The following is a 72,089-nucleotide window of genomic DNA, read 5'->3' as shown; positions in this document are numbered from 1 at the left end:
CTAGAGGGGGGTGAATAGCGATTTAAAAATTATTGTAAAGTACGCAGCGAAAAAAATAAAAACACGACAACGCTAACACAAGCAATCTTTTACTTGGTTTGGAGCCTATGTCGACTCCTACTCTAAGGCTCATACTCGTTGAGTGCTTTCGTTGGGCAATCCACTAGCAATTCATAAAATATTACAAATTTGAGTACAAATGCTATTAAGGAAATAATACCGACAATAATTAGAAAAAGAGGAAACGGTAGCACTTTATCGGAGAATCGTCGCAGGAGCACAGAAGCATAGATCGTGAGTTGTTGTCTTTGCTTCAGCCTTCACCCTCCTTATATAGGAGGTTTGGGGCGCCCGGATCCCTTCAGGGTGCCCTGAATATGACGTAGCTAAGCCAACCAGGGTGCTCCATATGACGAGACCAGGTTGGGGGATAAAACTTGCTTCCGGGCACCCGGACCCTTGTTTTCCACAATCTCCTTCCTGCAAGAAAACGTTAATCCGAGGCAAGTATAAATCATATCTTGCAAAACAGAATGTTAGCATAATTTATGGATAAGCAGAATAGAAATTAGATTTCATTTCCTCGAGACCAGAATCTAATCACGATCTCGACTTAGATATCCGAAATGGATCTAAGTCAGATCGACGCCTAATGTTCCCTTCCTGGGAACGCGTCCTCACAGTCACTCCCCTCCAGTGACTTACCTTCACTTACCTGCCAGACGTTCGGTCAGCTCATTGCCCGGTCTAGACTTCGTGCCATTTATCAGGTCAGCCCGTCACCTAGCTAGACTTTGTGCCAAACGTCCGGTTATCCCATCGACCCGTTTGGACTTCGTACCAGCTATCCAGTCGGCCTGTCGACCTAGCTGGGCTTCGTGCCAGACATCAGGTCAGTCTATTGACCTGTCTGGGCTTCTCCTGCACACTCGATCAGAGTGTTAAATAACAATGAAACTAACTTAACCTATTTTATCATTCATCAAAACTTGAGTTAGACCGTTAGTGTTAACCGCACTAACAATCTCCCCCTTTTTGATGTAATGACAACCTGGTTAAGTTAGTGAAAAATATATGCAAGTAAAACAAGCATTTATAAGGTTGTTAGGTTAACTTTGTAGGTTAGCTTTGTTGTTAAATTTTGTTGTTTAACTAACTTAAACAACCTAACACACCCCCTTTGGCATTCACCAAAAATAAACACAGAGCAAATTATAACTTAAAATGCAAGGAAGTCTACAAATATAAGTCAGATTAATTTGGGGGAGTTTAAGCTAAAAACATAGAAAGATAATTTTTGTTTTAAGCTTTTATCTTTTATCTTTTTCAAAAAATAGCTAAGTTAACTTTAGAAAGATGACTTAAAATTTGTGATTTTAACTTAATTTTTCGAAATAAGTTTTGTAAATTGAAAAACATAGTAAATCTAGCATTTTTACAAAAAAAAATTGTTAGGGCTACGTCTAATTTTCAAATCAAGTTTTCAAGAATAAGATTCTATTTCTCAAGACTTAGTTTGTAAAATCCAACTAAGTAAAATTTGTTTTCAAACCTAAGTTTGTAACCTACAATTTTTATAATAAATCTACAAAAATATGTTTTTAAAACCAAGTAGAATATAATTTTCAAAATGAAAAATCTAAGTTATAACCCCGAATAATGTTTATTTTTCAAAATCAATTTAACCTAAGTTTGGAAGGTCTAAATTTCAAAACTAAGTTTAAAAAGTATGAATTTCAAAATTTAATTTGAGAAGTTTAGAGTTTGAAAATAAAAGCAATTTTCAAACCTAAGTTTAAAACAATCCAATTAAGGAGATCTAACTTTTAAAACTAAGTTTGAAAAATCTAAACAAGATTTTAAAACACTTAGTTAGTGTTAAACTGATTTAAAAAGAGATATTTTAAAAAAATTAATTTCAAAATAAGTAAAAAAAAAATTAATCCTTCCCTTGAACCTGACAGTACAAAAATTGTCTAACCAGTTAGCTACTTATTGACTATTAGAGGATAGCAGTTTTCACTTGGTTAGTTAGGTTAAGTATAATCATAATCAGTTAGTGTTTGACTAAACTAAATGGCTTAACCTAATTAATGTCTGTTTGATATTTAACACCCAGACTTATGTTGATACATTGAAATAAGCATCTTAAGTCCAGGTAATTTGCCTATGCATCTCACCCCTTTCTATGTTCGACAATCACAAATAAGGGAATCCTAGGGTGTTGGTGAGATGCTCAAGTACTATCCCTAAGGGAACATGCTTTCTAAAGAATTGTTCTAGTTTAATGCTAAAGCTGATTTAAAATTCTAGAAATGGAAGATTTTAAAAAAAATAAAGATTTTATCTTATAATTTGAAAACACTATTTTTAGAAACAGTTTTTTGCAATTTAAGAATCTTAGTCTATTAAGCACATCAAGATAAATCATTGTCAGAGTTGAGATATAACTAACTCGGAGTAAACAAGAATATCATAAGTCAATGTCGAGGTCAAAATACAACAATCATAATAAAATATACATAGGGATGATCAAGTCTATCGAGATGAGGAGGAGGGTGGTCCGGACCCCAAGGAACGTAACATCTCGATCAGCTCAGTATGACGGGTTCGGTCATCCTCTCGGGAACTGGATAGATCACGTCGAAGGTCGAAGATCTCCTGTCTCACATCTTGTCGCAAGTCGGAGACCTCCTGCCGCACCTCTCGTCGTAGGTCGGTGACCTCCTGCCGCATGCCTCGATAAAAATCGGAGACCTCTTGATGGAGACTCGTCATGGATAGCTCGAGTCTGGCAATTCGATCGCCTAGAGTGCGAGGAACGGGATGAGGTACTCGGCCTGGAGGTGGAGGTGGTACAGGGGTCGAAGCGTCCTCGCCGAATAGTGCGACCATAAACTCATTCTGCTCTGCCTCCGATTCTTCTGAGGACGAGTCGTCCTACGTTGCTTTGAGAGCCTTCTTTTTGGTTATCTTCATCTTGTCACTTTTTAATCTCGGGCACTCGTTCTTGTAGTGACCCTTCTTGTTGCACCCGAAGCAGGTCACGTTCCTTGGTTCGGTTGGGGAGTTGATATTTTGCAGGTCCTTTTTGCTGAAGGTCTTCTTCCTCCTAATGAATATTTTTCTTACCAGGTTCACCAGGTATTCTTCGTCTTCAGAATCCTGGTCAGACTCATCTTCATGTTCAGACTTGGTCTTCGTTCTTTCCTTAGAGGAACCTGCAAATAAGGTAATACCTTTCTCGGTCTCGACGTTAGTTTGCTCGGGTAATTCTAATTCACAAAATAATTCATCTAATTTTAACTTAGATATTTTTTTTGAAATTTTGTAGACATCCACGATAGATTCCCACAGAGTATTATGCAAAAAAGCGTTTAATGCATACCTAATTAGATCGTGATTCTCCATTTGATGGCTTATCGCGTGGAGTCCGTTGAGGATGTCTTTGATCCTCGCGTGAAGCTGACTTGCTGTTTCTCCTTCCTGCATTTTAATATCAAATAATCTATTTAAAAGAAGGTCGCATTTCATTACCTTGGCGTCGCTTGTTCCTTCATGCAGTTCGATCAGCTTGTCCCATAACTCTAGCATTTTGATGCGGTCCTACCCGATTCAACTCTTCCTTCATCAGTCCGTATTGTAGCGTGTTGAGTGCTTTGAAGTCTGTTGACGATTTTTTCTTCATGTCCGGAGTCCACTATTATGGGTCCAGTGGAATTCTGAAGTTGTCGACCGGCACCTTGTAGTCTCTGGTGACGCTGAACCATTGGTCAAAATCTATCTTCAGGTAGATCTCCATCTGCTTCTTCCAGTATGGGAAATCGTCCCCGTTGAATAGGGGAGGACATACTGTGATGAACCCTTTAACTTGTGATATTTTTTAACCTACACACAATTAAATAAATAGATGAGGGGTCCCAAGACCTGGTCTTGGATTAGCAGTGCGGAATAAAATAAAAGAGATCAATAAATTGGTGTTGCACCAATTCAGATTAAATTGAAATGAAAAATATTTCCAAAAAGGTAACAATACTAGTTTGGAATATTACGAAAAACCAAAAAAAAAGAGAAAAGAATGAACCAAAAAAACAGAAAAGAATTTCACCCCTGTCTGATTGGTGGTTGCACCAAATCAGAGTGGTACCTACTCTGATACCACTTGTTGGATCGAGAATTCACTAGAGGGGGGAGGGCGGTGAATAGCGATTTAAAAATTATCGTAAAGTACGCAGCGGAAAAAGTAAAAACACAACAACACTAACATAAACAATCTTTTACTTGGTTTGGAGTGTATGTTAACTCATACTCCAAGGTCCGCACTCGTTGAATGCTTTCATTGGGCAATCCACTAGCAAGTCGTAAAATATTACAAAGTTGAGTACAAATGCTATTAAGGAAATAATACCAACAATAATTAGAAAAGAGGAAACAGTAGCACTTTGTCGGAGAAGCGTCGCAGGAGCACAGAAGCGTAGATCGCGAGTTGTTGTCTTTGCTTCAGCCTTTTTCCTCCTTATATAGGAGGTTCTGTTGGTTGCTACTCAGAATATCGTACCGGTTCCCCTGTACAAAAATTTTGTACAAGTCTTAAACCATTCCTAACAACCTATTGTGTTCTTTAGAAATTAAATTTGGGATCGTAAACAGAACTTAACATTATTGATTCCAAATTCAACTTATTTGTTCTTAGTGGTTTAGACTTGGATCGCAAACGATGCTTAACATTATTGATCCAAATCCACCCATGTTACAAATTCAATTAAATATTAATTTCAGAGATTGACTTCCAGGTTAAACATGGCGAGGCACTAGGCCTTCTTGGGTATGGGAGCATCCATCACTTCCTAGACAAAACCTTTCAACGAAATTTAATATTTAATTTCCTTATAGTAACCCTAGGTTTAACCAAAAAGAACAATCGAATCACAAGTTCGAAAAACAAAAGAAACACAAAATCGAAAACATAAATTCGATTACCTAGATTCATTAGCCTCTTGTGTTTGGTATTTCAAGATCTAAATAAAAGGATGAACTAGTTATGATGCGGAAACTAATAACTAGTTATATCTTTTATAGCTTATAGACCTCACGATCTTCTGTCGTATTCTTCTTCTTATCTCGAACGTCGTGTGGGCGACGATCTACCGAGATGAGAATCCACCTAAGCTTCCTTTTTCTCCAAGCAAGTTTCGGCCACCACAAGACTCCAAGAGAAGATGAGGTTCGGCCACCACCACCAAGCTCCAAGGGATGCTAGAAACAAAGCCTCCTTTCTCTCCTTCTTCTCCAAGCAAGATCCGGCCACCACAAGAACTTCAAGAGAAGATGAGGTTAGGCCACAAGAAGAAGAGAGGGGAAGGAAGAGGGCCGGCCACACCAAGGAAGAAAAGAGAGAGGAATAGATGATAGGTTATATTGTTAGGTGAGACACCTCTACCCTCTTTTTTATATTCCTTGGTTTTGGCAAATAAGGAAAGTTTAAATAAAACTTTCCTTATCCTCTTTGCCAATGAAAGGAAAATTTAATTAAAATTTCCTTTCTTGTTTCTATTTGGTCGGCCACCTCAACATCCTCCATACAAGGAAAGTTTTAAACAAAAATTAAAACTTCCTAATTTGTTTCCGGAAATTTTTAAAATAAAAATTTCTCTTTAAAAAATTCCCTTCATGGTTGGTTATTAAAGGAAACTTTTATAAATTAAAATCTCTCTATTAAAACATGTGGATGATTACAATAAGAAAAGTTTTCTCCAAAATTAAAATCTTCCTTTCAATCTATAAATAAGGAAAGATATCAAACCTTTCTTTTAATCTTTTATAGAAACTATAAAAGAAAAGATTTAATTTTAAAACTCTCTTTTAAATCATGAGAATGGTTACAAAAAGGAAAGTTTTATCAAAAATTAAAATCTTCCTTTTAACTACAAATAAGGAAAGATATCAAACCTTACTCTTAATCTTTTGTAGAAAATTATAAAAGGAAAGATTTAAATTTTAAAACTCTCTTTTAAAACCATGAGGATGGTTACAAAAAAAGAAAGTTTTATCAAAAATTAAAATATTCCTTTTAACTACAAATAAGGAAAGATATCAAACCTTTTCTTAATCTTTTGTAGAAAGCTATAAAAGGAAAGATTTAAATTTTAAACTCTCTTTTAAAACCATGACTTCCAAATAAGGAAAGATTTTAAATAAACTCCTTTTATTTAATTATGGTCGGCTACCTAAGCTTGGGTTCAAGCTAGGGCCGATCACCTACTTGATCCATCCAACCTTGGTTTGGCCGGCCCTAGCTTGGGCTCCAAGCTAAGCTTGGTCAGCCACCTTAAGGTGGGTAAGAAGGTGGGTATGAGTGAGTATACGACTTTATAAATAAGAGGCTACGACAGGGACCGAGAGGAGGAATTGGTTTTGATCTCCCGATGAACTTGAGCTTCCCGTGTTCGCCACGAACACCCAACTCGAGTTCATCAATATATCTCATTCCACTAAAGAGTTATTATTGAACTACCACACCAATCTCATATTACTATATGGGCTCCTTCTTATCATGAGTGTGTTAATCTCCCTGTGTTTAAGATATAGAATGCCCACTAATTAAATGAGTTACTGACAATTTACTTGATTAATATCTAGCTCCAAGAGTAATACCACTCAACCTCATCGTCATGTCAGACTAAGTCCATCTACAGGGTTTACATGACAATCCTTATGAACTCCTCTTGGGGGCATCATCAACCTAGATTACTAGGACACAGTTTCATTCTATAATCAACAACACACCATATAAATAATATCATTTCCCAACTTATCGGGCCTATTGATTTATCGAACTAAATCGCACCCTTTGATAAATTAAAGAAATAAATATTGAGTATATGCGTTTGTTATTATATCATGATTAAGAACACACACTTCCAAATAACAAAGGTCTTGTTCTTTTATGCAGTCTGTATAAAAAGAACTTACCTTAAATGGTCCTGCTCAATACACTCAGAGTGTACTAGTGTAACTTTATAGTTAAGATAAACTAATACCAAATTACACTACGACTATTCCAATGGTTTGTTCCTTTCCATCTTAGTCGTGAGCAACTTTTTATAACTTATAAGGAACTGATAACATGATCTTCTGTGTGTGACACCACACACCATGTTATCTACAATATAAATTAATTGAAAAACTACACTTAGCATATAAATGTAGACATTTGACCAATGTGATTTCAAAATAAATGTTTACAAAAAGCTAGGCTTTTAGTATACACTCTAACAGGTTCGAGGCACCCGGATCCCTTCAAGGGGCCCTGAATGTGACATAGCCAAGCCAACTAGGGTGCTTCATGTGGCGAGACTCGTTTGGGGATAAAACTTGCTTCCGGGCACCCGGACCCCTTGTTTTCCGCAATCTCCTTCCTACAAGAAAATGTTAGTCCGAGGCAAGTATAAATCATATCCTGCAAAACAGAATGTTAGCACAATTTATGGATAAGCAGAATAGTAATTAGATTCCATCTCCTCGAGACAGGAATCTAATCATGATCTCGGCTTAGATATCCGAAATGGATCTAAGTCGGATTGATGCCTAATGTTCCCTTCCCGGGAGCGAGTCCTCACAGTCACTCCCCTCCAGTGACTTACCTTCACTTATCTGCCAGACGTCCGGTCAGTCCATTGACCCGTCTGGACTTTGTGCCAGCTATCAGGTCAGCCCGTCGACTTAGCTGGACTTTGCCAAATGTCCGGTCATCCCATCTACCCGTTTGGACTTTGTGTCAGCTATCTGGTCTGCCCGTCGACCTAGCTGAGCTTCGTGTCAGACATCAGGTCAGCCCGTTGACCTGTCTGAGCTTCTCCTGCACACTCGATCAGAGTGTTAAATAACAACAAAACTAACTTAACCTATTTTGTCATTCATCAAAACTTGAGTTAGACCGTTAGTGATAACCGCACCAACACACTCTTTATCTAATGTATCCAATTCATGAGTAATTCAAATTGTACACTCCTCATTCTCCATGAATTTAAATTCATTAAATAATGAGTCTAACTCATTAATCATCAATCCAATTGACTCAATGAATCTAATTTAAATTAGACTCAATCCAACAGTTGGATCTAATTGAGTCCAACTCAATGAGTTCAATTTGAATTAGATTTAATCCAATGATCCATCATATGAACCTATCTCCAAATCAACTTATTCTTTATGTGTGACCCAATAGGTTCTCGTAGTATTGGCAATGTTTCTAAAATTATTTTGGATACATAAATAATGAGTGATATCTAGCAAGACATCATTGTTATCCAAGTCACGAGAATGTCGAGATCCGACTTAATCTTTCCGTGTCTATTAGCTTGTATGACCCAATTCTTCAATCCTTGATATCTAGATTAATTAATGAGGCATAGACTGTGTCATCCTTTTATCAATATTTGTGTGTCTTGATCTCTAAGTAGACACACTCAATCAAATAAGCTCAATATCTCATATTGATTCATTTGACCATGACCATGCATTTTGTGTCCTACTAATCAAGGGGCCTACAGATATCACTTCCGTCATATGGAAGGGATAGATCCTATCTATATCACTCACATCCCTCTGCATAACTCATTGCATACACAGTGATCAACTTTATAGCCCACCCTGTTACAGGTAACGTTTGACGATACCAAAGTACACAACTCTTTATACAGGGAACCTTAGTGACTTCAGGTCTAAGGACTATTCATACCAATAGTCACATGAGAATGTTTATAATACTCATATAATGATCCATGAAACATTCTCATGACAGGTCATTCAATATATATTCTTTAAGATATACATATATGTTAACCTAATATCTCATATCCATGACTTGTGAGATTAAGTCATCCGTTGACCTACATGCTAGTCTCAATGTATTAATATTATCCTTGCATATTAATGCTTGACTAAGAATAGTTAAGAATAGTGTTCTATATATCCACAACATCTTACTATCAATTCAACCAATTGATATGTTGTAGACTAGAACATACTACCCTAAGACACTATTATACTTATTCATTTAGCACTGAATTGAAATAAATATAATAACCAACTTTTCATTTTATTAATAAGTGAAGTATGATACAAAAAGTGTCCTTGTCAAACATCTCATAATTGGTACAAGGCTAATACTAACAATCTCCCACTAGCACTAGTGTCAATCATTAAAATATCTAGTGACCTAGTGTGACCATCATGCTTCCTCTGTGCCAAAGCCTTGGTCAAACGATCCGTAATGTTAGCATCGGGTGGTACTATGCATATTCTCACATCTCCTCTATCGATGATCTCTCGAATAAGATAGAATCACCGTAGTATGTGTTTGGACCGCTGATGAGAGCGAGGTTCCTTAGCCTGTGCAATAGCCCCATTGTTATCACAATAGAGGTCTATTGAGGTTGTTATACTAGGAATAACACCAAGCTCTATAATGAACTTCCGGATCTAAACAACCTCTTTAGCTACAGCTGAAGCGGCAATGTACTCGACTTCTGTTGTAGAATCAATGACTGTGTCTTTCTTTGAACTCTTCCAACTCACAGCACCACCATTTAAGTAAAATATATACCTTGACTGTAATCTATAATCATCCTTGTCAGTTTGGAAGCTAGCATCGGTGTAACCCTTTACATCAAACTCTTCATCACCTCTAAAGATCAAGAAATAATTTTGAGTTCTTCTCGAGTATTTAAGAATATTCTTGACCGTTGTCCAGTGACCTTCACCTGGATCTGACTAGTATCTGCTCATCATGCTTAACTATACAAGACATCTGGGTGAGTACAAAGCATAGCGTACATAATAGACCCTATAGCAGATGCATAAGGAATCTGATTTATACAGTCCCTCTCTTCCATAGAAGAGGGGCATTGAGTCTTTGAAAGACTCACATCATGTGACATCGACAGAAATCTCTTTTTGGAATTTTGCATGGAAAAACGTTCAAGTACCTTGTCAATATATGTACTCTGACTTAGACCAAGCAATCTCTTAGATCTATCTCTATAGATTTTGATGCCTAAAATGTAGGCTTCTTCACCTAAGTCCTTCATTGAAAACAACTCCCAAGTTATGTCTTCGCTGAATGAAGAGTAGGGATATCATTTCCAATGAGAAGTATGTCATCTACATATAATATGAAAAAGATAACTATGCTCCCACTAACCCTCTTATAGACACAAGATTCATCTTCATTCTTGATGAAACCAAACGCTTTGATCGCATCATCGAATCAAAGATTCTAGGTTCTAGAAACTTGTTTCAATCCATAAATGGATCGTTGCAACTTACACACCTTTACAACATATTTTTGATCAATAAAACTCTCAGGTTGTGTCATGTACACATCCTTGAGTAGATTTCCATTAAAAAATATAGTTTTGATATCCATCTGTCAGATCTCATAATCATAGTAAGCTGCAATAGTAAACATGATCCGAATGGACTTGAGCATTGCAACTGGCAAAAAGGTTTCATCATAGTCTATACCATGAATCTTCTTGAATCCTTTAGTCATCAATCTACCTATATAGGTATGCATATGACCATCCATGTCAGTCTTCACTTTGAAGGCCCACTTACACCCAATGAGTTTGATTCCTTCAGGTGGATTTGTAGGATCGAAAAGTGTTAGAGGGGGTGAATAGTGCTTGTGGCTTTCACTTTCGTTTTGAAATAATCGATCAAAGATACACAGCAGAATAATAAGAATCAAACACAAACACCAAGATTTTTATTTGGTTTGGAGCTTGTGGTGACTTCTACTTCAAGGTTCACACTCGTTGAGTGTTTACTTTGGGTAATCACTATCAATTCGCAATATTACAAATTAAAGTACAATGATTAAATGCAGTAATGGAAATTATACTGACAACTAAGAATAGAGAATTTTAGACTTCTAGTTGTCAGAGTCGCGTTATGGCTTTGTCGGATCATCTTTTGAGCAGTGCGCAGTAGAAAGATTGCAAGTTGTTGTTATATTTCTACTACTGCTTAAACCAGTTTCAAATAGCTCGTTGAGGGCACCTCCAACATCCATAGGAGGCGCCTCCAGCAGGGATTTCTATCCCTTCGGCGTCGGTGCCGATAAGCTCCGCTTCCTGCACTGCTTATCCACTCAAAGGCACCTCCAAGCTCCATAGAAGGTGCCTCCCATCCAGCACCGAAGGCACCTTCAGTAGCCTTGGAGGGCGCCCTCTGCCTACTTCTTGCGAAGCTCCAGCCAAGGCGCCCGAGGCGCCTCCAACAGCCCTGGAGGTGCCTCAGACACTATTCATCCGAGCATATCCTTGTGCAACTTTATTCCTATAAGGTATATTAGTCCACAAACTAAGTATATCCTTCAAAATCAAGTTAGCACAATAAAATACAATAAATACAAGTATTTGATAGTCACCAGACTATCCGGTTCTGACTTCGAATTTCCTCTAGAAACCCTAGGTCGAATCGACGCCTACTGTTCCGTCTTTGGGGAACGCGTCCTTACCTACTCCACTCAAGAGAGTTTACCTTTTGCCAGACCGGTCCTCCAAACCGACTAGACTTTCTCTTAGCGTCCGATTCTTTAGGACTTCTCCACTAGATATCCGATCCCCAACCCATCCAGTTTTCCACCTGATTCGTGACCACCGGGATTTTCACCTAGACAACTCTAGGATTTCATCCAAAGAACCTCGACCCTCCAAGACTTTCCACCTAGGGTTACCACCCCCTAGGGTTTTTCACCTGCCTAACCACAGTTAGGTCTTTTGCCTAAGTACACTTAGGACTTTTCTTGCAAGCTCATTCAAACTTGTTAGATAACAACTAATCTTAACTTTGAATCCTTTGCCATAATCAAAACCCAGGTTCAATCGTCTGGTACTTCCCGCACCAACAATCTCCCCATTTTTGATTATGACAACAAAATTCAAAGTTAAGTAAAACACATCAAAAAGTAATGCAATAATAAAGTGCAGAAATACAATTTAAGAATTTGTAGTATAAATGCAATTAAGTGCAATTTAAAGAAATACAATATTTAGAGCAACTTTTTATAGCTCCCCCTTAATCACTCAACTTTAGAATTTTTTTATTCTCTCCCCCTTTGTCATATATCAAAAAGAAATTGATAAGTAGAGAGAAGGTTGTGAAAAAATATGTTATTTAACGTTAAGCTCCTCCTGAAGGGTAGTACTTAAAAACTTAGCTTAACTTTTGAACTATCTTATCTTCTTCAAAAACTTAATTAAATTTTAGCTTTGAAAAAAAAAAACTTAACTTTTTTTAAAAAAAAAAAAACTTAGCTTTGAAAATAATTGCTTTTGAAAAAGAGAGAAAAATTTAGCATTAAAAGGAATTTTGATAAACACTTAGGTTTGAAAAAGATTTTCTTGCAAAAATACTTAGCTAGGAAGATGATTCTTTAAAAAGAAATTTTATCAAATACTTAGCTTTATCAAAAGTTAGTTAAGTATTTAAGTAGCTTGAAAAAAAAATAATAAAAACTTAGTTTAAAAAACATAGTTAAGTGAAAAGTATTTGAACCTGTTTTTTCAAAAAAAAAAACTGAATTTTTTTTTAAACAAACAGTTTAACATTAAAAAAATGCTTTAATTTACTTTCACTCTCCCTTGGTTAATGCCAAAATTCTTTAATGTCCTAAAGTCCAAGCATAACAATATATTTTCAAACTTAAACATCTACTTTTAAAAAAATGTCTAACCTTTAACTACTAGCTATTTACCATGAGGTAGCAGCTTTCACTTGGTTAGTCAAATTAAGTAAGTATTCCAATTAGTTTGACTAAGCATAGATAACTTAACTTGATTAATTTGATTTTGGTATTTATTATCCAGACTTATGATGATGCACAGATATAAGCATTTATAAGTCCAGGCAGTACCCTATGCATCTCACACCATTCTAAGTATTTTTCATACACAAGCAAGGTAAATCTAGTGTGCTTGTGAGATGCGCTGGCTGAGACCTAGGGGAGCATGCTTTCTAGGGAGCAGATACCTAGGCTAAGTCCAATCTTTTAAAAATCTAATAAAATTAGAATGTTGAAAATATTTTTCCTAGATTTTTTAAAACCAAGGTAAAAATATAACTTTTGAAATAGCAATAGTAAAGAGGAAAATTTTGAAAGTAAACTCTATTCTACTAAACACATCTCTATTTGACTTCTAAGTGCACTGAACTCAAGTTCAGGTAGGGGTTTTGTGAACTCAAAATTAATGCAAAAGAGTACGCGGGCGGACGAAAAGGAGACGCGCGGCGTTTCCAAGGGATGAGAAGTCGAAGCGGAAGATTGCTCGAAGACCGGAAGTTGGGTTCGGGTAAGCCCTATTCTAGATGGCCGAGATCACCCAAGCGAGCAGAGCCAGAGTGGAAGATCCGGACCAATGCAAGTTGGACCGGAGCAGAAGACCCGGACTCCGAGCGCCCAAAATCCTACCGAGTGCCCGGAACCAAAAATTATCCAGAACGCGACGTGGCACATCCCGTTGCGACAGGGATAAAAGTTTATCCCCTTCCAGGTGCCTGGACCCCTTCCAGCAACCCTGACCAAGGTTATAAATACAGCTATGGTCCTAGAAGCTTAGATAGAACACTTGTAAACGATTTCTTTTGTTTAGCTTCCTAGTTGTGAGATCTAACTACTGTAAGAGGCATCTCCACCTAGAGGAGAATTTTAGTGAGCTTTACATCTTCCTTGGATTAACAACCACCCTGTTAGGATGTATACTAAAAGTCTAACTTTTTGTATGAATATTTATTTTGTAATAAGAATCACATTGGTCAAATGTCTGCATTTAGTATAATGCAGTTCTCCATTTAATTTATATTGTAGATAACATGGTGTGTGGTGTCATACAGAAGATCATGTTATCAGTTCCTTATAAATTATAAATAGTAACTCACAACCAAGATGGATTGGACAAACCATTGGAATGATTGTAGTGTAATTTGGTACTAGTTTTTCTTGACTATAAAATTACACTAGTACACTATGTGTGTATTGAGTAGGATCATTTGAGGTTGTTCCTTTTGTACTGACTGCATAAAAGAACATAACCTCTGCTATTATGGATGTGCGTACTCTTAATCCCGATATAATAACAAGCACATATACTTAGTATTTATTTCTTTAATTTATCAACGGGTGAGATTTATTCGTTAAATCAATAGGCCTGATAAGTTGGGAAATAATATTATTTATATGGCGTGTTGTTGATTATAGAAGGAAACCGTGTCCTAGTTATCTAGGTTGATGATGTCCCCTTGAGGAGCTCATAAGGATTGTCATGTAAACCCTGCAGGTGGACTTAGTTCCGACATGACAATGAAGTTGAGTGATACTACTCTTGGAGTTAGATATTAATTAAGTGAGTTGTCAGTAACTCATTTAATTAATGGACATTTGATATCTTAAACACAGGGAGACTAATGCACTCATGATAAGAAGGATCCCATAATGTAATATGGGATTGGTGCGGTAGTTTAATAATAACTCTTTAGTGGTATGAGTTATTATTGATGAACTTGAGTTGGATGTTTGGGTCGAACACAGGAAGCTCAAGTCCATCAGGAGGCCAAAATCAATTCCTCCTCTAGGTCCCTGTTGTAGTCTCTTATTAAAAGTTTTTTTTATCCACCCAAAGCCCAACTTCTTACCCAAGCTAAGGCCCGGCCACATCCTTGATTGGTGCCCAAGCAAGGGGCCGGGCAAGCACATCTTGGTGTTCAAGATGTGGCCGGCCAAGCCTTGCTTGGTGCCCAAGCAAGGGGTCGGCCACAAGGGAATTAAAAGGGAGTTTTAGTTTTTAAAATCTTTCCTTTTATAGTCATCCTTAAAAGGATTTAAAAGAGAGATTTTAATTGTAAAAATCTTTTCTTTTATAGTCATCCTTAAAGGGATTTAAAAGAGAAATTTTAATTATAAATATTTCCTTTTATAGTCATCCACATGGTTTTAAAAGAGAGTTTTAAATCTTAAAATCTTTCCTTTTATAGCTATCTACAAAGGTTTAAAAGAGAAATTTTAATCTTTCTTTTTTTTGTAGTTATCTATAATGTTTAAAAAGAGAGATTTTAATTTTGACAAAACTTTCCTTTTTGTAACCATGATTTAAAAGAGAAGTTTTAATTTTAATCTTTTTTTTTGTAGCCTTCTACATTGTTTAAAAGAGAGAGATTAATTTTAAAACTGTCCTTTTGTAGCCATCACAATAGGAAATTTAAAAGAGAGATATTTTAATTATTATTAAAATTTCTTTTTTTGCCATGATTGGAATTAAAAGGAAGTTTTAATTATATTTAAAACTTTCGATTTTAGCCATTACCAAGGATTATAAAAGAGGATAGATGGTGCCTTAGAGGATGAATAATGATATACATGATTCCTCTCTTGTTCTATCCTTGGTGGCCGACTCCTCTCTTTTCTTCTAAAGCTTAGGGCCGGCGGCACACTTTTGATTCCATTGGTGGCCGGTTGCTTGAAGGAGAAGAAGAAGAGAAGGAGAGACTCTACCTTATATATCCTTGGTGGCCGGTGGTTCTTTGATTCCTTGGTGGCCGACCTTTCTCTCTTTCCCTTCTCCCTTTGTTTTCTTCTCTTAAGGCCAGCGGCACATCAAGCTCCATCTTCTTGTGGTCGGTTTGCTTCGAGGGGAAGAAGAAGAGAATAAAGTTTCCTATTTTGGCATTCCTTGGTGGTCGGAATTTCTTGGAGGAAAAGAAGAAGGTTCGGGTGGATTTCATCTTGGTAGATCATCGCCCACACGACGTCCAAGAGGAGGAGAGGAATACAGCAGAAGATCAAGAGGTCTTTGTTTACAAAGAAAGGTATAACTAGTTCTTAATTTCACAGCGAAACTAGTTTTTCTTTGTATGGATCCTGAAATACCAACACAAGAGGCTAGCGATTTCGTGTTTCATTTTTTGTATTTTGATTTAGTGTTTAGATCTTGTGCTTCTATTGAGATCTTTGTAGTTAAACCTAGGGTTACTGTAAGAAGTTTAAATATCCAATTTTTTTGAAAGGCTTTGTCTAGGAAGTGGTGGATGATCCCATACCTAAAAAGGCCGAGTGTCTCGCCATGTTTAACTTGGAAGTCAATCCTTGAAATAGATATTTAATCAACTTTTGTAACATGGATGAACTTGGATTAATAATGTTAAGTATCGTTTGCAATTCAAGTTTTAACTACTGAAGAACACATAAGTTGAACTTGAACTAAAAATGTTAAGTTCTATTTCCAATTCAAGTTTAACTCATGAGGAACACATAGGTTGTTAGGAAAGTTCTGTGCTTGTACAAATTTTTATACATGGGAAGTAGAACGGAATTCCAAGTAGCACTCAACACACCCCAATTGTAACTAAGTAATTTCTTTGTGCCTCATCTTTTTTAGTCTTTTAATTATTTTATGTAAGTGTTGATAATTATTAAGCTATAAAATTCGAGGAAGATTATTTTCCTTTGTAGGGCTATTCACCCCCACCCCTCTAGCCGACCGCCAAGGATCCTACAAGTGGTATCAGAGCCAAAACGTCTCAGAAGGACTAACCTCCGACTGAAGCACCAAGACGATGGTCGGACAGAGCATCTGCCTACCGAAGTTCGAGGGAGAATTTGTGTTATGGAAAAAACGCATGGAGATATTTTTTAAAACTGATTTTGAAAATCTTTTAATAATTAAATATGATTTTGTAGCTCTCAAAGACCAACAAGGAAATGAAAAGGAAGAATATCAATGGAGCAAGAAGGAGCAAGCATACTTCGTAGCAAACGGACGAGCCGAGTTCCACCTACTCAGCGTACTTCCACCCTAGGAAGTAAATCGGATCAGAAATTACAAATCAGCAAAGGAACTTTGGGAGAAGTTCATAGAACTACACGAAGGAACTTCTGAAGCAAAGCTCATGAGACGGGATCTTCTCCAGAACCAACAACAAACATTCGGAAGGAAGAAAGAGAAACAGTCGCATGTCTACACTCGAGGATCAAAGAACTCATCACCGGACTCACGAATCTTGGAGAAAAGGTAACGAACAGAGATTCATTAAGGTACGCTTTAAATGCATTCCCTAGGACACCTGAGTGGACCTTTATAATTGACTCATTTTATATATCTAAGGACCTAGAAGTTAGTTATTAGAAAATCTTTTCTCCACCTTTGAACTTCATGAATTTTGATGTGTAGAGATGAAGGGAGCCTAGTCAGAATATTGCCCTGAAGGCAAGAACGGACAATTCAGACTCAGAAGCGTCAATCGACGAAGATGAAGTGGTGCTATTAGTAAGAAAATTTAATAAATTTATTAAATCTAATAAATTTAAATCGCAGTCGAGAAAGCATTATCAAAACAAAAGAAATGTCTGATGTTACAACTGCAATGAAGAAGGGCACATCAAGGATGACTGTCCAAAATTGAAGAACAAGGACAAGGAGAAGAACAAGAAGCCAGCCCAGCCCAAGCATAATCTAAAGGCGACATGGGACGACACATCATCCGAATATGAAATCGAAGCCTACACCGGACTAGCCCTAATAGTAGACCATCAAAAAGAGGACAAAAGCGGCTCAGAGATAAGCATCGATGAAGGAGGGTGATCATCAGAGGAAAAGTACGATGAAGAGGGAGCATCATAATATGATGTAAGTGTTGGATCGAAAGCACTAGAGGGGGGGTGAATAGCGCTTGTGGCTTTCATGTTCGTTTTGGAAAACTCAAAGTAAAATGCAGCCGAAATAATAAAACAAACACACGAACTCCAAGATTTACTTGGTTCAGAGCCTGGGGCGACTCCTACTCCAAGGCTCACGCTCGTTGAGCATTTACTTTGGGCAATCACTATAAGCACGAGAATATTACAGTTTGAATTACAGGTAAAGCAGTAATAAAGCATATACCAACAACAGAAAATAATAAGTTTGAAGTTCCTGGTCGTCGGGGTCTTGCTATAGCTTTTCTGAAACATCTTTTAAGCAGCATAGAGAAGACAGATTACGATTTCGTTGTTGTTTCTTGCTGCTACTCGAAGATTCCTTATAAATCCCGTTGAGGGTACCTCCAACACCATGGAGGGCGCCCTCATCTGCACTGAATCCGCAGCCTGGATGAGCTCTGACCACTTCGCAGCTTATCCACCTGAGGGCACCTCCAACCGCATAGAGGGTGCCCTCCACCGGCGTCCAGGACACCCACAAGCTCCATGAGGACGCCCTCTGCTTAGCGTCCAGGGCACCCTCTGCCCTACTGCGTAGAGGCCATCAACCAGTGACCTGAGGCGCCTCCAAGCTCCATGGAGGGCGCCTCAGGACTGTTCATCCGAGGCTTTTGCTGCTTTTTCACCCCTGCAAGATGGGTTAGTCCAAAATACAAAATACCTCCTGCAAGACAAAGTTTAGCGCAACAAAATAAGTTAAACATAATAATTTGACAGTCACCGGACTGTCCGATTCTGACTTCGAATTTCCGACCGAAAAACCTAGGTCGAACCGACGCCTACTGTTCCCTCATCGGGGAATGCGTCCTCACCTACTCCACTCAGGAGAGTTTACCTGCTGCCAGTTGATCCTCCAGACCAACTGGACTTTTGCTCAGTGCCCGAGGCTCTAGGACTTTCCGCTGGACGCCCGCTCCATGACCCGCCCAGTCTTTCACCTGGTTCGCGACATTAGGACTTTCCACCTAGAGTCCTCGACTCTAGGACTTTTGCCCGAAGCTCTCGACCTGCCAAGACTTCCTGCCTAGGGTTACCACCCCCTAAGACCTAGGGTTACCACCTCCTAGGGTTTTCCACCTGCCTAATCACAATTAGGACTTTTACCTAAGTACACTTAGGACTTTCCTGCAAACTCATTCAAACACGTTAGATAACAAATAACCTTAACTTTGAACCATTTGCCATTATCAAAACTTAGGTTCGATCGTCGGATGCTTCCCACACCAACAGTAAGTGAGATACGTGCCTTATCTCCTAAAAAGTCATTTTATTTTATGAAGATTCTTTCCAAGGATTTAGTAAAATTAGAAAAAGAAAATATAGACTTGAAAAGATAATTAGTCAATGCATGCCCATTAGATTTGTTTGATAATTTAAAATAGAAAATGACAAATTGAAAACAGAAATAAAATATTTAAAAAATCATGCATGCTCAAATAATCAAAAATATTAGGAGATATAATAATTTAAACCGAGATTTTAAATATCATAAGGGATAAATTAGGAAAATATCACAAAAATACATTTCTAAGAAATTTCTAATTAATCATGTAGGAAGAAACTTATTTTAGATTCCAAAATCATATTTAGATTAATTACTTTCTTAAAGCTTTCAGAAAGAAAGTTAAATGTTTAAATTCTTTAAGAGCCTTTGTCTAGAAATGGTTGATGCTCGAATAATCAAGAATGCTTAGCGTCTCACCACAACTTGGAAGTCAATTATTGAATTGAATATTTAATTGACTTACTGTGAAATATTCAATTAATGCTTTAAATTTTTACTAGAATAATTTATTTAAAAAGGTCTAATCGTTAAAATATGTTCAAGTTAATCTAAACAATCTTTTGAAATTTTTTCTTGTTAGAAATTTTTATGAACTAGTGATCAAAATGTAAATTTTTTAATTTTGCCAAAAAATCAACTTTCTATGAAATTTTTTCCGTTCAAGCCTCATTAAAGTTTTTATTATTAAAGGATTTTTTTAAAAAAATCAAAGTTTTTTAACTCTTCATATTTTTTTTTTGTTTGTTTTTTTTCCTTAGACTTTTTAGACCTTCCAAGTAATATGTTTAACGTACTCTACTTTTAATGTGATCAAAAGGGGGAGTAGTAAAGATTAAGTCTAGGGAAGGTAGTATAATTTTAATTTTTTTATTTTTGTACTTAATTTCTGAACTTGTAAATTTTTTTTGCAAACCTTATAATTATTTGTTTATGGTTTACTCTAACTTAACTTGGATTTGATTACATCAAAAATGAAGAGATTGTTAGTACCCCAAGGTAATTTTGATGTGATCAACCAAGTTAGGTTAGGTCTTATTGGTATTTAACCCTTGTATATATGTGTGCAGAAACTTAGGAGCATAGGAAGTCGAGCGAAAGACGCAGCTAGCGAGAAGGATGACACGGAAGAGAGTCGATGGGCTCAGTGCGTCTGAGAGACGAGGTGCTGCGGAAGTGTACGCAGGCGGACGAGAAGGAGGCGTGCGATGTTTCCGAGGGATGAGAAGCTGAAGCGGAAGATTACTTGAAGGCCAGAAGTTAGGTTCGGGTGAGTCATATTCCAGATGGTCGAGATCACCCAAGCGAGCGGAGCTAGAGTGGAAGATCTGGACCAATGCTAGCGGGATCGGAGCGAAAGACCCAGACCAAAAAGTCTACTGGAAGTTGACTTTGTGGTCCGACCGCCCGGAACCCTTCAGGGCGCTTGGAACCAAAAATTATCCGGAACGTGACGTGACGCGTCCCGTTGTGACGGGGATAAACGTTTATCCCTTTCCAGATGCCTGGACCCCTTCCAGAAGCTTAAAAGCTTAGATAGAACACTTGTAAACGATTTCTTTTGTTTAGCTTCATAGTTTTGAGATCTAACTGTTGTAAGAGGTTTCTCCGCCCAAAGGAGAATTTTAGTGAGTTTTACATTTTCTTTGGATTAACAACCTCCTCGGTTGTAACCAAGTAATTTCTTTATGTCTCGTCTTTTTTAATATTTTAATTATTTTATGTAAGTGTTGATAATTATTAAGTTATAAAGTTTGAGGAAGATTGTTTTCCTTTACAAGGCTATTCATCCCCCTCTATTTGACCGCTAAAGATCTTACATATATTATATAACAAGTCTTTCATATCATAATGATAATACTTCAATTATACTCTGGACTAGTTAGAAAATGTTTAGATTTTTAAATTTTAGATTAAATTTGAAATTTTAAATATAAAGAAGATGACATATTATACTAATTAAAAAAGTTATAATAAATTTTGATATTTAAATTAAATAGCATACCCTAATATAGAAGAGATAATATACCTTATAAGGAGGGAGCCAGCCGGCTAAAGCCCAGGCATTAACAGTCGGGTTCTGTTCGGCCACTTGGGGCTTCGAGCCGCTACTGTAGGTTTAAATGCCACGTGATGGCAGCGGCTTGTGGTGGTTGTAGCAGAAGTCGAGTCCTCTGCCTCGCGCTCCGCTCTTCGCTTCTCTTCCTCTTCGATCTTCGCTCTCTTCCAATCTTCCTCCGCCGCGCATTCAGGAGAAGGATAGCCGATCGAGGAGATGGTGGGGCCGGCTCGCCCAGTCTTCGTGCTCTTCGGATCTTCCATCGTCCAGTTCAGCTTCAGCAATGGCGGATGGGGAGCCATCCTCGCCGACGTATATGCCCGCAAGGTATTTGGCCTACCCTCCTATCCGTCGATATGATGATGCCATCTCACGATTTCACCTATGCGAACATTAGTTGGAATTTCTAGTTCACGTTCGTAGATTGTGGTTGGCGTGCAATGCGGTGGGAAAGGACTAAGGTTTGCAACTTGATGTCAGAGGTTCAGTGGTAAAATGTGAATAGTTTCGATCATTTGTCTGGATAGAGGGTCCGGCGTCTTTTGTTCTTGTGGTCCATGGAATGAGAATAAGCAACAAAAATGTGGATTTTCAATTTTTTTTTTCTTCCCATTTTCACTTTGTTGATTCTCTTTTAGCAAATACTCCAAACATTGATTTTAGATAATTACTTATAGGGATCGTAATGCAAACAAGGAAACAAATATATAGTAGTAAAGTAATTGAAGATCAGATTAGTTCAAAAGAATCAACAATTAATATTTCTTTCCTTTAATTAAGTAATTAAAGGAAAGAAATTGTAAGCTTTTAAAATTAGAAAATATTAAAAATTTGCATATCTGCCATAAAGGAAAAGAAATTGAAAATCTTCAAGAGTAGAAAACATTCAAGATTGAGGCATCTACAATAAATAAAATTAAATTGCAAATATTCAAGATTGACTCATTTATAATAAATAAGAGATTTTATTTTTTATTATTTAGCAATTAATATTTTTATTTTGATAAAATAGAGAATAATATTAAACCCTATTAGATTAGTTTATTTTTTTAATTTAAAATATTTATTTTCATATTTACTATTGAGTCTAATCTATAAAAGGAGTTCCAGTCATGTATTTTAATCATCTTTATGTGTGAGAGTTTTTCCTTCTGTGGGAAGTTATTTCTTTTTTCGTTTCATCCACTTTGTTCCTAGTTGTTGGGTGGCTCAATAGTTCAAATTTGGCATTGCGTCAAAAGGGAAAAAATTAAAAGACATAGGAGTTGAGGCCTCTCAGACATTGCTTGCTATGAGATCATAACCACCCTATATCAAAATCAATACTCATATTATTTTAGTTTTCTCATTGTAAATTCATACAACAATAATTTAGTCTTTATCTTACTAGTTAAGTAGGGTCGGCTTTACCTATAATGATCCTCCTGCATTATTGGGCTCAATCATCTACTACATTCTTATCTATATTAATCTCATTTTAAATCCATATGGAAGAAATTCTCCTCATTAATTCAATTCATTAAACAGCATATGACAGGAATTCCCCTCCATGGTCAATTCAATTCAGTAAACACTTGGAATCCTGATCTAGCAACACAAGTCAAGCATAACACAAAAAAAACTACAACCCAATACTCAGTTCAACTTGCACCTAATTGTCGAAAATATTTAATAATAATCTACATGATATGAGAGTAAACAATACAAAAAAGCACTCAAACAAGGCCTTGCAAGCTCTCACTCTTTATATACACTTCTTTCAAATATATTGAGAAACAAAACAAGAACCTTCACACACTCCTGAATGCCAAAAAAACTACTAGAGAAAAAAGTCCTCTCAATGCTTCCCAGCTCCCTCACCTCTTATGTGCCACATAATCAACAAGACAACCAAAACATGCAACAAAAATTATAAGAAGACACGCCCAAATTCATAGGCTAAAATAGTCTTTAAATATATTGTTGTATTCATTGTTTGGTGCGCCTGAGCCTCCATAGCAAAACATGAGACTAGGTAAAAATGAACTAGAGTAGAGAAAAACATACTTTAAAGCTAGAGATGAGAATTGTAGAAACCTATACATCATGGTTGGTTACTAACAAGATAACGTTACAAACATAAGAACAATGTGCAGAATCAAATCAACCTTATGGGGATAGATTGACTTGCCAACTTGATAGACCGAACAAGTTTTAGCCTTTTGATCTCATTGATGTTGTCTTTTTCTTGTTCGTTGTATCAATTTGACTTATTTTCAAAAGAATATTTACTTAACACATCAGTTCAGAATTTTTATTTTAGTTTTATGCTGCGTTATCGTATTTTGACCTTTCAAATATTTTTTATTTTCTTTATCCAATTCAGGCTGATATTATACTACGTGGATATCTTGGTTGGAACTCTAGGCGTGGTGTTCAAGTGCTTGAAGAAGTTTTCCCAAAGGTAAAGATATTATCCTTCTATTTATCATGATTTGATGACTCTAGAAGCATGATAGTCTACGAAGTTCCAAATGCAATTGTACAGTTTGTGAGTTCCAAATGCAAATGTGCTACAACACTGTCACATTATGTGGTCCATGATATTCTTCCTCAGTATTATATACTTGTACAGTTGGTGGGTTTCATGTATAAGGTTCTTCCTATGTTGGTGGAATTGGAAGATTTTGACTCTTTTCCTATGCATAAAGTCAATTCAATTGAATGCTGTCACCATGAGAGTTCCTCTCATTGTATAGAAAATGGTAGTTATTTATAGGACAGATTTTCATCCATAAATCCAAGCTCATTTCTAGTGATCTATCTAAATCAGGAAAGTATAGTTATACTATTAATTACAATATATTTACTGCTAAGGAAGTTGCAACTATAATATATTTATAGTTATTAATTAAGACTTGATATATGCTGTCATATATGTTTCACCCTTGATGTAAGCTGTCATATATGATGTCACCCCCCCTCAAATTGACGTGGTCGATCAAGAAACATCAATTTGCCCACTAGAAACTGATGACGTTGTCGTGTCAAGGCCTTAGTAATATATCAGCTATATGAAGGTTAGTGGAAATACGAGGAAGAGAAATAATATGAGTGTCAAAGGCAGCGCGAATAGAGTGACGATCCATCTCAATATGTTTAGTACGCTCATGATAAAAAGGATTAGCAGCAATCTGAATGACACTAGTGTTATAAGCATGAGCCGGAGTAGGAGTAGACTGAGAGAAACTAAGCTCAGCTAGAAGACCACGAAGCCAAACAATCTTAGAACAAGTAGTTGACATAGCAGGGTATTCGGACTCCATAGAAGATTTAGAAACACGATCTTGCTTCTTACTCTTCCAAGAAATCAAGGAATTACCCAGGAATATATACCAACTCATGATAGATCGACGAGTATCAGGACATCCCATCCAATCAACGTCACTATAGGCAACCATATGAAGAGGAGAACCAATTGAAAAAAAATCAACAACAAGGCGTCCCATGAAGATATCTAATGATTCGATGAACAACAGCTAAATGCAGATGATGGAGAATTGTCATAAATTGACTAATTTGCTAAACAACAAAGGAAATGTCCGGTTGAGTAATAGTCAAATAGTTTAAGCTGCCCACTAATTGTCAAAATATAGTATGATCAAAAAGAAGATTACACTCCTCACACTAGTACTTTGTGTTTACTTCAAGTGAAATAGCTATAGTAGAAGCATCTTGGAGACCAGCTAAATGAAGCAAATCTTGTGTGAACTTATGTTGATGTAAAAAAAATACCAGAAGAATCAATATGAACTTCTAAACCCAAGACATAAGTAAGAGGACTGAGATCCTTCATATGAAATGAGGCTTGAAGATGTTTCAACTGAGCAATTGAAACATTATCAGTCCCAGTGATAACAAGATCATCAACATAAACTAGGAGAATGACAATACTAGTAGATGTCTTGCAAAGAAACAAAGATGAATCATATTGGCTCTGCTTGAATGAAAATTAGAGCAAAGTAGATCTGAATTTATCAAACCATGCCTCAAGGTGCTTGATTTAACCCATATAGAGATTTCTTCAACTTACAAACATCCAAAGAAGAAGAGGAAGAAGACAAACCCCGCGATGGAACCATGTCAATCTCTTCTTTGAGATCACCATAAAGAAACACATTCTTAACATCCATCTGATGAAGTGGTCATCCTTGTAAAGCAGCAATTGAAATTACCATTCGAACTATTCACATCTTGGTAACCCAAACAAAAGTCTTGTGATAATTGATGTCATACTCTTGTTTGATAGCCAAGGCAACCAATCGAGCCTTATAGCGATCTAGAGTACCATCTGAATGAAGCTTGATAAAATAGACTCATTTACAGCCAATGACTTTAACATTTGGAGGCATACAACAATATCCCAAGTGTGATTGTCCACAAGAGCTTGAAGTTCTTCTTCCATGGCCTTGTGCCAACAATCATGTTTAGCAGCCTCACATAAAGAAATAGGAACAATGGACAAAGTTGTATGAAGAGATGTATGAGAAAAGTTGTATCGATCCGATGGACTGATAATTCTGGAAGAGTGTCGTGGGATGGTATGTGAAAGTTGATTGTCTATGAAAGAAACAGTTTGAACAGGCGCAGATATCGAATCAAGCTCAAAAGGTTGTAAAGTTGGACATTGTCATCGTCAGGCATGATTCGGTCAAAAGTATTATATACCTCATCAAAATTATAAAGGATATGTGGCTCTGGCAAAGACTCAATATGAGTAGAAAAGAAAATTTAATTTTTAAAGAAAACAACATGATGAGGGATACGAAATCTGTTAGAACATGGGTCATAACAAATATAACATTTGTGTGAAATACTGTAACCCATAAAATCACATTTAATAGATTGAGTAGAAAGTTTATGGTGTTCATGAGGTGGCAAATGAATAAAGCAAACACAATCAAAAATATGCATGTCAAGATAGTTAGGATGTTTATGAAAAAAACGATAATATGGAGATTCAAAGTTCAAGAAAGTTCAAGACATGTGAAGGCAAGCAATTAATTAATTTAGATGGAACAAAAGATTCAATCAGTAGAGTTCGAACAACGTTTAACAAATGTCAGTTCTTACGTTCAACAACACCATTTTACTGAGGTATATAAGGCAACCGTTCGAAAGCAATGCCTTTTGTTGGAGAAAATCATGGAATTCATGAGACAAATATTCACCTCCAAAATTATACTTTAGCACTTGATTTTTTTTTAAAAAAAATGGGTCTCAATATAAGCTACAAATGTTTTAAAGCTAGTTAAAACCTCATATTTAGAACGAAGAAAATAAATTCAAATATATTTACTTTAATCATCAATGAATGTGACAAAGTATGTGTAATTGGCATGAGATATAATATGAATCATATCAAGGCAGCTTTTTGCATGACTACCATGAGAAGGAAAAGAAAAAGACTTACTTTTACCTAATTTACATGTAGAGCATCAAAGGAAAGATGAGATGAAAAATGATCCTTATCGCCCAAGAAACCAGAATTTAATAAGTGAGATAAGACAACAAAATTAGGATGATCTAAACATTTGTGTCATATTTCACCTTTTTGGTTTATAGCACTACAAGCTAAAAAAAACAAAATTAGGAATGTAAAAGTGTAAAGGAAACGAACGTCCAACTTTAGGCCCCTTCGCTAGTATCTTCCCCGACACCTGATCTTGCACAACACAACCATCACGAGAAAATCGAACATCATTATCAACCAATTGTCCTACCGAAATGAGACTAGTATAAAGCTCAGGAGATACCAAAACATCTTTGATTGAAGAATTAATATCCCCAATATCATGAATAGGTAACTTACTACCATTAGTAATCTGAATATTTTCATGATATTTTTTAACATTGCTAAGAGTCTCAAGAGAACTGGTCATATGATTGGATACACCAAAATCCACAAGCCAAGATAAAGATGGTGTAGTATGTTTACCTTGAAGTCTTAAGCGCATCCACATCAAAATCTTTATCCAAAATCTAAAATTTAGGGTAAAAGAACTACTTTATTAAATTTATATATCCACTTTCACTACACAATACATCAGCTTTCCTATAATTTACCATATATTTATTTTTTCTCTTTCCTTCATATTTTTTATTATTAGATAGAGGGGAGAGAATTTTTTTTATTAGTTAAGGGAGGAAAGAGAAATATTATTTAATGTTTAGGGAATAGAATGCATTCCCTAAATTTAGAGAACTACTATTCATAAAATGTATATTTAGGAAATGAATAGGGTAGCTGATGCAGATGTATTTTAATGTAAAATGTAAAATTTAAGGTAAAAATTTAGTTTAGGGTAATTGATATGAATGCTCTAAGGTTGAAAATGTTGTAGTAATCAAAACTATTCCAGGAGTAAGTATTGAACCAATAGCATGATTAGTAACAATAACCTGATTAGCTTGATGATTCTGAGAACGAGTAAGGCATTCTTATTATGACATGTAGAGAGCTAAAGAGGAGGATGATTAGCTCTAATCGCTTCATTGATAATTTGTTGCAGCAGAAACTTGAAGCAATGCTAATTGGTTAGATTTTACTTGGTCTCCACCTCCTTGAGGTGACTAATCCAATGATCTACTCTCCTCACTCATAGATGCATTATGAAAACCTCCTTCCCATAGGCGAAAAAGCCTCGTACAATATCAACATGAGAAATACAACAAGAGAATACAACAAAGATACAACAAGAACAAGAAAGTAAATACAACAATAAAAAACCTTACTTTTGATCTCTTGTTGCTCTAGATTGCCTCTTGATGCTTGGAAAGTGCAACAACACTTTTCTTCCAAAACCTCAAGAACTGGTGAAAATTGGAGGGGAAGAAAAGTGATTTGAATCCTTCGCAAAATGCTTTGTATTGCGTTGATTTATGGTTTTCAATCGATTGACCTTACTCCCAATCGATTGTCACGTCAGATTAGATCACAACGACCCTCTTTCGTTTTTCCTAATCAATTAAGCCATAACGTAATTGATTGAGCAACTTCTTAATCGATCACTCAATTGATTCAGAAGCCTTAGCGAACTTCTCCCAATAGATTACCCAATCATTTGACTTTAGGCTGGATCGATTACCTTAATCAACCCAGAACCCTTCTGTTTTGCGAAGAACAACACCCAATCGATCACCTGATTGATTAGCTTTGGCCTTGATCGATTATCTAATTGATCTAGAACCTTTCTATTTTGAGAGGAAAAGCTCCCAATCGATCACCTAATCAATTGGCTTTGGACCAATTGATTATCATGCCTAATCCCCTAAACTTGGTTTTAAGGTTCCTTTGCCTAACCCCGAAGTCTTCCATGACTTGTTTAGACTTCCCGTTGCCGAACATACAGTCAACATTGACCTGTCAGGACTTTTTTACTAAGTGTCGAGTCAACCCTTAACCAACTTGGACTTTCTCTTGCCTAGTTCCCGACTAGGACTTCTTTTGTGCCAAGTATTTAGCTCTCAACTAATCCACCTTAGACTTAACCTAGTTCCCAACTAGGTTTGCCTAGTCCCACTAGGACTTCACTTATGCCAAGTGTTGAGCTCCCAGCTAACCTACTTTAGACTTAACCTAGTTCCCAACTAGGTTTGCCTAGTTCCACTAGGACTTTCATTTGCCTAACCTCTAGTTAGGACTTCTCGTTTGCATAACTTCCAGTTAGAACTTTGTCAGTCAAGTCTCCGGTCAATCTTGACCTACTTGACTTCTCATTTACATATATTGTCCAAACATTGAAACTCAAGCTTGAGCCAACTCGAGCTTAGTCAACCTGATTAACCTTGACCTAAGGAGGATTGCACCAACAATTCTTTGATAATATGCCTAGACTTCTTACAATAATTGCAATATTTCTTTGGACAGTTAACAACAATATGCTTGTATTCCTTATAGATATAGCATTGAACTTATCGCATGTCTTTACCCCTGCCTTTCCCTTGAGCTGCATAAGCAATTGCATTATTATGCATTTTGTTTTAGTTGAAAATTTTTTGTGTTGTAAGACGCTACTCTTCACGAAGCAACTTTCCAAAATACACATCCAAAGAAGGAGAAGGAGCACAATTCATCAAATTAGAGCGGGCTGCCTTATATTCAGGACGTAATTTCATCAAAAATTGATTTTGCTTGTTTTGTTCATGCATCTCTTGAACCATAGAAAAAGAGTTAGCGCATAAATTATGTCAACATATTTAGCCCATAAATTCTAAAAACCAGAAAAGTAATCTTGAATGGAAAGATCACCCTAAGAGTAACTAGTAATCTCGTATTCTAATTGAATAGGTTTGGTTGTATTGTCTTGATAGTAAATTTTTTTTAAATACTCCCACATGCTTTTAGTTGTCTTATATGATCTTAGATTAGGAACAAGCAGTTGATCAACTAATCCTAGAATCCATGTCATGACTCTAGCGCCCTTGACTCCCCACTGAGCCAATTTAGAAAGCTCAGTAGGTGCCAGATCACTACCATCAATGTGACCTCATAATTCTTTTCCCATGATAAACAAACAAAATAGAAATTCCCAGGTAGAATAGTTCTTACATGTGAAACACGCACCAAAATAGTTCTTACATGTGTAACACACACCAAAAATATCTGAGTTGGTAGTTAACATAATATTCATTACTCACAAAATGCAACAAGAAGTGCTGAAAATCAATAGGCCAAGAGTCCAAAAGCTTAAACTGAAATAACACCACTAGGAATTCTCGAAATACTCCCAAAACCAAGATCTAAACTTCTTAAGAAGACACTCTCAAATTCCGAATTATGGCTCGATACCATGTTAATTGGATTGAATGCTCTTACCATGAGAGTTCTTCTCATTATATAGAAAATGTTAGTGATTGATTTTTAGCCATAAATCCAGACTTGATTTCTTGTAATATGTCTAAACAGGAAGGTATAGTTATACTATTGATCCTGTTCAAAAGCGGAGAAGATGGTTAGCTGGGGATGTGGCTTTACAGTTGAGTAGACAAAGACTCCATGTGGTCCTGCAAGATAAGGAGCATTAGTGCCGGGTCGGGAGGTGGTTCCCGACGTTGGCCCTCTGACGCTCAAGTCAGTCCTCGGCATAGTAGAGAATAGCAGCGAACAGTAGCACAAAGCGTGTTGAATAGCAAAGTAACGCATATCTCCGCCCGTGGGGATGAAAACTCCCTTTTATAGTGTCACTGTAGTGTTTGGGCACACATCTCAAAGCGTATGCATGTTTTTCTAGGCATCCTAGGAAAATACAAGTTAAATAGTGTACCTGACACTTTCGTTAAGCGAGTATACAAATCTCTGATGTGACAGGCTGGAAGCTTATAAAGTATGATCTGCCTACTGAACATTCTCTATTGTCAATGGAAGAAACCTCCAAAAGGGTACGACAAGATATGTAGGTGGGTCCCATATAGGTTGACCGGAGGCCGCTCGGCCAGGATATCGCAGCTCGGTTATACTAAATAGAGCTATCTTCCTTCGCTCGATTGTATTGATACCCCGTGGTAGTTTTGATGTGATAAACTAAGTTAGGTTAGGTCTTGTTGGTGTTTAACCCCGTGTCTAAGTGTGCAAGAGCTTATGAGCACAAGAAATCGAGCGGAAGACATTGCTAGCGAGAAGAACGGCACGGGAGAGAGCCGATGGGAGGTACCTTCCAGCCCTATGGAAGGTGCCTTCTAACTCAAGATAAGATTTTTCAATGACTATAAAATGACCCCAGGACCTGGAAAATATAACACAACACTTGTGATTGATCCATCTTGAGTTCTGAGTTGTAATTGAGTGCGTCAACTACTGTAAGAGGCTTCTCCGCCTGAAGGAGAGTTTACTGAGCTTTTATCTTTCTTGGATTAATAATCTCCCCGGTTGTAACCAAGTAATTCGTTGTGTCTCTTCCTTTTAGTTTATTTACTTTGTTTATGTAAGTGTTCGATTTAATTACGCTCTAAAGAACGAGGAAGGTTCATTTTTAACTGTAGGGCTATTCTCCCCCCTTTAGCCGGCCACTACTGGGACCAACAGATTGTCCCATTGTCGGAGGACTGCCTTTCATTTGACCAACCATGATGTTCGGTCTGTCGGGACGGGGGCTGGGGGATTTACTGTTGTCTCTAAACCTCTGTCGCAGGTTTTCAGAAGATGGTCGCTCGTATATGTCGTTCGTCCGGTATTGCTGCCCCGTTCAGCCGACTTCGCCTGATCATTGGACCATGTCTCTTTGCCTGTTTTAACTTTGACCTCCACGTCAGCCGCTCTTCTCTACTTTGACCCATCTTTGATAGGCCCCTCTTCATCACCGTATCACAAACCTTCCCCTTAAGTCTAGTTGAAGATGATTGCAAGTCTGACTGACTGTACAATCAGTATGTTTTGGAACTCTTCTTCCCGATCGGGTGTCCTAGGGTTTAGAACCGCCGCTCAGTTATGACAATCATAATCCTTTCTGCTTTTCAAGAAGTGTGCTTCTTCCCGACCAGACGTACCAGGATTTAGAGTCACCGCTCGGCTATGACAATCATAATCCTTTCTGCTTTTCAAGAAGCGGGCTTTTTCCCGACCGGACGTACCAGGGTTTAAAGTCGTCGCTCGACTATGACATTCACTGTTCCTGCTTTTTGTCAAGAAGCTGACTTTTCCCCGACCGAGCGTGCTAGGATTTAGAGTCGCTGCTCGGTTAAATATATTTCGAGGTTAATGTCGTTCGGATCCATCGTTGACGACCCTTAGCTGTAATTTTAGATTCTTTCCAATCACTTTCCTCGATCGACTTCTCATACTCTGAGGTTGATGTCGCTCGGATCTAACACGATCAACACTTAGCCGTTTTTTAATTTCTTTCTGATCACTTCTTCGAGAGACTACCCTCACTTAGTGTCTTTTAATTGCTGCTAACGTCACCATAATGTCTTGGAAACGGTTCAAATTTGTGGCCATTAATGAAGCACATCGACCATGACTTCTATTCATACCCTTCCACTCCTCATTAATGCCACCTATAATCGAATGCCACTTGTCGCCTTTACCTATCGCTGTATATGTGATGTGACAGACGATTGTTTGGATCCGATGCGATGGCTGCCTTTTCGAATTCAGTGGCCAAGATTAAGCCTCGTTTTCCTAAACCCTTGATTGGACGGCTCAAGGCAGTCGTTCCCAGGATTTTTAAACCCGTCGTCTCTTTCTCTGCTCACTATATTGCTTTTGCTTTCTTCTCGTTTGTATTCTTGCTCTCTGTTCCTTGCTCGTCGTTGGCAATCCTTCTTTAGTAGTAAGCTCCTTCTCTTTCTTCCCTTTCGATCCTTGATTTCTATCTTTCGTTCCATGGCCTGCTCCCCCCCCCCCGGTTGTCCCCGGACCGTGGTATACCTCCATCGAGTCCGATTTCAACGGTGACGAGGTCGACCAAATGAAGATGACCTACCACATTCCTGATGATTACAGAATTGTCATCCCTTCTGCTTATGCTCGTCCCCATACTCCTCTCGACAACTTCCTTCCCTTTTTCAAAGACCAATTCTATGCCGGCCTACAATTCCTTGTTCATCCTTTTTTCTCATAAGTTTGTAGATACTTTCATATTTCCTTGCAACAACAGTTAGTAACCAACTTATTTAGGTTACTGTGAGGGGTTGTTATCCTATTCTTTCTATACGGAATTCCTCTTTTACCCTGCATTTTTCATTATTTTTATTATCCGAAATTGTCCAAGCTGAGCACTTTCCTCTTCCAGGCCCAAGTAGGCGCTGTCCTATTCAAAAAGATGTCCTCCTCTAATAAGGGCTGGAAGGATCAATACTTCTTTGTGTGCCTTCCCGATCGGCCTGCGTTCCCGACCGACTAGCAGATGGAGCTACCGAAATCCCCGTGCTAGGAAAATTTCGTTGGGAGTCATCCTACCTTCAAGCAGCTATGCACCTGCCCGGTCAGAAATATCACATCCATAAATTATTGCTGGAGGGCGTTCTGTATATGTTTGGGCTGGATCTCATTCGAGCCCGGCTGCTTGGCTCCTTAGGTAAGCCATATCTCTATCTATCGTTTTTTAATCCAATTGATTTCATTTTCTTTTTTGTAGCATAAGCCATATTTAAGTCGATGATGAGTGGCAGTGGTAAGCTCACTAATGTTGAGATCAACGCCAAGGGGGTGACCGAGCTAGAAAGTTATGGGCGCCTTGCCTATCGGCTCATCAGAGGAGCAGACCGGAGAAGCAAGCCGAGTGGTGGGAAGCGACGTCGCGGCTACCACAAGTGAGCTTCCACTTGTTGGGACCTTCGACGGCCGGCTAGAGGGGGGTGAATAGCCCCTGCACAAATCAAGCAAAAAAACCTCCTCGGACTTGTAACTTAATTAAACTAAACACTTGCATAAACAAAATAAGAGATAAACTAAAAAGACGAGGCTCATAGATTTACTTGGTTACAACTAGGGAGGTTGTTAATCCAAGGAAGTTAAAGCATACTAAAATTCTCCTCCAGGCGGAGAAGCCTCTTTACAGCAATGGAAGCAAAGAAATAGAAAGCTAAAATAGAACTGTGGATGTGTACAAGTGTTGTTTCACAATTTCTTGTTCTTTTTTAACTTTGGGAGCAGGGATGCTTATATAGCCTTGCTCGGGGCGCCTGGAAGGGTTCTAGGCACTGGAGGTGGATAAAATTGTATCCCCTTCGCAATGGATCGCGGTCAAACATGATCCGGATAAAATCTTATTCTGGGGCCCGGACTCGGAAAGTCAACCAAGTTGACTTTTTCTAGTCCAGGCCTTCTGCTCCGGTTTCGCTCGCCTCGGTGTGGATCTTCCGCTCCAGTTCCTCTTGCTTGGGTGATCTCGGCCATCCGAAATAAGGTTCACCCAAACCCAACTTCCGACCTTCTCAAGCAAGCTTCCGCTCTTGACTTCTCGTTCCTTGGAAATGTCTCGCGCCTCCTCGTCCGCCCACGTACTCTTCCACAGCACCTCGTCCCTCAGACGCACCGAACCCGTCGGCTTTCTCCCGTGCGATCCTTCTCGTTAGCTGCGTCTTTTGCTCGACATCCCGTGCTCCTAAGTTCCTGCATAATTAGACACAAGATTAAACATAACAGGACCTAACGTAACTTGTTTGATTACATCAAAACAACCTTGGGGTACCAACAATCTCCTCCTTTTTGATGTGAGCAACCCAAGCTAAGTTAGGGCAAACTAACATAAAGTAAAAGAAATAAATTTGCAATTTAAAATGTAAAATTTAAAACAGTTTAAACTACCTCCCCTAGACTTAATCTTCCCTTCTCCCCCTTTGATCACACAAAAAAATGGGGTACCAAAAAAAAATCTAAGGGTAATTTTTAAAAAAAAAAAGTTTTTAGTTTTTATAAAACTCTGATTTTCAAACAATTTTGAAAAACTTATCAAGTTTTTGAAAACTTTGAAAAATTTTATAAATTATTTTGATATCACTTAGAAAAATTTGCAATAATTTTAGAAACTTTAAGTTTTGCACAAAAAAAATTTAAGTAAAAAACATTGAAAAATATTTGAGTAACTATTTAAAGCATTATTTAATTACATTGCTTTTGTTAGCTAGTCAATTAAACATTTTATTTCATTAATTGACTTTCAGGTTATGGCGAGACACTAGGCCTTCTTGGTCAACAGTCACTTTCTAAACAAAACCTCTTAAGGAAATCAAACATTTAATTTTCTCGTTGAAAGCGCTATTTTTAATTATGATTTTAACTTATATAAGATTTTAGAACCCAATATAGGTTCTTTTCTACAGGATTAATCAGAAATTTTGGGAGCACATAAAATTGGGAAATTTTCTAATTTGACTCCTATAAAATCTAAGATACCAGCTTAGTCTTTTAAAATTTTGAGTTTGAACAGTTAAACATGTATGGTTTTTCAAGTTTTCTACTTGTGTCTTCAATTTATCATTTTCTAATTTTAATTTTTCGAAGTCTTCTAATAAGCATGATTTGGCTAGAATTAACTTTAATTCTTTATTTTCTTTTTCTAATTTGCAACCGTCTTTAGATAATAACTTAACAAATTTAAATAATTTATCGGTAGGAAGAGATCATACCTGACTTACCTTATCGATCTCGTTATCCGTAGCTCCCCTTGAACTGCTGCTTTCTTCCAATGTCGCTCCCCTTTCATCGATGCTCTCGATGCTCATTTCAGACGAGTTTGCTTCGTTTTCATCGCCCTAATGACTTGCCATTAACGCAAATCCGGAGAAAGCCTTAATCTCTGATTCGGACGATATTTCGTCTTACGTCGCCTTCAGGTTTTTGTGCTTATTCGTTTGGACGGGCTTTTTATTCTTACTCTTATCCTTGTTCTTCAATTTAGGACAGTTATCTTTAACATGCCCTTCTTCATTGCAGTGGTAGCATTTGATTATTCTTTTCTTTCTACCCTGTAGATGATTAGTTTTTCTAGATTTAACTAATTTTTTAAATTGCCTTTCTTTGTCGTTTCATCGTCGTCTAGAGAAGATTCTGAATCTTGTTCGTCCATCTTAGCATTGAGGGCAGTATTGTGCTTTGGTTTCTTCTTCGAATCTGCACATCTCGTTTCATGGACTTCAAATGTTGAAAACATTTCTTCTAAGGTGATAGCTTCTAAATCTTTAGAAATATAGTAAGCATTTACTAATAATGTCCACTCAGTAGATTTAGGAAATGCATTAAACGCGTACCTTAGCGAATCTCAGTTGCTTACCTTTTTTCAGAGATTCGTGAGTCCGGTGATTAGTTCCTTCATTCTCGAGTGAAGATGTGCAACAGTTTCTTTTGCTTCCAGTTTTATGTTGCTTAACTGATTCCTTAGCAGATCCCGTCTCGCGAGCTTAGCTTCGAATGTCCCTTCGTGTAGCTTAAGGAACTTCTCCCAAAGCTCCTTTGCTGAGTCGTAGGTGCCGATTCGATTGACTTCTTGTGGCGGTAGAACGCTCAACAGATGGAATCTGCTTTGCCATTTGCCACGAAGTCATCCTGCTCCTTCTTCGTCCACTGGTATTCTTCCCTGCCTTCGAGTGCTACAAAACTAAATTTCATTATTAAAAGTAATTCAAAGTCGGTTTTAAAGAATACCTCCATTTTCTTTTTCCAGCTCGCGAACTCCCCCTCGAACTTTGGCGGGCAGATGCTCGGTCCGATCATCTCGTGTGCTTCGTTCGACGGTTAGTCCTCCTGAAGCGTCCTGACTCTGATACCACTTATTGGGACCTCGAAAGCCGACTAGAGGGGGTGAATAGCCTCTGCACAAATCAAGCAAAACAAACCTTTCTCGGACTTATAACTTAATTAAACTAAATACTTGCATAAATAAAATAAGAAATAAACTAAAAAGACAAGGCTCACAGATTTACTTGGTTACAACTGGAGAGGTTGTTAATCCAAGGAAGTTAAAGTGCACTAAAATTCTCCTTTAGGCGGAAAAGTCTCTTTACAGCAATGGAAGCAAAGAAATAGAAAGCTAAAATAGAACTGTGGATGTGTACAAGTGTTGTTTCACAATTTCTTGTTCTCTTTTAGCTTTGGGAGCAGGGTTGCTTATATATCCCTGTTCGGGGCACCTGGAAGGGTTCCACGCGCCTAGAGGGGGATAAAACTTTATCCCCTTCGCAACGGATCGCAGTCAAACGCGATCCGGATAAAATCCTATTCCGAGGCGCCCGGACCAAGTTCGTTGACTTTTTCCAGTCCGGGCCTTCCGCTCCGGTTTCACTCACCTTGGTCCGGGTCTTCCGCTCCAGTTCCTCTTGCTTGGGTGATCTCGGCCATCCGGAATAGGGCTCACCCGAACCCAACTTTCGACCTTCTCAAGCAAGCTTCCGCTCCTGGTTTCTCATCCCTCAGAAACGCCGCGCGCCTCCTTCTCATCCACCCACGTACTCTTCCGCAGCACCTCGTCTCTCAGACGCACCGAGTCCGTCGGCTCTCTCCCATGCGGTCCTTCTTGCTAGCTGTGTCTTTTGCTCGACATCATGTACTCCTAAGTTCCTGCACACTTAGACACAGGATTAAGCATAATAGGACCTAACCTAACTTGTTTGATCACATCAAAACAACCTTGGGTTACCAACACCACTTGCCTGACCCTCCATGGTCCCAGTGGCAGTCCCTTCTTAGTCGACTACCTCCGGCGAGACCCTGATTCAGCCCAATGAAGGAAGAGGTTCCGATCGGAGGCTTCCTCTCGTTCGGAGGCCTCTAATCCACAACCTTCTCCAGCTGCGTCAGCTCCTAGGCCTTCATCCAAGTGAGATGAGCTCTTCATCCACCATCCCAGAGAGAACGACTGGCTTACCGACCCTTCCATTGTCCGATCGGACTCCCTCCTTGTTCGAGTTACCAGCTGGGGCGACGATAGCGTAGCCAGTTTCCTACCTACCGCTGCTGTCGTTCGATCTAGTGGCTTACTTCAATTATCTGTTCCTCCCCTATATCTAAGCCCAAGGGAAAAGCTACTTCGAAGCCTTTGGATCCAAGCGGCCATAGGCATATTATGACCATCATCAAGTTACCAACCAATGTTGGTGTCGTCCGGACGATGTCGAGCCGCGCTCTCCAGAGCATCAGATCAGGATACAAGGTCCCTTAGCCCAGACTTGGGCAGATGCTAGGGCCCGGGCGGTGACTATTCAACCCAGGGAGCTTATTGACAACTTTAGCCAGAAATCCACTTGGTAAGCTTATCTGGCATTTCTTATTCATTTTTCCCTGTTGGCCATAACTGACTTCTTTTACTTGCAGTTTTGGGTGAAAAGCTTGGCTATGTGTCAAAGACTGGCCTTCTTCGAACATGAAAACAACAGCTGCAAGCTTCAACTGGGGAGTCGGGCGCCTCGTAGGCCCTAGTTGATAGGCTCACTGCTGAGGTGACTCAGCTAAAAGAAGACCTGGAGAAGACCTCTGAATAGTTGGCTAGGGTCTGAGTGGGTGTTGACGGTTGAGAAGGATAAAAATCATGATCAGGCCCTCCAGCTCGACCGGTTGACCAAGCAAGCTTATACCTTCGAGGCCAAGCTCAACTCTACGAACGTCGGGAAGCTCCGGGTCATCGACGACTTAGATATTAAGAACAAAGAAACCCGGGTCTTGGCTAAGAAATTTGAGGAGGTTGAGGTAGCTTTAGCTTCGGAGCAAGTTAGTCAAATGGTCAAACAGATGGTCGGCGAGGTCCAAATTGAAGAACACCAACAAACAATTGCTGGAAAGGACGCTGAGCTACAATCGCTGAAAGCCAAGCTAGAGGCGTCCAAGGCCTAACTCACCAAGTTCCAAGAAGATGAGCTTGCCCGGTTAGAAGCCTTCAAGGTTGAGTATCTCCGTTCGGAGGGCTTCAATCAGCTGCTGACCGATTGGTCCTTCTGATTGGTCGACTATGGCATCGATGGGACCCTTTAGTAGCTAAAGGAGGGTGGCTATCTTTCCACTTAGGTCTCGAATAAGATCATCCAAAGGGAGAAAATTGTAGATTCACTCCTAGACGATGTAACCGCCGATCTGGCCTAGCTTTATTTACCAACAACCTTTTGTAGCAACCTAGTAGCTTTTGTAAAAATTTTCTAAGTATAATTCAATGTGCATCCGTTCGACATTTAAGAGTCCTCGCTCCTTTTGACCTTTACGTTCCATCCATAGAACTTACCTAATGTGAGCGTTATACGAAACGCGAGAGCTAAGCTTGCCCGGAACTCCGCCAAACGACTCAATATTCTGGGAGGCGTGAGAGCTTGCTTACTCCGCCAGAGCTAAGATCACCTATAACTTGGTCGAATAACTCAAGAGTATGGAGGCGTGAGAGCTTGCTTATAACTCGATCGAATAACGCGAGAATCTTTGACACTTAGCACAAGGGCTTTGCTCACTTATAACTTGACCGAACGGCTCAAGAGTCTGATTGCATGAGAACTTAGCTCACTTATAACTTGATCGAACGGCGCGAAAGTCTTTGATACTTAGCATGAGAGCTTTGCTTGCTTATAATTTGGCCGAACGACTCAAGAGTCTGGAGGCGTGAGAGCTTAGCTCGCGTATAACTCGGTCGAACGATGCAAGAGCCTTTAACACTAAGTGCAAGCGCTTTGCTCGCTTATAACTTGGTTGAATGACTCAAGTGTTTGGAGGTGTGAGGGCTTAGCTCACTTATGACTCGGCCAAACGGCGTGAGAGACTTTGACACCTAGCGCGAGAGCTTTGCTCACTTATAACTTAGCCGAACGACTTCAGTCTGGAGGCGTGAGAGCTTAGCTCACTTATAACTCGGTCGAACGGCGCAAGAGTCATTAACACTTAGCGGGAGGGCTTTGCTTGCTTATAACTTGGTCGAACGGCTCAAGAGTCCAGAGGTGCAAAAGCTTGGCCCACTTATAACTCGCCCGAGCGGGTCGAGAGTCTTTGATACTTAGTGGGAGGACTTTGCTCATTTATAACTTGGTCGAACGACTCAAGAGCCTGTATGCGTGAGAGCTTAACTCACTTATAACTCGGTCGAACGACGCGAGAGTATTTGACACCTAGCGTAAGAGCGCTTATAACTTGGCCGAACGGGAGTCTGGAGGCGTGAGGACTTGCTCACTTATAACTCGCTCAAACGGGTCGAGAGTGTTTGACACTTAACGCGAGGGCTTTGCTCGCTTATAACTTGAGATAGCGGTTGTGAGTCTAGAAGCGTGAGAGCTTAGCTCACTTATAACTCGCCCGAATGGGTCGAGAGTCTTTGACACTTAACGCGAGGGTTTTGCTTGTTTATAACTTGGCCGAACGGCTCAAGAGTTTAGAAAACTTTATAACTTTTCATTCAAATCTTCCTACATTCATGGAACGAATATTTTTACAATTTACATTAGTTCAATCACAAACTTATTACCTGGCCTGATAAGACTGTAAATGGTTCATGCTCCAAGGCCGTTCCAAATTCCTCCCATTTTCATCTTATAAATGATAAGATCCCGAGCTGAGCTCCTAAATTACTTTATACGGTCCACCTTATAGGGCCTCTAGCTTAGTAACATCGCCGACCAACTTGACTCTTTTCCAGGCTAAGTCGCCGACCTGGAATGATCTAGGAATCACCCTCCATTTGTAGTTCTGTTTCATCCTTTGCTGGTACGCCATTAGCCGAATTGCTACTTTATCTTTGATTTCATCTATCAAATCCAATTCCATAAGACGTCGCTCGGGATTTTTTTCGTTGTAGAGCTGTATTTGATCGGACTCCACGCATATCTAGGCTGACACCACCGCTTCTCCTCCATACACCAAGTGGAATGGAGTTATACCAGTGGCTTTCCGAAAAGTAGTGCGATACGCCCACAGTACACTTAGAAGTTCATCTCAAGATTTCTTTATTGGTGACTTTCGCCTGGCCATTGCTCTGGGGATAGGCCACCGAAGTGAAGGCCTGCAAAGTATCATAGTCGGCACACCACTCTCTAAGCCTCCGTCCTTGAAATTACCTTTCATTGTCGGAGAAGAGTTTGTGAAGGATGCTGAATCGACACACAATATTTTGCCACAAGAACTTGATAACCATCTACTCGGTTATCTTGGCAAGTGGCTCTGCCAACATCCATTTGGAGAAGTAGTCTACATCCACAAGAAGAAACTTCCTCTGATCGGTCACTATGGGGAAAGGTCCAACAATATCCATGCCCCATTGGTCGAATAGGCAAGAAACAGTGGATGCCTTCAGCTCTTCAATAGGCCTATGCGATATGTTTTGATATCTCTGATAGGACAGGCAGGTTGCTACTATCCAAGCATTTGGCTTGCAAGGTAGGCCAGAAATATCCCGCTAGTAAGATTTTTCGAGCCAGTGACTAGCCTACTACAGGAGCCTTAGTCAACTTCTTGCAAGATGTATTGAATGTCTTCTGATCCGATACACTTGAGCAATGGCCTCGAGAAAGCTCTTTTGTATAGGTGATCTCCAATTAATGTGAACCGCCCGACTCTCTTTGTTATTAATTGAGCTTTCTCCCGGTCGGCTAGCACGCTACTCGATCGGAGGACCTCAACTAAAGGTGTCCTCTAATCACTTGAGGCTCTCATTCCAGCTGTTATGTTGATGTAAGCTACCAACATCACCTGCTTGATCGGCTTGTCTAGCACCACATGGCTTAAAGAGCTTGCTAACTTGGCTAGCTCATCTACATACTGATTGTTCACTTAGAGAATCTTTTATACGATCACCTCTTGGAATCCTGCCTTTAATTTTTCGAACGCTTCAGCATATGATTTTAGTTTGACATTATTTATCTCGAAAGTACCTGAAAGCTGCTGAGCTGCCAGTTAGGAATCTGAGTGGATAAGAACCCTTATGGCTCCCACATGTCAAGCTGCTTGCAGACCGACGATGAGAGTTTCGTATTTCGTCTCATTATTTGTAGTTCGGTAGTCCAGCCAAACAGACAGCTGTATTCTGTCTTCTCGTGGTGATATTAAGAGCATTCCTACACCGCTGCCTTGCCAGGTGGACGACTCACCTACATATATTCTCCAATTTGACTCTGGCTCAGCGTTTTGTACTTTAGTCACAAAATCGGCTAAGACTTGTACTTTGATCGTCGCGTTGGGTTGGGTACTGTTTATCGTATTCGCTTAGCTCTATAGTCCACTTGATTAGCTACCCGGACGCTTCTGGGTTGAGGAGGACTCTCCCTAGTGTGATGTTAGTTAACACAATTATGGGATGTAATAGAAAATAAGGGCATAACCTCCAAGCGATGAGGACCAGCCCGTATGCTAACTTCTCAAGACAGGTGTAACGACATTCGACATCTTTCAATAAGTGGCTCAAAAGGTACACCGACTATTGTTCAGTGTCGTTCTGTCGCAACAACGCCGATCCGACCGCTCGCTCTATGAACGATAGGTACATCCAGAGTGACGAGCGGCTCGCGGTGATGGGCTTTGTCAGTACAGGTAAAGAAGCTAAATAATTTTTTAGATCCTCCGGCGCTTTGTCACACTCACGTCCCATTGAAACTTAGTAGCTCGGCGTAGAACTTTAAAGAATAGGTGGCTCCGATCGGACGACTTGGAGATGAATCTTAACAAAGCTTTAATCCGTCTAGTCAGTCGCTGAGCTTCCTTCAAATTACACGGAGGGAGCATGTCTTGAAGCGCCTTTACTTTGCTCGGATTCGCTTCGATCGCCCACTCGGTTACAATGTAACCAAGGAATCGTCCGCTCTTTGCTCCAAACAAGCACTTGCCGGGATTGAGCTCGACTCTGTACTTCCTTAATGTCCAGCAGGTCTCCTCTATATCTGCACAAAGGTCAGCAGCTCGAAGGGATTTTATCAATATGTCGTCCACGTATACCTTCATATTTCTGTCGATCTACCTCCGAAACACCTTGTTCATCAATCTTTGATAGGTGACCCCGGCGTTCTTCAGCCCGAACGGCATGATGTTGTAGCAGAAGGTCCCGTCTGTCGTGATGAAGCTGACATTTTCTTGATCTTCCTTAGCGAGCGGAACCTCAAGGTAGCCCTAATACACATCCAACATGCAGATCAGCTCGCAGCCTGCCGTGAAGTCCACCATCTGATCTATGCGGGGCAACGAATAGTAATCCCTCGTGCATGCTTGGTTCAGATCTCGGAAGTCGATATAGACCCGCCATTTGTTACCCAGCCTAGAGATCAACATCACATTAGCGAGCCAGCTCGGGAATTGTAGTTCATGGATATGCTCGGCCTCCAGTAGCTTCTCCACCTCCCCTCGGATAATACGATTTTACTCTGAGCTGAAATCTCTTTTCTTTTGCTTCACTGGCCTGGCGTCCGGTCGGACATGCAATTCATGCTGCACTATGGCTGGTGAGATACCTGGGAGCTCATAAGTTGCCCATGCGAACACATCATGGTTTTTTCCTTAGACAAGCAACCATCTCTACCTTCTTTTCCATGCTCAGATCAGCCGCGATAAAGGTAGTGGGCTCCGGTCGGTTAGGATGCACTTGAACTTCTACTTGTTCTTCATAAACCCGCATGGAGGCTCCTCTAGAATGACATTTACCTCCATCCATTAGGCCTTCCGAGTGGCTCACGACTTAGTTTTTACCATTTCTACGTAACACCGGTGAGCTGCTAGCTAGTCGTCCTTAACTTCGCCGACCAAGTTATCCACAAGAAACTTGATCTTTTGGCAGAATGTGGAGACGACCACTCAGAATTCATTCAGCGTCGGTTGACCCAATATGACATTTTAAGCAGACGGAGTGTCCACCATAATGAAATTTGACATCCTTATCCTCTTGAGCGGCTCTTCTCTGAGTGATATGGCCAGCCGCGCATGGTCAATTGGCGACACTTCATTGCTCGTGAATCCCTATAAGGGCATTGTCATGGGTTGCAGCTCGCTCCGATCGATTTGTAGTTGATTAAACGTCTTCTTGAATATAATGTTCACCGAGCTACTGTATCTACAAAAGTGCGGTGGATATTATAGTTAGCAATTACTGCTCTGATAATCAAGGCGTTATCATGAGGGACTTCTATTCTAAATCCTAAGGACCAAAACTGATCTGGTCCCTTTGCTCTTTCTTTGTTGTATCAGACAACATATATTTCCAATCGCCGAGCATATGACTTTCAAGCCCGATTGGAATCATCGTCGGCCTGCCCATCATACCGATGTCACCCCGAGTGGTGTTGCTGCGATTCTCTTCCTGAGCCGAGCATGACCGCTTGACTGATACCCGGGCAGGACTTTCATGATCTCTTCACTGGGGCTGCTATCAATATTGTTCAGTCGTCGGCCTGCCCTCCTCATGCTATCCTCTCGATCGGCGGTAATGGTGGCGATCAGGAGACGGGGATCGACGGTGGAATCTTAGAGAAGTGCGTGTCTTTGGTTTGAGATGGTAGCAATCTCTGGTATTATGAGTGGTCGAGTGATCGTACAAGCAGAAGAGAGGGATCCATGGTCGGGACTCGGTGAACTACAGTCGTTCTGCTTCCATGTGCGGGATTGCGTTGGCTCGGGGCTCCTGATGTTGCTGAGTGGCTCCTGCTCAGGGCCCTTTTGGCGGTTTATGGGTGTGGATTGTTTGCCGTTCTGGGACCGTTGTCGGCTTGAGAATTACTTCATTCTTCCAAGCTAACTGGGCCTCCTCGATGTTGATGTACTTAGTAGCCTGCCCGAGTAGATGGTCGAAGTCTCTCGGAGGCTTTTGAATGAGTGAGCGAAATAAGTCACCATATATAAATCCTTGGGAAAAGGAACTTACCAAGATTTTAGGGGTGGCCGATGGGACATCATGGCCACTTGGTTGAATCTCTTAATGTAGGCCCTTGGGCCCTTGTTTGATTGCGAGCAAGTTCATGTTTATCTTCTGGTAATGGCGGCGGCTGGTGAAATGCTGTAGGAAAGTCGTTCGAAAGTCTTTGAAGCTATCGATGGATCTGATCGACAGGCGTTTGAACTACCTCTGCGTCGATCCGGAGAGCGTGGTGAGGAATACCCGACACTTGACTCTGTCGGTGTACTGGTGGAGTGTGGCCATGTTGTCAAACTTAATCAGATGGTCTTCGGGGTCGTTGCTCCCATGTACTCTCTGATCATCAGAGGCTTGTAATAAGGTGGCAACTGATCGTCGAGAATTTCTTGGGAGAATTGCCTGTTGATCCTCTCGAGAGAGTCGTCGAGTCGGCGTGCCTTGCCTTTCCGCCTATCCTAGATGGGTGCGTTCTCTGAAGAGGATCATTGTCTCCTCTCCGCCCGGCCTTGCTCTTCCGAAGGCGTGCAGAATAACTCCCGATGATATGGGATCAATGTGTTTGGTGCTTCCCAGAAGGCGCCAGTCGTGTTGTTGTTCGGCTTGCGGCCGACGAGGTCTTCCGCTCGAGTTCTCTAGTCAGTGCATTGGCCTATCACCCACATGGCGAGGTCGTTTGGCTCTCGGCAGTCGGCTATCGTCTCTTGTTGTTGCTACACCATCTTTGCAGCTCGGACACTTGTCAGCATCTCCAAATCTTCTTGAGTTAGCGTCACAGTAGTGAGTCATTCAGCGTCCTCCATCTTCACGTTTCGGCTACATGTAGCCTTCCCATAGATGGCACCAAATATAATCTTGTCCGAAAGCGAAGAAGATGGTTGGCTGGGGATGTGGTTCTGCGGTTGACTAGATGAAGACTCTATGCAGTCCGTCTTGTGAGCGTTAGTGTCGGGCTGGGAGGGGGTTCCCGGCGTTGGCCCTCTGATGCTCAAGTCAGTCATCGACACAGTAGAGAATAATAGCAAACAATAGCACAAAGCGTATTGAATAGCAAAGTAACGCATACCTCTGCCTGTGAATAGGAACCCCCTTTTATAGTGTTCTGTGCACGCATCTTAAAGCGTGTGCACGTTTTCCAAAACATCCTAAGAAAAGACAAGTCAAAAGTATCCTTGACACATTTCCTTAAGCGAGCACACAAATCTCTGATGTGACAGACTGAAAACTTCTAAAGTACGATCTGCCTGCTAGATATGTTCTGTTGTTAGTGGCACAAGCCTCCAAAAGGGTACGACGAGATATGTAAGTGGTTACCATTGTAGGCCGTCCGGAGGCCACACGACTAGGATATCCCAACTCGGTCACACTGAACAGAGCTATCTTCCTTCATTCGGTTGTCCTATTTTCGGAGGGCTACCTTTCATCTGACCGGCCATGACGTCCAATCGGTCGGGACGGTGACCCTGGGGATTTACTGTTGTCTCTAAACCTCCGTCGCAAGTTTTCAGAGGATGGTCGTTTGGACATGTTGTCTGTTCGGCATTGCCCGTCCGCTCGGACCAGGCATGTCGTCCGTCCAGCATTACTGCCCCGTTCGGTCAACTTCGCCTAATCTTTGGACCATATCTCTTTGCCTGTTTTGATTTTGACCTCCACGTTAGCTGTTCTTCCTTGCTTTGATCCATCTTTGGTGGGTCTTTCTTTATCACTGTATCAACTATTAATTACAATATATTTACAACTAAGGAAGTTACAACTATAATATATTTATGGCTATTAATTAAGGCTTGATATATGTTGTCATATATGCTTTATCCTTGCTGTATGCTGCCATATATGTTGTCACATGAACATGCAATTGCCTCAAAAACCATCTAAGTGCCTATGTTACTGGGTCTTCTCCAATTTCACCAAAAACAGTTTTCACACAATTCAGATTACTGCAATTGATTCTATATAGTGAAGTCACTTCTCAAGGTAACAATTTTTTAAACAAAAGGGTTGTACCATTGGAAATTATGTTATTTTGATGGATTGATTTTATCTAAGTTGCTGAAAGCATCACATTGGTGTTAATACGTGGGTGTTATGACACCCAAATAGTGTTACAAATCAATGTGGACGGGTGCTATAACACCCACATATTAACAGCATTCAATTCTTTGAACGTCATTAGTAGAGTTTATATAAAAAAAAATTAAAAAAAAAAATTGGATATAAAGAATAAAGATGAATAAATAGATAGTGAGACCAAAAATAATCAATATTAATGTTAAAATGGATGTGAGTGTGTTAATAGAAAGGAGGTGTTAATATAATGGATACATGGTATGCTATTTGAAGAGGTGAGATATATTAACGTTCAAACAAACGAACGCTCTCATGGTGTATGTGTCAGCATTTAGGATCACTGAATGCTGCTACTTTCAAGGCCTACTATGAAAATATTCCACATATAGCCTAGGATTCCATGATCATTTAATGGAATCATGGTAGCACTTTATATTTGATTCACCTTCCTTGAATGTTTGTGCAACTTTTAGTTAATATTGTTTATTCTTCAACAAGATCTTTAAGCTAAACTCCTTGTCATTCAAATTATGCAAAGATAAATTATTCTTCCGCATTCATTCTACTTGGCAAACGATTGGTTGTCAATTTTTTGCTCTGTTTGGCTTTGGTGGGAGATCGCCATGACTGATCTCTAGCATCTGAATCTGTTCTGTTAGCAGTCTGACAGATTTGGTAGCTAGAAGAATTCCAATCTCATAGATTAGCCAAGAATCACAAAGCTAAAAACATTCTGATGTTTTCTTAGGGTCAGGATCACGCTAAATAATATTTGAGTGCCTCTACAATATTTTAATTTCCTTGGCTTTGCCAAAACTTTGATTACTTTTGACCTTTCAGAAACAAAATCAACACCTTTCATAGTTCAAGAATGATACAAACAACTTAGTTGCTCTTGCTTGCGTGTCAACATGTGATGTCTTTGGCTCTGTAAAAAACTTCTCTTCTTTATCTGTCAGCATCAAACAGCTCTGGATGATCCTTTATATGTGCATTGTTATACAGCTCTAAGACTCCGTTTTTTTTTTTTTCTTCCCGTTGCCTGTTCCCTTGTATTCCATTATTGGTTGTTTTTTTTCATTTGTTTTGCAATTTTGCTAAAATTTCTTCTGTTATTTTTGTTGTTGGTACAATTTTGACAACACCACAAACTAAGTTACTTTTGCTAATTTTAGGACGCAGCTGTGCAACCTTCTTTAGTGATAGTTTATTTTGGTGGCAACGACTCAATGGGTTCTCACTCATCTGGACTAGGCCCTCATGTGCCTCTACCAGAATACATTGAGAACATGAGAAAGATAGGAACTCATCTCAAGGTGACAGTTTTCAAGGCTTAGTTGGAATTTCGTTACCATGTTCTTGCATCATAACACATTGATTTTATTTTCAGAGCTTATCTGGAAAAACACGCGTTATCTTCCTTTCAAATCCACCCGTCAATGAGGAAATGATTCGCTGTGCACAAAGGTATATGATTGGGCATTTGGAGCTATTTGTTTGTTATCTGCTAGTTAGGTTATTTGTTCATCTCTATGTAGCTTTGACCATTTTATTATCATTTCCAGTCCTTACATAAGTAAGATAGTTCGGACAAATGAATTGTGCTGGCAATATTCTGAAGCTTGTGTAAAATTGTGCAAGGAGATGGACATAAAATTTGTTGATATGTTCAATGCAATACAAAAGCAGGATGACTGGCAAACTGCTTGTTTTCTTACGTAAGTCTAATCCATCATGCTGTTATTTCAGTGATTACTTGAGATCTGACTGCTCATTTAGGTTAAAAAAAAGTATACTAGTTAATCTTCTTACCTACATAATTGAGTTAATGTGGATACTTGTTCTTTATGTCTTGAATTGGGTCAACTTGTAATGTTCTTTTGCTTCATAGTTCTACTGACTAGAGTTTATTGCAGTGACGGTATTCACTTATCTTCTGAAGGAAGCAAGATACTTGTAGCTGAGATAATTAAGATTTTAAAAGAAGCAGATTGGAAGCCTTCCTTGTACTGGAAATCCATGCCAACCGAGTTCTCAGAGGATTCACCTTTTGACCTTGTTGCTTCTAATGGAGTGTCCACAATCAACATTTCCAACTTGACTACTCACAGAGAAATCGAGTGGGATTAAAAAAATGCCTATGACTCATCTATTAAGCTATTTAGCACTCACTGCTCAGCTAGAAAGGATAAGATTTGATAAAATGGTTGAATGTCTTTTTTTTTTTTTTTTTTATGATCTTTTCTTTAAATAATAATGGTTGTATAACCTATTTTAAGTAAGAAAATATTTACAATAATTATATTAATTACCGTTAATCTACTTTAGATAACAATATATATATTAATTATTACTAATCTATTTTAGGTAAAATATATACTGTTAATAGGTAAGAATATATACTGTTAATATATACATTATGGTAAATTAGATCTTGAAACCTAAGTCATAATCTTTGTCATTGATACTCCCCTCAAATTAATGTTGGATGATCATAAAGCATCAATTTGTTAATTAGTTGGATGATCATAAAACATCAATTTGGTAATTAGAAAATGATATCGCTATCGTGAGAGAGTCTTAGTAAATACATCAGCATACCCTCCTCAAATTATCTGCATGAAGCAGAGTACATTCTATTTGAGGAAGCTCGAAGCTAAATAATCTCAAAACATGCAGAAGACATAGCATGATATTCAGACTCAGTGGAGGATTTCGACACCCAATCTTGCTTCTTGCTTTTTCAAGAAATAAGAGAGTTGCCAATGAACATGCACCTAGGGGTGTAAATGAGTCGCGTCAAGCTTGAGCTTGGGTCAGCTCGAGCTTAGGTCAGCTCGAGCTCGAGAAAACTAAAGAGGCTCGGCTTGAGCTTGAGCGAGTTTTTGAATCTGAGCTCGAGTTCGGCCATTTAATTATGGGCTCGAGCTCGGCTCGAAACAATAAATTTACGAAAAAAACAAGCTACGTAGGCTAGGATTCGAACTTTCCACCTCTGCTTATCTAATGAAATACACTAACCACAGTCCACAAACACCTCCTTAACTTATTATTTAGTTTTAAAGTATAAATTATTTTAAATATTAAAATACTGAATTAGCTTGGCTTGAACAGGCTCGATGAGCCATTGAGTCAGTATTAAATGGGCTCGAGCTCGAGTCGAGCTTTGACCGAGCTACTCGCGAGCGGCTCGGCTCATTTGCACCCCTACATGCACCAGCCAATAATGGAACGTCGAGTATCAGAACAACCAGCGCAGTTAGCATCACTATATGCAACCAAGTGAATGGGAGAATCCATAGGAAAGAAAAGATCTCTAGTAGAAGTGTCTTGCAAATAGCGAATAATGCGACGAACAGAAGTCAAGTGAAGGTGCCGAGGGGCCTACATAAATTGACTAACTTGTTGGATAACAAAAGAGACGTTAGGTCGAGTAATAGTTATATAATTCAAGTTCCCCAGTAAATGTCTATATAAGGAGGGATCAGGAAAAAAATCACCCTCATCACGACGATATTTAAGATTCACTTCTAAGGGAGTATCAACAGATCGACCATGAAGACTTGCCAATGTAATTATCTCCTAAATGTATTTATGCTGATTTAAGAAAATACTAGTCGTTGTAGAGTTCACTTCAAGGCCTAAAAAATAGCGTAAAGGACTCATGTCCTTCATATGAAAAGAGCTTTGAAGGCGTTGTTGAAGCTAAGAAATCAAATCAGAATTAGTCCCTATAATAATGATATCATCAACATATACTAGCAGCAAAACAATTCTTTTTGTAGTCTTGCAAAGAAACAAAGAGGAATCATATTGACTCTGGACAAAAGAGAAGCGAATAAGTGTGGTTTGAAACTTATCAAACCAAGCATGCAGAGCCTATTTTAAATCATAGAGTGACTTTTTTAGTTTACGAACATCAAAGAGGGTGTAGAAAATAATCCTGATGGTGGAGTCATATAAATTGCTTCTTTAAGATTCTCATGTAACAAAGGCATTCTTAGCATCCATCTGTCGTAATGACCAGCCCTTATATGAAGTAATAGCTAGAACAAGCCGCACAGTTATCATTTTTACTACTAGTGCAAATGTCTCCTCATAATCAACTTCATACTCTTGTCGATTTCCGAGTGTCATCAACCTTGCTTTGTAGTGGTCAAGTGAGCCATCAGATCTCAGCTTAATAGAATATACCCATTTACAACCAATGGGTTTGATACCAGTGGAACAGGGAACAATATCTCAAGTATGGTTCTCTTGCATAGCTTTCAGTTCCTCGTACATAGCTTTCTCCCAACATACATGTTTAATGACCTGAGAATAAGAGGTAGGAACTGTAATATCAGCTAAAAGAGTAGAAAAACCATATCAATAAGGAGGACGACTGATATGATTAGATCTTCGAGCCACTGAAGTGGGCATTGTATCAGGGTCAGGAAGGATTTACAATGATGGGGGTTGTCGTCGCTAGTAAACAAAACTAGGGGTGTAACTGAGTCAAGCCGCTCATGAGCGGCTTGGTCAAAGCTCGACTCAAGATCGGAGTTGACCGAGCTCGAGCCGGCTCGTTTAATATTCGAGCCGATCTTGAGCCCATTTAATACTGGCTCGAAAGCTTGTCGAGCCTGTCCATGTGGAGGTAAGTAAACAAAGTAAACGCATATAAAAGTGTGAAGCATAAGATAATTAGGTTGTATGCCAAAAAGATGAAAGTAAGGAAAATCAAAATTTAATTGTTGAGAAAGTAGCCGATTAATCAGATAAACTGCAGTTGACAAAGCTTCCACCCAAAATCTAGGCGGAACTGATGTCTCTAAGAGTAAAGTGCGAACCATATCTAGCAAGTGATGGTTCTTCCGTTTAGCCACCCCATTCTATTAAGGGTCATAAGGACATGATCGCTGAGATATAATGCCTTTGTGTTGTAGGAAAGTTTGAACATCATGTTGCATATCCTCACCACCATTATCAGACCGTAAAACCTTAATGGAGGTGGAAAATTAAGTCTCAATATAAGCCATAAAAATTCTGAAAACAGTTAGCACTTCATCTTTGGTACACAAAAAAATATATCCTTGTGAAATGACTATAGTCATTAATGAATATCCCAAAATATTTATACTGCGCGTGTGAAATGATAGGAGTAACACCCCTAAACATCACTTCGTATAATCTCAAAACATGTATTAGCACAAGTAGGAAAAGGTAACAGTTTACTCTTTCCTAGTTTACAAACAAAGCAATCAAGAGAAAAACTATTAGAAGAACACTAATTTTTGTTGGCAAGAAAACTATGTTTCATCAAATGAGACAATATCACATTATTTGGATGACATAATCGTTTATATCTAACGGCGGCCTTATTTTCAATAATAATAGAAGCCAAAGACAAAATCTTAGGAATAGTAAATTATAATGGAAATAATCTACCCACTTTATGCCCCCTCACGATCACCTTGCCTGACCTCTGATCCTACATAAGACAATCATGGTGAGAGAAATTTACATCACAGTTATTATCCATCACTGCCTGACAAAAATTAAACTAGTAGACTGTTGGAACCTCAAGGTTGTTTTGGTGTGATCAACAAGTTAAGTTAGGTCCTGTGTGTTTCTAACCTTGTGTCTAAGTGTTCAGGAGCTTAGGAGCACAGGTAGTCGAGTGGAAGACGCAGGTAGCGAGAAGGACGGCACGCGGTGCGTCCGAGGGACGAGGCGCTGCGGAAGAGTACACCGGCGGACGAGAAGGAAGTGTGCGGTGGTTCCGAGTAACGAAAGCCGGAGCGGAAGACTACTCGAGGAGCAAGAGACGCAGCTAGCGAGAAGGAGGCACGCAGTGCGTCCGAGGGACGAAGACTGCGGATGAGTACGTCTGTGGACGAGAAGGAAACACGCGATAATTCCGAGGGACGAGAAGCCGGAGAGGAAGCCCACTCGAGAAGACCGGAAGTTGGGTTCGGATGAGCCCTTTTCCGGATGGCCGAGATCATCCAAGCGATCGGATCCGGAGTTGAACACCCAGACCGAGACGACCAGAGCCGGAGCAGAGGATCCGGACCGAAAAAGTCAACCAGAGTTGACTTTTGGGTCTGAGGCGCCTGGAGCTGACCGGGGCGCCCGGAGCTGACCGGGGCACCCGGAACGTATCGGGGCGCCTAGAGTTGACTTTTTCCCAAGATCGAGCTTTGACTAGATCTGAACTTTGGGGGATAAAATTTATCCCCCAAGGGCACCCGGAACCCTCAGGGTGCCCCGACCAAGGCTATAAATATAGTCTTGGTCCAGAAGCTTTTCAATAACTCAGAGCAATTCATTTCCAACACTTATACGCTTTAGTTTTAAATTAGCTTCTTTGTTTTGCGCTTTCACTGCTGTAAGAGGCTTCTCCGCCTGAAGGAGATACTAGTGCGGCATTCCTTGGATTAACAACCTCTTTGGTTATAACCAAGTAAAAATATCTTGTGCCTCTTTCTTTAGTTTCTGTTCAATTTATTTTATGCAAGTGTTTTGTTGAAAGTTCGAAAAGGGTGTTTTTGTTTTTATTTTTTTTCAGGGCTATTCAACCCCCTTCTAGTCGGCCGCAATGGTCCTACAAGTGGTATCAGAGCCAAGGTGCTTCAGGAGGACTAACCGTCAATCAAAGCAAACATAATGGTCGGACCAAGCATCTACCCGCCGAAATATGAAGGGGATTTCGCAACCTGGAAAAAACTGATGTAGGTATTTTTCACAACAGATTTTGATTTAATTTTAACAATGGAACTTGGCTTTGTAGCTCCAGAGGGTAAGGAAAAAAATCAATGGACGAAAAAGGAGCAGACTGACTTTGTGGCGAACGGCAAAGCAGAATATCATTTGTTAAGCGTTCTTCCGCCATAAGAAGTCAATCGAATCGGGAACTACGACTCGGCAAAGGAACTTTGAGAGAAGTTCCTTGAGCTGCATGAAGGAACGTCCGAAGCCAAGCTCAGTAGAAGAGATCTACTTCGCAATCAACTCACCAGCCTGCGACTTAGGAAAGATGAGATAGTTGCACATCTACACTCAAGAATCAAAGAGATCATCACCGGACTGTCGAATCTCGGAGAAAAGGTAAGTAATCGAGATTCGCTAAGGTACGCGTTAAATTCGTTTCCGAGAAATTCAAAATGGGCATCACTAGTAGATGCCTTTTACATTTCAAAAGACTTGAAAAAATTTCATTAGAAGAATTTTTCTCGACTTTTGAAGTACACGAATCAAGATGTGTAGGTTCAAAGGAGCCCAAGAACAACGTCGCCCTCAAAGCTTCGAGAGACGAACCTGAGTCGGAATCTTCTCTTGATGACGAGAAAATGGTAATGATGGTAAGAAGATTCAAGAAACTTTGTAAATCTATATCTACTAATCATCCGCAGGGGAAAAAGAAAAGGACGATCCACTGCTACCACTGCGACGAAGAAGGGCACGTCAAGGACAACTGCCCCAAGCTGAAGAACAAGGACAAGGAGAAGGGTAAGAAGCCTATCCAAAAGCGAAAGGCCCTAAAGGCGACGTGGGACGATACGTCGTCGGAGTTAGAAGTCGAGGCATTCTCCGGACTTGCTCTAATTGTTAGAGTGTATACTAAAAGCCTAGTTTTTGGTATAAACATTTATCTAGAAATAAGAATCACATTGGTCAAATATCTACATTTATGATAAATGTAGTTGTTCAATTAATTTATATTGTAGATAACATGGTGTGTGGTGTCACACACAGAGGATCATGTTATCAGTACCTTATAAATTATAAACAGTAGCTCACGACCATAATGGAAAGGAACAAACCATTGGAAGGTCGTAGTGTAATTAGGTATTAGTTTATCTTAACTATATAATTACACTAGTACACTTAGAGTGTATTGAGTAGGACCATTAGAGGTCGTTTCTTTTATACTGACTTTATAAAGAAACAAAGACCTCAGTTATTATGGAAGTGTGTGCTCTTAATCCTAATATAATAACGAGCACATATATTTGATATTTATTTCTTTAATTTATCAATGGGTGAGATTTAGTTCGATGAATCAATAAGCCCGATAAGTTGGGAAATGATATCACTTATAGTGTGTGTTGTTGATTATAGAAGGAAACTGTGTCCTAGTGATCTAGGTTGAGAATGTCCCCAAGAGGAGCTCATAAGGATTGTCATGTTAAACCCTGCAGGTGGACTTAGTCCGACATGACGATGAAGTTGAGTGGTACTACTCTTGGAGCTAGATATTAATTAAGTGAGTTGTCAGTAACTTACTTAATTAGTGGACATTTGTTATCTTAAACACAGGGAGACTAACACACTCATAATAAGAAGGAGCCCAAAATGTAATTTGGGATTGGTGCGGTAGTTCAATAATAGTTCTTTAGTGGAATGAATTATTATTGATGAAATTAAGTTGTGTGTTCGGGGCGAACATGGGATGCTTAATTTCATCGGGAGACCAAAATCAATTCCTCCTCTCGGTCCCTATCGTAGCCTCTAGTATATAGAGATTTATACCCACCGCATACCCACCTTCTTACCCATCCAATGGGGCCGGCCAAGCTAGCTTGGAACCCAAGCTAGGGCCGGCCAAGACCAAGTGGATGAGCCATGTAGGTGGCTGGCCAAAGCTTGGGTCCCAAGCTTAGGTGGCCGATCACTAGAATATTAAAAGGATTTTTATTAAAATTATTTCTTATGTGGATATCATGATTTTAAAAGAGAGTTTAAAATTAAAAATTTCCTTTTATAACTTTCTACAAAAGATTAAGAGAAGAGATTAATCTCTTTCCTTATTTGTAGATTAAAAGGATGGTTTTAATTTTTGGTAAAAACTTTCCTTATTTGTAAATCATCTACATGTTTAAAAGAGAGTTTAAAATTTGAAATCTTTCCTTATTTGTTGATTAAAGGAGGATTTTAAATTTTAAGAAAACTTTCCTTTTTAACCATGTTCATGATTTAAAAGAAAGTTTAAAAATTAATAATTCTCTTTTATTAGTTTCTACAAAAGATTGAGAAAAGATTTGATATCTTTCCTTATTTGTAGATTAAAAGAGATTTTAATTTTTAGAGATAACTTTCTTTTTATCCACATGTTTAAAAGAAAGATTTTAATTTATTAAATTTCCTTTTTATAAACCAATCATGAAGGGATTAAATTATTGGAGAAATTTTATAAATTTCTGGAGACAAATTAGGAAGTTTTAATTAATTAAAACTCTCCTTGTTTATAGCTTGATGGTGGCCGGCCATGTAAATTGAGAAAAGGAAAATTGTTTTTAATTAAATAAATTTTTCCTTTTCATGGCAAAAGAATTAAGGAAGTTTTTAATTAAATTTCCTTATTTGCCAAGACCAAGGATTATAAAAGAGGGGGTAGAGAAGGCTTCATGGAGAACAATCTCTATTGTTTTCTCTCCCTTTTTCCTTGGTGTTGTGGCCGGCCATTACCTTCTCCCTCTCTTCCTCTTGTGGTGGCCGAATACTTCATCTCTCTTGGAGTTCTTGTGGTGGCCGGATACTACTTGGAGAAGAAGAAGAAGAAGGAGAGAAAGCTAGCATCTCTTGGAGCTTGGTTAGTATTTTGATTTTCTTCTTTGGTAAAGTTCTTCCTTTGTGGCCGAACCTTGCTTGGAGGAGAAGAAGGTGGTTGGTGGTTTCTTATCTCGGTAGATCGTTGCCCACACAACGTCCGAGGTTAGAAGAGGAATACGGTAGAAGATCAAGAGGTATTTCTAAAAGGTATAACTAGTAATTTTTATTTCCGCATCATGCTAGTTATTTATGGAATAATACCAAATACAAGAGGCTTACGTTCTAGAATTTCGAATATGTTTTTTCGAAGTTGTGTTCTTTTGTTTTTTCTTTTCCTTGTGATTTGATTGTTCTCTTTGGTTAACCTAAAGTTATTTTAGGAAATTAAATATTAGCTTTCTATTAAAGGTTTTGTCTAGTCGGTGGTGGTTGCTCCCATATCCAAGAAGGCCATGTGCCTCGCCACGTCAGTACTGGGAACCTTTTATAGAAATTAATATTTAATGGAATTAATAACTTAAGGAGACTTGGGTCGAACGTGTTAAGTTCCGCAGGAGATCCAAGTCAAAACCTAAAAGAACAAATAGATTAAGTTTTGGATCAAACGTGTTAAGTTCCGCAGGCGATCCAAAATTTAATTTAAAAGAACACATGGTAGCTAGGAAAAGGTTCAGACCTTTGTACAAAATTTTTGTACAGTGGAACCTCTAGGCTTTCCGAGTAGCAACCAACAATTGGTATCAGAGCTAGGGTTTTGCCTCTGTGTATTTGGTATTAGTTTAATTATGCACATGTCATACATAATTTAGGCAGGTTAATAGTAGGATGTGCTAACTTTGTGGATGCAGGATCCAACTATTATGGCTTATAGTTATTATGTGTGTGATTGGACCCTTGGACATGTCAAGGGCATTTTATTGTATGTGCATGATTGTATTATAAAATACAGCAGGAGCTGTATTTAGTTTTATTAGGATTTTATTTTTGATCTAGATACATGTACATTCCTTTTATGGAATATAGGATCAAAATGTAAAATTCTATTTATGTCGCGGATCGAATCTTGCAAAGCGTGGAACCTTCTGAGGACCAGAGGCGCAGCGGAACTAGGAGCAAGATGGATGCGACAGCTAGACCCGGTGGCGGTGGCCAAATATGGCAGCAGCTTGGGATGACAACACACGGAGGACAACTAGAGATAAAAGCCATAATAGTTGAAAATTAGATTTTCTATTTATTGCTTTTATATTGTGCTGTGTGTGCATGTTGGTTTACATATTTAGTAGGCTAGCATAGTTAAAATTCCTCATTTATAAATAACTAAGTGGGAGAGATTTTTAAGTAAATCCCATGGTCTCCATTCTTGGTTTGTAAGTGATGCAAACAAGCTTGCGTTGGCTCGAGTGCCTTCCTCCATAGCGGATGAGCTTGTTTGTGGATCACTAGAGCAGAACTTCCATTTTGGATGACAATAGGAAGTTAATTAAGGCGTGTGATCTTCCCCAGCGGAAGGGCATAATCTTATTAATGGACTTAGTGTCAAGTAATGGTATACACTTAGACACATCTAATAGTATCCTCCCATCGGTCCTGCTATTATTTGTGTGACCAAATGAAACCAACTATTAATTTGTCATAAAACTAGGTTGACAAGATAATAAAATTAAAGGGTTAAAACCCTCTTACAAATGATTGATTTTGTATCGTCCACACTAACGTGGCATACAAAATTAACGGTGTTGAGATAATTTTATTTGTCATAAAGATACGTTGACAAGATAGTTAATGGGTAAAACCCTCCTTTTACAAATGTTGAATTTGTATCGTCCACACTAACGTGGCATGCAAAATTCACGGTGTTTGAGGTGTTGGTAAATTTAAATAATATTGTTTGAGGAATCAATGTTATTTTAAATTCAAAGAGTTTTGACCAAATATTTGATCAAAGACATATCAACTATTAATTTTATTCGTCATAAAGTAAAGTTGACGAGATAATAAAATTAATGAATAAAATCTCCTCTTCGATTTTGTATACACAAAATTCATGGAGATTTTAAGGAGTTGATCTTGACCAAATGTTTTTGTGATTCTTAGGATGTTTGTCAATCCCTAGTAGTCATACTATAGAAAAAGACTTAGTAGTACCAATTGTAATGATTGGAAATAGGACTTGGACATTAAGGTAGACTGTCTTCTTAGAACTAAGAACAATTTAGGTGTATTTAATTCATTGCAGGGTTCCAGGAAATCCGACAACTAAATGAAAGGTAAATCACCGTCCACATGGGCACTACTGTAAAAGTGGTAACTGTTGCAGTGGGAGATGTTTATCCTTTGATAAGAATAAAATGTGGATTTTAAGTAATTGTCTTTACGTACCAAGTTTAGAAAGAACCTGATTTCAGTTTCTAAACTATTATAGATATTATGTCTATTTTGATAACAAAGTTGTTATCAAGAAAAATAGGAAAGTTATCTATTCTAGTATGATGGTTAACAATTTATAATCCAATAAACTCCCACGATGCAACAAATGGAAATTAGTAACACATCTTCTAATTTTAAGAGAAAGCAACCTTCGGAAATGAACCAATTATATCTTTGGCATCTAAAGCTAGGTTATACTTGAGTAGGATTCATTGGTAGCTGATGAACTTTTGGGTTCATTGGTAGTGGAAATCTTTCCAACCTACGAGTCTTACTTGGAAGGAAAATAACCAAGAAGCTTTTAAGTCCAAGGGGTATGGAGTCAAAGATATGTTGAAAACGGTTCATTCTGATTTGTGTGATCCTATGACTATCCAGACAAGAGGTAGTATTGAATATTTTGTCTATTTAATAGACAACTATTCAAGATACAAATAAATTTACTTAATGTACCGCAAGACTAAGTACTTTGATTAGTTCAAAGAGTACAAGGTTGATGCGGAGAAATGTTAAAGTAAAAAGTCACTATAGAAGATCGTAGTGGCAAGTACCTCTTGAGATATTTTAGGAGTCACTTATCAAAAGTTGGATTTCAATCCCAACTAACTGCATCTGGTACACCCCAACAGAATGGTGTAGTAGAAAGAAGGTAAATGATTCTTATGGAATAATTAGATAGATGATGAGTTATTCAGAAAATTACCAAATTTGTTTTAAGGATAAATTCTGAAAACGAAAGTGAACATAGTACCTTCCAAGTTAGAACTCTCTACTCATATAGAATTGCTGAATAGGTGAAAACCTATTTTGAAGCATATTCGGATTCGGGTAATCCAGCACATATGTTAAAGAGAGACAATGATAAGTTGGATAGGAGTTCACTTGTTTGTAAGTTATCCTAGATAAACAAAAGTAAGTTTATAGTCTTAAAAATCAGAAGGTCATTGTTAGCATCAATGACTGATTTTTAGAAAAGGACTATATAATGAACCACGTGCTCATAAGTAAATTTGTTCTTAAGGAAATAATAAAGGACATGTCTAACCTAGTACCAACTGTACAAGATGAGATACCACAAGAAAACTGCAACACGTATCACAAATGATACACAATTGCAGAAAGTGCCTTGTCGTAGTGGGAGGGTTGTTAGGCAACCTAAATAGGTTCATGTTTTGGGAGAGTTTTTGGACTCGATCCCTGAAGGACATAAACCTGATCTCCGGACATATGACGAAGCACTCCAAGATAAATATGCAGCATCTTGGCAAAGAGTAATGAATAATAGAATTAGAATATATGTATTCTAATAAAATCTGGAAGCTTGTAGAACCACCAAGTGGTGTAAAAGCCTTTGGGTGTAAAAGGTCCATAATAGGAAAAAAGAGGGATAGACAGGGAGGTAGAAACCTTCAAAGCAAGGCTTGATGAAAAAGGAAACTTTTTTCACTGGTAGCCATGCTTAAGTCTATCCGGATTCTTTTATCTATTTGGCAAGTGGATGTCAAGACAGCATTCCTTAATGGAAGTCTTGAAGAAAGCATCCATATAAAGCAACCAGAAGGGTTCATTGCAAAGGGCTAAGAGCATCTTGTGTAAAGCTCAATCAGTCTATGGACTGAGGCAAAGCTTCAAGGTCTTGGAACATCCGGTTTATCAAAGTAATTCAGACCTATGGATTTATTTAGTAACCGGGTAAGTCTTGTGTATACAAAAGGTGTGATGGAAGCGTGGTGGTATTTCTTGTACTATACGTAGATAACATTTTTGGTAGTTGGAAACAATATCAAAATGTTGTCAGAAGTAAGGGTATGGTTGTCCAAACAATTAGATATAAAGGACTTGGGAGAATGTATATATTCTTGAGATCAAAGGAATAAGGGATCACAAGAAAAGAATATTTTACTTATCCCAAGCTTCATACATCGGAAAAATCCTTGCTCGTTTTAAAGCATGCAAAACTCCAAGAAAGGTTTCTTACCTTTTCAGGATGGAGTAACTTTATCTAAAGATATGTCTCTGTAGACATTAAAGGAGATAAAGGAAATAAAGGCAGTTCTTTATGCTTCGGCTGTCCGAAGCCTAATGAATGCTATGCACGAGATAAGAAATCTGTTTTGCCAAGGGCATAGTTGGCAGATATCAAAGTAACTCTGGACAAGGACAGTGGACTGCAGTAAAGCATATATTGAAGTACCTTAGATGCACTAGAGATTATATGCTAGCTTACAAGGCAGTTAATTTGGTCCTTGTGGGTTGCATGGATTTTGACTTTCAATCGGATAGGGACAATAATAAGTCAACCTCGGGGTTTTGTGTTTACTTTAGGAGGTAAAGTCATAACTATGGAAGAGTGATAAGCATAGGTGTTTTCTGGACTCCACCATAGAAGTTTAGTATATGGCAAGCCTCTAAGGTAGCCATAAAAGCTGAATGACTCAATAACCTCAAGATAGACTTAGATATGATTTCTGGTTTGTCCAAAGATTATTACAATTTATTGTAATAATATTGGTCATGAGAAAACTCAAGAAACCATAAGTCTATAAAGGCAAGTAAACACAATAGAGCGCAAGTACCACCAATACGAGAAATCGTATAAACGAGGAGAAGTTGTTGCTGCCTAGAATGCATCAGATGATGACCTATAGATCTTTTCACTAAGGTCCTTAAGGCAGAGCTTTTGATGGACATGTTGAAGGGTTGGGAATCAGATGTATGGCAGACTTAGTCTTTTAGTATAAGTGGGAGATAGTTAGAGTGTATACTAAAAGCCTAGCTTTTGGTATAAACATTTATCTAGAAATAAGAATCACATTGGTCAAATATCTACATTTATGATAAATGTAGTTGTTCAATTAATTTATATTATAGATAACATGGTGTGTGGTGTCACACAGAGGATCATGTTATCAGTACCTTATAAATTATAAACAGTAGCTCACGACCATAATGGAAAGGAACAAACCATTGGAAGGTCGTAGTGTAATTAGGTATTAGTTTATCTTAACTATATAATTACACTAGTACACTTAGAGTGTATTGAGTAGGACCATTAGAGGTCGTTTCTTTTATACTGACTTTATAAAGAAACAAAGACCTCAGTTATTATGGAAGTGTGTGCTCTTAATCCTAATATAATAACGAGCACATATATTTGATATTTATTTCTTTAATTTATCAATGGGTGAGATTTAGTTCGATGAATCAATAAGCCCGATAAGTTGGAAAATGATATCACTTATAGTGTGTGTTGTTGATTATAGAAGGAAACTGTGTCCTAGTGATCTAGGTTGAGAATGTCCCCAAGAGGAGCTCATAAGGATTGTCATGTTAAACCCTGCAAGTGGACATAGTCCGACATGACGATGAAGTTGAGTGGTACTACTCTTGGAGCTAGATATTAATTAAGAGAGTTGTCAGTAACTTACTTAATTAGTGGACATTTGTTATCTTAATCACAGAGACTAACACACTCATAATAAGAAGGAGCCCAAAATGTAATTTGGGATTGGTGCGGTAGTTCAATAATAGTTCTTTAGTGGAATGAATTATTATTGATGAAATTAAGTTGTGTGTTCGGGGCGAACATGGGATGCTTAATTTCATCGGGAGACCAAAACCAATTCCTCCTCTCGGTCCCTATCGTAGCCTCTTGTATATAGAGATTTATACCCACCACATACCCACCTTCTTACCCATCCAATGGGGCCGGCCAAGCTAGCTTGGAACCCAAGCTAGGGCCGGCCAAGACCAAGTGGATGAGCCAAGTTGGTGGCCGGCCAAAGCTTGGGTCCCAAGCTTAGGTGGCCGGCCACTAGAATATTAAAAAGGATTTTTATTAAAATTATTTCTTATGTGGATATCATGTTTTTAAAAGAGAGTTTAAAAATTAAAAACTTTCCTTTTATAACTTTCTACAAAAGATTAAGAGAAGAGATTAATCTCTTTCCTTATTTGTAGATTAAAAGGATGGTTTTAATTTTTGGTAAAAACTTTCCTTATTTGTAAATCATCTACATGTTTAAAAGAGAGTTTAAAATTTGAAATCTTTCCTTATTTGTTGATTAAAAGGTGGATTTTAAATTTTAAGAAAATTTTCCTTTTTAACCATGTTCATGATTTAAAAGAAAGTTTAAAAATTAATAATTCTCTTTTATTAGTTTCTACAAAAGATTGAGAAAAGATTTGATATCTTTCCTTATTTGTAGATTAAAAGAGATTTTAATTTTTAGAGATAACTTTCTTTTTATCCACATGTTTAAAAGAAAGATTTTAATTTATTAAATTTCCTTTTTATAAATCAATCATGAAGGGATTAAATTATTGGAGAAATTTTATAAATTTCTGGAGACAAATTAGGAAGTTTTAATTAATTAAAACTCTCCTTGTTTATAGCTTGATGGTGGCCGGCCATGTAAATTGAGAAAAGGAAAATTGTTTTTAATTAAATAAATTTTTCCTTTTCATGGCAAAAGAATTAAGGAAGTTTTTAATTAAATTTCCTTATTTGCCAAGACCAAGGATTATAAAAGAGGGGGTAGAGAAGGCTTCATGGAGAACAATCTCTATTGTTTTCTCTCCCTTTTTCCTTGGTGTTGTGGCCGACCATTACCTTCTCCCTCTCTTCCTCTTGTGGTGGCCGAATACTTCATCTCTCTTGGAGTTCTTGTGGTGGCCGGATACTACTTGGAGAAGAAGAAGAAGAAGGAGAGAAAGCTAGCATCTCTTGGAGCTTGGTTAGTATTTTGATTTTCTTCTTTGGTAAAGTTCTTCCTTTGTGGCCGAACCTTGCTTGGAGGAGAAGAAGGTGGTTGGTGGTTTCTTATCTCGGTAGATCGTTGCCCACACAACGTCCGAGGTTAGAAGAGGAATACGGTAGAAGATCAAGAGGTTTTTCTAAAAGGTATAACTAGTAATTTTTATTTCCGCATCATGCTAGTTATTTATGGAAATAATACCAAATACAAGAGGCTTACGTTCTAGAATTTTGAATATGTTTTTTCGAAGTTGTGTTCTTTTGTTTTTTCTTTTCCTTGTGATTTGATTGTTCTCTTTGGTTAACCTAAAGTTATTTTAGGAAATTAAATATTAGCTTTCTATTAAAGGTTTTGTCTAGTCGGTGGTGGTTGCTCCCATATCCAAGAAGGTCATGTGCCTCGCCACGTCAGTACTGGGAACCTTTTATGGAAATTAATATTTAATGGAATTAATAACTTAAGGAGACTTGGGTCGAACGTGTTAAGTTCCGCAGGAGATCCAAGTCAAAACCTAAAAGAACAAATAGATTAAGTTTTGGATCAAACGTGTTAAGTTCCGCAGGCGATCCAAAATTTAATTTAAAAGAACACATGGTAGCTAGGAAAAGGTTCAGACCTTTGTACAAAATTTTTGTACAGTAGAACCTCTAGGCTTTCCGAGTAGCAACCAACACTAATGGCAAGCCATCAAGACGATGATTGCCAGTCAAGATCTTCCCAAATGAGCATTGAGAGCATCGATGAAGGGGGAGCCACGTCAGAAGAAAGCAGCAGTTCAGGGAGAGAAACGGACAACGAGATCGACAAGGTATGTGAGGTACGATCACTTCCTCTCGATAAACTCTTTAAGTTTGTTAAACTATTAACAAAAGACTGTTGCAAATTAGAAAAGGAGATTAAAATTTTAAAAATAATTTTGGCTAAATCTTGTCCCTTAGAAGAATTAGACAAATCAAAATTAGAAAATGAGAAATTGAGATCAGAAAATAAAGATCTAAAAATTCAAGTAGATAATTTGAAAAACCATGCATGCTCATCTAATTTTAGAAATTTTAAAAATTTAAATTGGTATTATAGATATCACTTGGGGCAAATTAGGAATATTTCATGAAAATATGTACCGAAGAAATATTTAATTAATCCAGTAGGTTGGAACCTATATTGGGTTCCTAAATTTTGCTTACTCTAAATTTTAAACGAAATTAGCGCTTTCAGTGAAAAAATTAGACATTGAATTTTTTTATAAGGTTTTATCTAAGGAAGTAGTTGTTTCACCAATAACCAAGAAGGTCTAGTGCCTCGCCACAACCTGAAAGCCAAAATATTGAAATAAATGTTTAATTAACTTTCTGTCAAAGCATTAAAATTAGAATTAATTAATGCTTTTAAAGTTTGTCAAACATTTTTTTTCAAAATATTTTTTTCTTTAGAAAATTCTCTTTTATACTTAGAAAAATTTTCAGAAAATATTTTTTGCCTAAGTTAAAAGTTATTCTGAAATTGAAAATTTTTGCTTAAGTTTTTTTTAAAAGTTGTCTAAGTTAGAATTTTTTTTCTTATAATTTCATTTAGAAAAATTTACTTAAAATTTTACTTAAAAATTTTTTTACAGAGACTGTTTATTATTGTAAAATTTTTTAAAGATCTCAAAATTTTCTAAGTTTTTACCCTTAGATTTTTTCTTAAACCCCATTTTTTATGTGATCAAAGGGGGGGAAGGAAATGTATAAGTCTAGGGGGAAGTAGACTAAAATTTAACTTATTTTATTTTTGCACTTAATTGTAAATTTAGTTAAGTTTATATTATGTCTATTTTACCCTAGCTTAACTTGGGTTGCTCACACCAAAAAGAGAGAGATTGTTGGAACCCCAAGGTTGTTTTGGTGTGATCAACAAGTTAAGTTAGGTCCTGTGTGTTTCTAGCCTTGTGTCTAAGTGTGCAGGAGCTTAGGAGAACAGGTAGTCGAGTGGAATACGCAGCTAGCGAGAAGGACGGCACGCGGTGCGTCCGAGGGACGAGACGCTGTGGAAGAGTACACCGGCGGACGAGAAGGAAGCGTGCAGTGGTTCCGAGGGACAAAAGTCGGAGCGGATGACTGTTCAAGGAGCAAGAGACGCAGCTAGCGAGAAGGACGGCACGCGGTGCATCCAAGGGACAAAGACTGCGGATGAGTATGCCGGCGGACGAGAAGGAAACACGTGGCAATTCCGAAGGACGAGAAGCCGAAGCGGAAGCCCACTCGAGAAGACCGGAAGTTGGGTTTGGGTGAGCCCTTTTCCGGATGGTCGAGATCACCTAAGCGAGTGGATCCAGAGTCGAAGACCCGGACCAAGGCGACCAGAGCCGGAGCAGAGGACCCGGACCAAGGCGACCAGAGCCGGAGCAGAGGACCCGGACTGAACAAGTCAACTAAAGTTGACTTTTGGGTCCGGGACGCCTGGAGCTAACCGGGGCGCCCGGACCCCTCCGGGGCGCTCGGAACATACCTGGGCGTTCGGAGTTGACTTTTTCCCATGATCGAGCTTTGACTCGATCTAAACGTTGGGGGATAAAATTTATCCCCCAGGACGCCCGAAACCCTCAGGGCGCCCCGACCAAGGCTATAAATATAGCCTTGGTCCAGAAGTTTTTCAACAACTTAGAGCAATTCATTTCCAACGTTTGTACGCTTCAGTTTTAGATTAGCTTCTTTGTTTTGCGCTTTCACTGCTGTAAGAGCCTTCTCCGCCTGAAGGAGATACTAGTGCGGCATTCCTTGGATTAACAACCTCCTTGGTTGCAACCAAGTAAAAATATCTTGTGCCTCTTTCTTTAGTTTCTGTTCAATTTATTTTATGCAAGTGTTTTGTTGAAAGTTCGAGAAGGGTGTTTTTGTTTTTATTTTTTTTCAAGGCTATTCAACCCTCCTTCTAGCCGGCCGCAACGGTCCTACATAGACAATCCATGAGAGACAAATACATGACGAAAGGAAAGTCCAATATCACCAATGGCTGTAAGTGGAAGATTACTACCATTATTAATCTGAATATTTTATTTACCAGTATACTTCTGAATATTATGCAACCAATCAGGTGATCTAGTCTTATGATTTGATGCCCTAGAATCAACAAACTAAGGAGAAGAAACAATCATACCTTGACTATGAAGTCCAAGAGTAGAAAATGCGGTGATAATCATCTGTTGGACCATTTTTGGAGTAGCAAAAGATTGATTTGTGCCAACAATTATGGTTGTAGAACTGATAATGGTAGGGTCTGAGATAGCAGCCTAAAAAGCATGGCCTCATCGATTTTCTTGGTCTGTAGGACATTGTTTGATAATGTGTCCATTTTGTTTACAATTATTGTAAAATTTCTTACTACAATTGCGAGCAATATGCCCGAACTCTTTGCAATTATAGCACTGCATTTATCCCTTTCCTCGGTTCTTCCTTTGAGTCGCATAAGCAACATTAACAACCTCATATATCTCCTTGGACGAACCTAGAATAGCTTGTGTAGCCATTCTTTATTCTTCATGCAACAATTCTCCAAGACATATATCCAAGGATGGGATATGATTTTTATTCAGTAATCTAGCCCGAGCAACTTCAAATTCTGACCTTAGTTTCATCAAAAACTGATCACGTCTACTATCTTCATGAATTGCTTGAAATTTGGCTAGGGCCTCTTTAGGTACCTTTGGATAAATAAGACCAGAATATTCACTCCATAGATTAATAAATCCAAAATAATACTGCTCAATAGGGAGATTATCTTGACTACGTTACCAATTTCAAGTATTAGTTGAAATTGTCTTTCAGTGTTATCTTGATGATATATGTGTTGCAGATAATCCCACATCTTCTTAGTCATAATAAAGGAACGTAAATTGTTCACCATATAAGGTTCAATAGAACTTAACATCCAAGAGATGATTCGAGCATCCTTTGCCTCCCATTAACTAAGTTTGTACCTTCTTTAAGAGCAGGAGCAGACCTGTCAATGTGATTCCAAAGCTCTTTCCTTTTTAGAAACATTCTGAATTAAAATTTTTGTGCAACATAATTCTTTCTTGTGAATTTGATAGCCAAAGTCTATGTAGACATTCTTCCAAGAAAAGTCTTAGCAGACATTCTTCCAAACAAAATAAAATATCAAAGCCAAAGTTGATTAGAAATTAATTAACCCAAAAAAAACTGACAGCAAACTAGAGAACTTTGTAAGATAGAAGCAAAAAGAAACGGATAGAAATTTGAAAATTCGGTTATAAATTTCAAAGGTTGGCCTTAATATCATAACAAAATTTAATAAAATGACTGAATGTCTCTTTCTTTAATGATCTTTTCTTTAAATAAGAATTACTATACAACCTATTTTAGATAAGAAAATATTTATAGCAATTATACTAATTACCACTAATCTACTTTAGGTAAGAATATATACAGTAATTACTACTAATCTATTTTAGATAAGAATATATACTGCTAATATGTAAGAATATATATTGCTAATACATAAATTATGATAATTTAGATCTTGAAATCTCAGTCATAATTTCTACTATAATCCTAGCAATTGACAATGCCATAATCTTTGCCATAGATAAGAAACATCCCAGCCACAAGTAATATATGGTAAGATGTACATGAACTAGACCTTTGATTATCATTAATCAGACCTTTTATGCATTTAAGTAGTTGTTTCTTTTATCTTTGCTCATTTATATATTCTTATTTCTTTATCATCTGCTGTGTAGCAGTTGATTCATTCTTTCTGGTTGCATTCAAATAAATTGCAAAAGCAAAAGTTTAGAGGGCATTTGGTTTGGAGTACAAGAGTAGGAATGAGAATAGATTTGATAGTGGATTGGAATGGGAATGAATTTAGTCATTTCAATATTACTGTTTGATGGAATTAATAGTGGCTTGTGGAATCCAATGAAGAGAGGGAGAGATTCTACGTAGGCTCACATAGCATTCTTCGTTTTCTATCGATCAAATTGCTTTTGTTTTTCGATTAGACCTGAAAAGATTTGATTTTTTTTAGGGAGAGTACCTCCGGCAAACGTTGGAGGAGAGGAGGCGGAGGAGCATGTGTTCTTTATTAGTCGTCGTGAGGAAGACATCGGTGCAATGGCTACATGAGAAGGAGGCGGATGTGGAGTGCGCGACGAGGCGAGGCAAGGCGGCGAGCTAGAGCACCGCCTTGCGCATCTCCGAACCGAATTGATGGCATGGCAAGCGAGGGTCAAGGCTGACCATGCTAGAGCAGCCTCACTCCACGCTCAGCTCCAGCAAGCCTCAACCGCAATCCTCCCACCAAAGAGTGCCAACTCTGCTGAGTCGGCGTTTATCGATGAGAGCCAACTCGAGCTAGAATGGGCATTTTGCATGTACTTGTTGGGGTCGATCGGCGTCGGTCATCATCCTCCCTTGCCATCACCTCTGCCTCTGCGATGTGTGTGACAACGACGTGGCAGAGGCGTGCCCTATTATGTTGGAAGTTGCATCAGTTGCAATGTTAGGAAGATGAAGGACTGTCTTTTCACCTTCATCTTCCCTCATTGAGTGCCATCAAAGCATTGGTTTATAACCGATGCTTGCTTCCTATATAAATTGACGTCCAAGAACAATCAAAAGAGAGGTGTGCGATGGTGATCAGTGTGTACGCAGTGGAGCGACGGTGGGCAAAGGGAACATCTGTCGAGAGAGATTTGGCTCATGAAACTTGAAGGGCTTTCCGGTTTCATCCGTGATCGCGCTTCCGACAGCAGTAGCATCATTGCCTGCGGCTTCTTCGATTTCTTCTCCGGAGATCACTGTGAGTCAATTACAAGTTCAGATTTCATGTTTATTTCATGCTATTAGGAACAACAATGGTATCAGAGCCATTAGTTCCAAGTATGAAAAAATCCCTGGAATTTCCTCTGTTCTGCCCATGATTTTGATGACAAAATCGTAATCTGTTGCTGTTGAACAAAATCGTGATCTACGATTAACATTGGCAGGCTATCGACTTCCATGGTCGGCGAACGCAGATGACCGTGTTTGAAAGGCCGACGATTGGCTGGCCACTGTACTTGTTACGGAAAAAGGAGCATGGGAAAAACGGGGAAGATGAACAGTACTTTTTTATGGCACAGTAAAATTTTCCATGTTTTAATCGATTACACAATCGATGCATTCATTTGAATCGATTGAAAAGAAATTTTGAATCAATTAATTTCACGGCATAGTGATTCATATGCTTAATCGATTCATCAATCGACTAAATACATGTTAAAATTTTTTATCATATTTTAATCGATTAATCAATCGATTCATTTAATTAAATAGCTTGAATAAAATCTCAATGGATTGAAAAAGAAAAAGGCATGAACAGTTTGTTTTTCTACTTTGAGAAAATTTTTTATTTTATTAAATAAAAAGGAAAAGAAATAAACTTTCTCATAACATGATTAACAAAAAAAAAAAAAAGGTAAACAGTACTTTTCATGTTTAAAATTTAATTAAATATATTTATTAATTAATTAAATACATATAGAAATGTATTATTAATTAATAAATATATATTTAATTAATTTATGATTCAATTAATTAAAAATTGAACTAGACCAATTTGTCCAATCAAATCCAGGTCTGATTTAAATTATTAGTTGATTTAAACAGACCAGTTTGATTTAATAATACCTAGATCTAGTTCAAATCATTTATTGGTTTAACCAGATTAGTTTATTATTGAATTAGCTAGGGTGGTTTTGATTAGATAAATTGAGCTGATCAAATATGATCAGATTAGTTCTATTGTGTCAGATTTGATTAAAAAGATTAGATTTGTTCTAATGGGTCAAACTTAATCGAATGTGCATTGGATTGATCAAACAGACTTAAGTTTGATCAATAAATCTGAGATTGACTTAAATTAACTTAGATTAAAATAATAACAGAACATAAGTCAGAAATCTTTGTCCAATTAGATAAGTTCTAATAAGGATAATGTACTAAGCTTAGGATCTAGATTCCTTATTGACTAATCTAATGGGTCAGTCGACTTAAACTCCTAAAAATCAAGAGAATTTATTTTTCTTGATTTATAATGATGGTTCTATGTTTGTATAAATTGAATTAAAATAGTTTTGTACTGGTTAGTTGGTTTCGCACTGACTTATTTAAATTCAATTTTTCAAATGGCACGGATGATTACTCGTCGTGAAGTGCGGCAAGACCAACTAAGGGAGGAGATTTAGAAGATAAAGTATAACTCTACTTATGGAGTCGGTGGACATGTTAAACAACTTGATAGACTATTTTGGAAACTTGAGCAAGAAGAGTTTCCAGTCCTGGATAGTTATAGGATCTAGGCTTTGATGCGTTCATTGCCAGAGTATCCTAGGTGATAGTAGACTATGTATGGGTGTTGGTGCAATCGACCTCCAAGGTTTTAATGTCAGACAAATATGTTTAAGTATGTTTAAGTATGGAGCTTGATCTAGGGAAGTCCTAATTGTAGGCTAGGCAAGGGAAGTCCTAGTTGGAGGCTAGGCAAGGGAAATCTCGGTATATCGTGAAAGCCAGGTGGATAGGTCTGGAGGACCTGATCCCTGGGTAGCCGAATACTGAGGCAAGGGAAATCTCGGTATATTATGGAAGCCAGGTGGATAGGTCTGGAGGACCTAATCCCTGGGTAGCTGAATACTGAGTCTTGGTGAGTGAAGCCAGGTGGAGAAAATCCTAGGGGGTGGTAACCTTAGGTAACGAGAAGTCTTGGAGGAGTAAACTCCAAGCAAGGTTGATCGATCGACCAGACCTGCAGATCTCGGTAAATCTAGGATTAGGTTTACCATTATATTCTGTATTGCTATTATTGTTGTTGGCTAATACAGTATTGCAGGAAAGGTTTTAGTGGATCAGGTGATCAGACACTGAGTAGGCAAAGTCCAAACATGTCTGGAGGATCATGTTTGGCAGGTAAGTTGAGGTAAACAACTGGAGGAGCGATAGTGAGGTCGAGTTCCTGAAAGGAACAACCTAAGATCGTTGATCCAACTGAAGAAACCGGGAAAGTTTTCAAGTTAAGATTAAGACAGTTTTTACTGTCTAAAAATTACTCATGTATTATATATATTACTGTGCTAACCTTTGTGTTGCAGGGATACTTTATTTAATTATGTGTTGCAGGTTCGGCCGGATTGGTCGACCGAACGTAGGGATCGGTCGACTGAACCAAGTTGACTCAGCACAGGCCAGCTCATCAGCATCGATCAGAAGCAAAAGGAAATAAAGCTGATCGTTCGATCGAACCCGGGGATCGGTCGACCGAACCAATCAATATTAATGGCGTAGTAAATGCAGATCACGGCAAATCTCGATGAATAGGGAAGGAACCTGTTCGGTCGACTGAAAAGCATGATCGGTCTACCGAACTCTTAAAGATCAGTAAATGCAAAAGATCGAGTCAGCGTCCGACTTCAGCCAGGAAGGAAGGGAGCGGGTTCGGTCGACCGAACAGAGGGATCGGTCGACCGAACGCCATTGGCACTTATAAAAAGGAGCTCGAGGATTGAGACTAAAATACTCTCTAATTGACACAAGTTCTGTTCTTCAAGCAACCCTTGCTACAAGTCTTCATTAGCTCAGCAAGCCACACCATCCGGAAGTACCGACCAAAGCTTCAACTATATTTACTTGTCGGTATATTTTTTATAAGCTTGCATTGTAATTCACTTAAGCAAGATAGTAGGTTGTTACTATCTTTCTCATTTGTACGATCTGCTTCTTTCTGAGAATCTCGGAAAGAATGGTTATAGTGATTTGCCCATCGGTGCGATCAAGGATCGCAGACCTTCGAGTAAGAGTTGACCTAGACTCCGAACGAAGTAAATGAACTTGTCTCTCTTTACTTTCTGTTGTACACGATTCTGATTTCAAAGTAAAAGAAAAAGTTTTTAAAG

At 38.6% G+C, this 72,089-nt stretch overlaps 1 protein-coding gene across 1 annotated transcript; it reads left to right on the top strand.

The window, feature by feature from the left end:
• Positions 1 to 21,191: 21,191 nt before the first annotated feature.
• Positions 21,192 to 48,637, top strand: LOC121994607 (GDSL esterase/lipase CPRD49-like). Its single transcript, XM_042548604.1, has 6 exons — positions 21,192 to 21,423; positions 23,462 to 23,539; positions 47,609 to 47,749; positions 47,824 to 47,900; positions 47,999 to 48,151; positions 48,350 to 48,637. The coding sequence occupies exons 1-6, from the start codon at positions 21,313 to 21,315 to the stop codon at positions 48,561 to 48,563; spliced, it is 774 nt and encodes a 257-aa protein (XP_042404538.1). The 5' UTR covers positions 21,192 to 21,312; the 3' UTR covers positions 48,564 to 48,637.
• The last annotated feature ends 23,452 nt before the right edge of the window (positions 48,638 to 72,089 follow it).

Source organism: Zingiber officinale, chromosome 1B (assembly GCF_018446385.1).
Source record: "Zingiber officinale cultivar Zhangliang chromosome 1B, Zo_v1.1, whole genome shotgun sequence".
Classification (NCBI taxonomy): domain Eukaryota; kingdom Viridiplantae; phylum Streptophyta; class Magnoliopsida; order Zingiberales; family Zingiberaceae; genus Zingiber; species Zingiber officinale.
This window is presented reverse-complemented; position numbering and strand designations above follow the sequence as displayed.

Coding starts and splice junctions, on each gene's coding strand:
- LOC121994607 (XM_042548604.1), top strand. CDS start 21,313: ATGGTGGGGCCGGCTCGCCCAGTCTTCGTGCTCTTCGGATCTTCCATC. Junction 21,424..23,461: donor CCGACGTATATGCCCGCAAG/GTATTTGGCCTA, acceptor TATCCAATTCAG/GCTGATATTATACTACGTGG. Junction 48,152..48,349: donor CAAACTGCTTGTTTTCTTAC/GTAAGTCTAATC, acceptor AGTTTATTGCAG/TGACGGTATTCACTTATCTT.